The sequence below is a fragment of the Nicotiana tabacum genome, chromosome 10, assembly GCF_000715075.1.
Source record: "Nicotiana tabacum cultivar K326 chromosome 10, ASM71507v2, whole genome shotgun sequence".
Lineage (NCBI taxonomy): Eukaryota > Viridiplantae > Streptophyta > Magnoliopsida > Solanales > Solanaceae > Nicotiana > Nicotiana tabacum.
The window spans coordinates 94858716-94930804 of NC_134089.1; the positions used below are offsets into that span (position 1 = coordinate 94858716).

General features: G+C 37.6%; 3 protein-coding genes across 4 annotated transcripts; all 3 read right to left on the reverse strand.

Annotated features, from left to right (window-relative positions):
- Positions 1-6642: 6642 nt before the first annotated feature.
- On the reverse strand, positions 6643-14436 carry LOC107779446 (dihydrolipoyllysine-residue succinyltransferase component of 2-oxoglutarate dehydrogenase complex 1, mitochondrial). Of its 2 annotated transcripts, XM_075223139.1 has the most exons (15): positions 14250-14431; positions 14027-14099; positions 13849-13923; positions 12861-12921; positions 12748-12775; positions 11280-11350; positions 9159-9233; positions 9007-9062; positions 8861-8905; positions 8474-8749; positions 8273-8367; positions 7817-7907; positions 7625-7735; positions 7294-7488; positions 6643-7206 (listed from the first exon to the last, which is right to left on the reverse strand). In XM_075223139.1, the coding sequence occupies exons 2-15, from the start codon at positions 14075-14077 to the stop codon at positions 7015-7017; spliced, it is 1422 nt and encodes a 473-aa protein (XP_075079240.1). In that variant the 5' UTR covers positions 14078-14099; positions 14250-14431; the 3' UTR covers positions 6643-7014. The 2 variants fall into 2 exon arrangements, with proteins under 2 accessions (XP_075079240.1, XP_075079241.1); XM_075223140.1 differs by lacking the exon at positions 12748-12775 and having other exon boundaries at positions 11280-11364; positions 12857-12921; positions 14250-14436.
- Positions 14437-34620: 20184 nt separating this feature from the next.
- On the reverse strand, positions 34621-35507 carry LOC107779448 (uncharacterized). Its single transcript, XM_016599885.2, has 2 exons — positions 35267-35507; positions 34621-35019 (listed from the first exon to the last, which is right to left on the reverse strand). The coding sequence occupies exons 1-2, from the start codon at positions 35445-35447 to the stop codon at positions 34757-34759; spliced, it is 444 nt and encodes a 147-aa protein (XP_016455371.2). The 5' UTR covers positions 35448-35507; the 3' UTR covers positions 34621-34756.
- Positions 35508-37748: 2241 nt separating this feature from the next.
- LOC107779450 (uncharacterized) lies at positions 37749-38843 on the reverse strand. The gene is made up of 2 exons (XM_016599887.2): positions 38760-38843; positions 37749-38202 (listed from the first exon to the last, which is right to left on the reverse strand). Exons 1-2 carry the CDS (start codon positions 38764-38766, stop codon positions 37838-37840), a joined length of 372 nt encoding a protein of 123 aa, XP_016455373.1. The 5' UTR covers positions 38767-38843; the 3' UTR covers positions 37749-37837.
- Positions 38844-72089: the final 33246 nt, after the last annotated feature.

A 72089-nucleotide genomic window follows, 5' to 3' on the forward strand; every position in this document is an offset into this window, starting at 1 on the left:
CAAAGCCCGACAGTGCTCATCTGAATGGATCAATAATGACAATAGTGAAATCTGAGCCAGTGTCTTCCTCAACTGCTCCACAATGGAATAGTCCTGCACTTTTATCTTTCTCAATAATTCCTCTACTTCTTCCTCGGTCACAGCTTTCTTCACTAGCACCGAGTTATCTTTGGAGATCTTAGGTTTTCTCAACTCTTCGGGGGCAAAGCATCTCCCCGATCGAGTCAAACCATGGGTCTCACAAACTTGTTCTTTAACCTCTTTCCCCTTGTAAGTCACTGTCACTCGTTCATAATTCCATGGGACCGCCTTGCTTTTGACTATCGGTAATTGAGTTACCGGCTTGATAATGATAGGGTCTGTGCGGGCACCCTCCACAATTACAACAGGCTTGTTCGCCACTCCTGGCACAACCACTTTTGCTCTTTCTTGTTTTACTACCATATCACTTGGGGTCCCCTTCTTGATTATTGCAGATGGTTCACTGTTTGCCCCGCTCAACCTGATCAGTGATTTCTCACTTGTTGGCTTTTCAACCGGCCTGACTTCACTAGACCGAATCATTATGACAGTCTGTGAAGGTTTCTTGGGCTCCCCTCCCCTATGCACTATCTCGATCATATTTGTCTCAGGATGGGCCGACAACGGATTCTGGTTGATATTGGGCGCCTCTGGAGCTTGGACCTTAATCCGATTAGTATCAATGAGCTCTTGAATAGTTGTTTTCAATTGCCAGAACTTCTCTGTGTCATGCCCCAGAGCACCAGAATAATATTCGCAACTCACAGAGTGATCAAGGTTCCTTGGGGGAGGATTTGGCAGTTTTGGCTCGATCAGACTCAACATACCCAATTGTCGCAACCTGTGGAACAAACTGGTATAGGATTCTCCCAATGGAGTGAAAGTTTTCTTCTTTTGCAACCTCTCGTTCTTAAATGCTTGGTTGGGCTGAAAACCTGATCCAAGAGGGTTTCGGTAGGCTCTTGGGGATAGATAGGCATTTTGTGGAGCTGAGTATGTATTTTATGGGACTGGTGCACGCCATTGTGCGTGGGCCGAAGGTTGGCTGTATGTTTGGGAATGGTGGACAGAAAAATGAGGGTCTGGTGATGGGTAGTAGTATTGTGGTGGGCTATATGGGGTATGAGGGTAGGTTTGGTGGTGGGGTCGAAGCTGGTTATAGTAATGTGATGTACCTCTTGGTCCGAACCAAGCTCCTGAATCAAGCGTTGCTATATCCTCTTTCTTCTTCTTTCCAATTACTCCCCCAGTTCCACTTTGAATAGCCTGGGTGGTTGCCTTAATAGCCAAATAACTCATGATTTTGTTTGTCTTGAGCCCTTCTTCTACCATGCCGCCCATCTTTACCACTTCATTGAAGGACTTACCTATAGCTGATACCAGATGACCATAATATGTAGGTTCTAAAGCCTATAGAAAATAATCCACCATTTCACTTTCTTTCATTGGAGGGTCGACCCTTGCTGCCTGTTCTCTCCACCTAAAACCATACTCCATGAAACTCTCATTGTGCTTTTTCTCATGTTTCGCCAAAGACAGACGATCCGGAATAATCTCGAGATTATACTGGAAGTGGCAAGCAAATGCCTGGGCTAGATCATCCCATATGTACCATCTTCCGTGATCCTACCGAGTATACCATTCCAGCACCGAATCACTCAGACTCTGACTGAAATACGCCATTAGCAGCTCATCTTTCCCGCCAGCTCCCCTCATTTTGCTACAGAAACCTCTCAAATGCGCCACTGGATCACCGTGCCCATCATACAAATCAAACTTGGGCATCTTAAACCCTGCCGGCAATTGCACATCTGGAAATAGACATAGATCTTTGTAAGCCACACTTATTTGACCTCCCAACCCCCACATGTCTCTGAATGACTGTTCCAGGCTTTTAACTTTCCTTAACATCTCCTCATATTCGAGATTTTTAGATGGTTTTTTGGTTTCTGCAAGGAGGTCAAAATGAGGAGTGTAGGAATAGGGTTCTAGAACCTTGAAAGTGGGCTCCGGGGGGTAATACTGGTTGTTGTGATTCTGAAACAGAGGCTTACTAGCGGATCGGTGTAATGCAGCAGGTGGGGGTGCCACAAAAACAGGAGTGACTGGTGGAGGAGGGTACGAGATTTGTTTGGGTGGTAGAGCTTGTGATGTATGGGAAGTGGTGCCGTGGCATTGTTGGTAGAGGGGAAAGGCCGGAGATGAGTTCATAGTGGGAGGTTCCTGGGGCTGAGCCAATGGCGGGATAAAACAGGGTTGGTGGGGTAAACTGGCGGTGGGTTCCCTTTTGCCCATGTTTGGTACATTTCAGCCATCTGTTGTTTCAGCTTATACAACTCATCTTTCAAATTAACCTTCGATTCTTCCACCTCTTTTGATGGATCGACAATACTTGCCTCAAGTTCTTGGTTGGCCATGTTCAGCTTATTTTTGGACCGGGTGTTGTAGGAGTGAGTTACCAGAATGCCAATCAAACTAACCACCTGCCTGTTACTTGACGACAACCGCAAACTTGTTAACGATCAGGGTTTAACAGATAGGCAACCACACATTTGGGGAATGAATGCACCTAAGTAGTTAACCGTTTCTATTATGCATTTGATCGGTTGCTTGCGTCATCCCGGCTTTTCCTTATTTTCATTTGCAACTTCTCTTTTCTCTCCCTTTTTTTTCTTTTTTATTCTTGCCTTTCCTTGCTTGATCTCTCTTTGTTTTTATTCTCTCATGACTCTTTCTTGCTTTGCCATTGTTTCCTTCTCACTGTTTCTTATAAAATTAGCAGACTCGAAAAGGGAAATTAATAGACTCTGACTCAAAACAAGACCAACAGACTCTGACAAAAAGGTGAAAACAACAAACTCGAAAACCAACTAACAGACTCCAATAAAAGAAAATACAGACTCGCAAACAGACTAACAGACCCTAATGAAAATCATGAATACATTAATGCCTCAAATGCTCCTGGGGCCCGCGGGACATCATTCGGTCTCGCCACGGGCCTATAGGCAAGATCCTTTTGAAGCCTCTCCAAGACACTCATTATCTGGCAGACAAATTTCATTACTGCCGCGAAGAAAGTGGTGCGAGTCATATCCTCACATGCTTGGCATTTCACAACAATGCAGTCGGCAATGGCTCTGACCCGCTCTCGGATTCTACCCTTTTCCTGAAGCAAACGCCCGACCTGTTGATTCTGGACTTCTAACACCTGAGTGTCATGGAGATGTTGATTTTGCAACCGTTGCATTTCTTCCTCCATCTGAGCCATCAAATCATAACAGTGTTCCCTATCAGCTTTAAAGTCCTTGGCCTACTTGACTGCCTCATTCTCGAGGGTAGTCATTTTTCTCTTCAGGCTGGTGATTGTCCCTTCATACTTTCTTTTCATTTGTCGCACAAACTATGCCCGCTCTTCCGTATTTTCCGCCAATTGAGCCCGAACTTTCGCCAGACTGGACTCAGACTTTTCTAGGTCATCCTGACACTCAAGGGCTTTCTTTTTCAGACTGCTTATGAGCCTTTCATCCGCTCGACTTCTTTCCGGGTTTCTAGCAGCTATTTTCAACTTCCGGATTTGAGCTTTGAGGGCTTCATTTTCCTAGGTTTAACTTCTTCTTTTCGCCTTCATCTGCGGCGGCTTGCAACCCATTCTCAAACTGAATGTCCATGACTTGCTTTTCCAGCCTGCTTATGGTGGCTCGGTACTCATTTTCTTTGGTCAACCAGTCCCATTGCACCTATGCTCCGTTGGTAAATTGTTGGACATGGGGTTTCTTTGCGGGCCTTTCGGGCTCATGATGAACTCAGGATCTTTTACCATACCAAGCAGTGTAACTAGGCTCCACCTCGCCTCTGGATAGATCTCGTACTTGAGTTCTAGGCTCTAAGAATCTGCACTGATGCCAAATCCAATGCACTTTTTCTTCCGGAAAAGCGGCTTTTGGTTCCAACTCAATAACCTGCTGACTCAAATCCTCATCATGTGGGATGGTCTGGTATCGGCCTAACTGACGTAGAACTCAGTGCGGAGCATAAGGCTGGATACTCCAGAGACCCATCAACAGCAAAAAACATACCTCAGCCGACATATAAATTACTTCACTGGCAGAGAGCCACCCGAATGTCCATTCGACCTTATTTGCAGTCAAAGATCTCAAACGAGCATGTCATGCTTCCGTACCATCCGGGAACTCATAACCCTCTACTCGCTTTTCATGTTTTTCAATGCACTTGAGGCCAGTCATACCACAATTCAAGTATCCGGGACGGTGGCAAAGGTGTTCCTCCATCCATAATTGTACCAGCATATTGCACCCTTCAAAGAACTTTTCCCCTTCTCGACAAAGGGTCAGAGCTCAGTAAATTTCTGCCAAAATCATCGGCACTATGGTCCCATTTGCCTTTTTCATCATAAAGTCGGCTATCCCCACGAGTCCTAAATCTATGTTCCCTTCTTTTCTGGGGCAAATCAAAGTACCCAGGAACGCCATTATAAAAGCTAATCCTCTCCGAGCTTCCCACTTGTCTTGGTTTCCCGCATGAGTAAGACCGGTATCTGGCGTCTCGAAGCCACGGGGATTCCCGTAACGTCGGTACAAAAAGTAGAAGGTACAGAATCCTTTGGCCAAATTTCTGTCTCGGATGTCTCGACTGATGCTTAAAAGTCCAAAAATTTGTGAGGGGTTATTGTTCTCGGTACTACCGGGTATTGATTTCTAAGATTCTCATCGAAACCGGCGTAGCCTGCTATCTCTTCCAGTGTAGGAGTTACCTCGAACATCGGTGCTTCAATCTCCAGTATATTATACTGGAACTTTTCGTATGTTGGAGTTCCAACATAATATGCTGGAAGTTCATACACAGGTGCACCGATCTCCAGTATATTATGCTAGAACTTTCCGTGTTGCAGCAAAATAGTGGTTATTTTTCAATGACTTTACAAACGCTGGCTATTTTTGAATGACCAGTCCGAAAACTGGCTAGCCCGTGCTATTTTTACCAGGTTAATGAGTACAAAACTTTAAAAGAATTACAAAATTTTAAATTGAAAATCATGTTTGAGTATTCATTAAAAACTTAAAGAAAGAAGCACAAGTTTTTGAAAATAATAATCTTTCCGTTTTCCTATATATGTGTTATTTTCCTATTTTTAATATATATATATATATATATATATATATATATATATATATATATATATATATATTCATGTAAATTATATAAGTATTATCTATCATTTAATGATTATTCTACATTTCATTTGGTTTTATCTATGTAATTAGGGTAACTTGCGTAAAAATGCATATATTTGGTTAATGTTCAATTTTATATCTTTATTCTAATTGAAGGCAACAATGCAAATTATATGGGGAGTCCTTTGTTATTATACAAGTTAAAAAGAATATGTAAAAATCTAATTCAATCAAATCGGGATGAGAGGAACATGCATTTAGAAAGATTTTAACGTCCAAAATATTAGGGAAGGGAATTATATAAAATAAAATTTTGATTTTGCATTCCTTAATATTAGGAGTTTTTACGTAGTTCAAATAAAAAAAGATTTAATGATCAAATTCAAAGTCCTAATAGAATTTAAAGTTCTAAATATTAAGACTTTCTATCTACTTCAAATAAGAAAGACTTCAGAAATAAATTTTAGTTGATCTCAAATTCTTAATAATTAGGCAAATAATCAAATAATTTTTTTGTCCAATATAAACTCTATTTTAAAGGGAAATAAAGGCGAATTAGTTTTATTTCAATGTAAAATCTTTTCAAATAAGGACGGTTTTTATATGATTTTTGTTACTAATTTATGTGAAAGTTAGATGCAATGTTGTAACTATCAACAGGAAAATCTGCAAAATTATCCAAGCGGCAAAATGACCAAAAAATTAATTTAACATTTAAATTTAAAAAGATAAGTAATTAATCTTATTCCTAGAAAATACCTAACCCCGAAACCCGCATCTTTAAACAAAAAATTATTTCCCTTAACTCCATCACAACGTCTTCTTAATTAAAAATCTATTACTCTCAAAATTTCGATCTGATCCAAACTATGCCAGGATGGCCAGCACATTTTAGTATTCTCACAAGCGGTGATAATCAATACGAACAATATACAAATGAAATTGTGCACCATAGCTAGGTTTCTTGGATGGCCAAAATGTTCTCCAAGGGATATCTATTAAAAAAAAAGGCAACTTTTCAACCTATTAATTATATTAATATTGATATGTTTTAACATTGTTGCACCAATATTTATCAGTTGAAGGGTTTATATATATTATATTATCTACTATTTCATGAAAAAAATAAAAAAGATACAAATATTTTTAAATATTTAAATGCAAACTTTATCCTGATTTTTTTTTCAATTTCTTCCTAGTACTTAAATAATTAAATTGTAATTCAAGAAAAAATAGTAAAATTTGAGTAGACTTGAATGTATGAATATCCAGTGCATTTACATGTTCATAAAATAATAATATCACTTACATGCTTCTTTGTGCGTATGTAATATTTTCTTGTGAAAACTTATATGTAATATTTTCTTGTGAAAACTTATATTTAATATTTTCCACGCAACGCACAGATATGAATACTAGTTGCTTAGAATACTATAAGTGCCTTCTGGCATGAAAATATGCAACTCAAGGATGAATTTTCAAACGTGTATTAATTCCAATGCAGAAGAAAATACTGAAGCCAAAGAGCTGTAGGGCAGAAATGCAAAAAGACCCAATTCGAATACAATTACAGTTGGTATAATAATATATATAAACAAAAAATAAGCATAGTTGGTGAACCTCAGGGGAACGCAAGATCTTTACGGCTCTGCAAATCTCAAGTATAGCTTGCTGCAACTAAGTAAATAATCAGGACTAGAGCAACATCCAAGGCCTACAAAACTTTGCCATCGCCATTTATTCTGGTTCTTAGCTTGAGTGTACTCTCATGTAAAATAAAAAGCCAGAGGATGTTGCCTATTCAAACATCAAGGAGCAAACGACGGGGATCTTCCACCACATCCTTAATTCTTCTCAGAAAGAACACTGCCTCTCTTCCGTCAATCAGTCTATGATCATATGTCAGAGCAATGTACATCATTGGTCTTGGAACAATGTTGCCTCCAACAACCATTGGGCGACTGACTATTGAATGCATTCCCAAGATAGCAGACTACAAAATCAACCAGCAAATTTTCGATTGTGAGATAGGTTGACAGGGCAATTGCAACCACTTCCTATGTTGCACAAAGACACATACCTGAGGAGGATTTATGATAGGGGTACTGAGAAGACTTCCATAGACTCCACCATTTGATATTGTGAACGAACCTCCAGCCATCTCATCAATGGATAGACTTCCATCATTTGCCTTCTTAGCAAGCCCGTTTATTGTCTTCTCTATCTCAGCAAAATTCATCTGCTCAGCATTGCGGAGAACTGGTACGACAAGACCCTGAGCATGGAGAAAAACAGTGGCCAGAACACTCAAAAGTAGAACCAAAAAGAGAGAAGTTTGAAGGACAAAATGAGACTGATTAGGAAGTTTCCATGTAATCTAAAACTTTGAGGCAACGAAAGGTTTAGCTTGCCTTTGGGGTACCAACAGCAATACTGATGTCTATATAATCCCTATATATGATGTCATCGCCATCAATAACTGCATTAACTATTGGCTGACTCTGGAGTGCGCTAACTGCTGCCTGAAATATGTATAAGCATTTTACGCCAGAGTTTCACAAGAAGTATACAAATTAATAGAAAACAGCCTTTCCTATTCGTACTTTCACAAATCCAGACATGAATCCTAACTTCACTCCATGCTTTTCAACAAAGGCGTCTTTGTAATCAGTGCGGAGCTGCATTAAATTTGTCCTGAAAAGAGAACCAATGAAGAAAGTAAGCTCATCACAGATGCAAAACAAACATTTCAATACCTATGATAAATGCCCACTACACCTCTCCTATATCAGAAGAGCAAAAAATAGAAACGGAAGTTATAAACTTACAAATTTCAGTTGCCGTTTTAAAAACTTCTTTTTTATTGGTAGAAGTGCTGTATATAAAATTCAAGAAAATATTAACATCAAGATCTAAATCTTCCAAACCAAACTTGATCAATTTTCTGCTGACTTGGCACGTCTGTTAATATTCAGGTTTAATATTGGTTAAATAAAGATGCAGAAATATTAGCACAGAAAAGATGATCTGTTTAATACCAAATCACTGTTCAAACTTACATATCAACTTCATTGAACGTCGTCAGCATTGCAAATGTGTTCTGAGAATCTTTCAAACGTGTGGCAACTCTTTTTCTGAGCCTAGTCATGGGAACCTGTCATCAAAACAGAATTCTAAAGTTACACGTAGTAATTGCGAATGATGCATAAACAAGTATTGCCATGAAAATGAGATTACAACAGCATCAATTGTTGACTCACTCGTCTTTCCCGTTCTCTGGGGGGGAGTTGGAGTTCTGTAGGAGAGCGTTTAGGGGGTGGAGGTGAACTCTCCTTCGGCTTTTCCTTAACAGGAGTAGTCTCAACTTGAGGTTTTGCCTTCTCCTCTTTCTTATCTTCAGCTGGGGGGGATGGCTGAGGAGCTGCTTTTTCAGATGGCTTCTCAGATGCAGGAACATGTTCCACACCCTCACCAGATTTTGAAATGATAGCAACTTTATAGCCTGGTTCGACAGTGTCCCCTTCCTTGGCTACAAACTACAAATATTCAAAAACAGATTCAGAAGCCATTGACCCAAACATACAAGCAAAATAAACTTTTGGGGGGGGGGGGGGGGAGGCAGAGTTCCAATGCTAAGGATGTTCTACCTTTTGGATTACACCAGCTTCAGGACTGGTGACATCGATGGTTACCTGCCAAGTAAAAATCATTCATATATAAGCCATTAATCTCCACAGAGACCTAAGAAAAAGGTGAGACTAAAATCAACTAGATGGCATTTCAAGCTATGTACCTTATCTGTTTCAATCTGAGCAATTGGCTCATCAACTTCTACTCTATCACCAGGATCTGCTCAAAGAAAAGGAAAGAGGAAAGACAGTTCAGAGAATTAACGAATACCACCGGACTGAAGATAGATCACGGACAATATCAACAAACACATACTCTTCAGGAACTTGGCCAGTGTCCCATCACTTATGGATTCACCCATAAAAGGAACAACAGCATCAACCTGGTCACCTTCAATACAATTATAGAGAAGCAATATGAGAAGGGATAAGGTTTGACATACAAGAGGAGAAAGCAAATGAAAAAACAATTTAAAAGATGGAAGCATCCAGCAGATTTCAGAATGCACCTTAGATATTCCCCCATCGTTCAAACTATAAACCAAGTACAAATTTCCTACCAGTTCATAATTCTACTCCACCAGATTCTAAGTTATAAGAAAGGGTCAATAAACTTAATGAAGAAGCATCCAGCAGATTTCATAATGCACCTTAGATATTCCCCCATCGTTCAAACTATAAACCAAGTACAAATTTCCTACCAGTTCTTATTTCTATTCCACCAGATTCTAAGTTATAAGAAAGGGTCAATAAACTTAATGAATTAACTTCTCATGACATATTCTTTTTTTTTTATGGGTAAATAATATATTATATATATATTTGCACTAAGCTAGTGCAACAGGCGTAATTACAGGTTGTGCAAATCAGCAATTGCGTCTAAAATATCATCTACATCTGGTACAAAAACTAGTTTGCACCAAAAAGCAATCAACAAAATGCAATTGAAGTTTAAGGCACTGTATATTTCTTCTTTTGCCTTCAAAAATTCTACTGTTTCTTTCAAGCCAGACAGACCACCGGATAACTTGAGGAACAGTGTTCCAGGTCTTTTGAGCTTGCTTGCATAGACCCTCCCTGGTCCAGTACTTCAGCATTTCTGTAATGGAGTTAGGCATGGTCCAAGGCATACCAAATATTGAAAAAAACATGTTCCATAACTGGCTTCTAACCCTGAAATGCAAGAAAAGGTGGGTAACTTCTTCATATTGTTCTTCACATAAAGGACATCTGCTGCACAGCTTGAAACCTCACTTCTGGAGATTGTTTTTTGTGAGGCATGCCTCCTTAGCCACAATCCAAGAGAAGCAAGAGACCTTTAAAGGTGCCATGTTGTACCATATTTTTTTCCAAGGCCATAACTCATTGTTGCTAAAACCCAACATACTATAACAGTTTTTAACTGAAAATGCCCTTGGACTGACCCTTCCAACTGATAGAGTCCATTTTGGCGTGGTCCAAAACAGTGTTGCTTAGCATTTGTAGCAAGAGACCTATCCTCTCCATTTCCCAAATCACTAATATTCCTTCTAAGACTCAAATTCCAGCCTTGCGATGTACAGAAATCTGCAATTGCCCCATTGTGACACAACGATAGATTATAAAAATCTGAAAATTGGTCTTTTAGTGGTGTATGAACCAGCCATGTATCTTCCCAAAACCTGATTTTCCTTTCATTGCAAAAAATAAACCCATGTTTGACAGCTGTTTAATATCTATATAAGACCTCAATAAAACCCATCTTCCCAAAACCTGATTCTCATGACATATTCTTTCACAGCTTATGCATTCTAATTATTCAATAGGCTTCTATTGTCGTCTGCCCCTGGTTGCGAAGCAGACCTTGGGGGGATTACATAGTTTCCAGATGATGGGGTCAGTTCTTCTTAATGATATTGATGTCGATCATAATGACGATATGTTGCTTTGATAAAAGAAATTATATTCTTGTTGCTGGAGATGATATAGAACTTGACATGGAGTTGGAACTGCTTACAAGCTATGTACCTTTGGATAGATAATGCAAATACTTCTTTAACTCCCAAATAAGTCTATAACTAACAGCCAAACATTCGGCACAATACTAGGAAATAATAAAATACCTGTACCGCTGTTTAATATCTATATAAGACCTCAATCCCAAAAGAAAAGAAAAGGAAAGGTATCCAACTGATAAGTTTGATATCTTCACTAGAAGTTGTGGAGATGATATTCATTCAGGAGAGAAGGTACAACTGACTTCAAGGTATCCAACTGATAACTGAAAATGCTTAAAAACACTAAAGAACAGAGGAGATGGAACCATGATCAATTGTAGGAACAATACCAAGAGACGATATAACATTTTTGGACGATATCATATACATTGTAAGCATATGCATGACTAATTTCATTTGTATCGAGATTCCAGCAAAGCTTAATTACAATAGAAATATACCACTATTTGCACAGAATGGCCTGCTCCAATTCGGTAGCGTTGGACTTGACCAAAGATTGATAACAGCTCCCCTGCAAGCAATGTACTAATTCATATAAACCAACTGGACACAGACACACACACACATGTATATATCCACACGCGCACGCGCGCGCGCACACACACACATAATGGCAAAACTAGGAATTTTCCAAGGGTATTCAAATTTGAAAGAATTAAAAAAAAATTACGGCAAAGGGTGTTCAATATGTTATATACCTCTAAAACGTAATATTTTACATATATACACAGTGCAATTTTCCGACGAAGGGTGGTCAGTTACCATGTGGCTTCGCCACTGTGTGTGTATATATATAGTGAGAGAGTTAACAATCACCAAGTCTTGTATTTTTGCTAATTAACATGAAAGAAAGAAACTTCAAGCATCACAACAAGGTACCCTTACGAAAAATTATGACATCCGAACATTCCCGAAACCCATACAATTTGAATTTGGTAAATGCATATGGTCTTTGGTTGAACTGAAAATGAAGCATCCAGGCTTGATTTAGTACAAACCAACTAAAATTGGTAACATATTTAATTATCTGCGAATACTATTCCTTTTTCTATCTTGAAAGGAGATCTGGATATAATTTAATTCATGTTAAGACTTCAAGTGCTTATAAGCAAGCCATCTAATTTGCATTAGCCTAGTTGTTTGGTAGGAGTATATTTAGTTGGTTATAGGAAAAAATATGATATTCAGTATACTTCATATTTATTGAGTAATGGAATGAAATGAGTTGGAGCGGAATGGATATAGAAGAATGGATATAGAAGATTCATACAGCCAACCCCAGCTTGTTTGAGATTTGAAAGACAGATAGAAACAGGTGAATACTAATCCCAATATGTATGACACTATTGATTATATCATTTTAGTACATCCCAAATGCTTGAGACAATTTCAAAACCACATGATGTTAAATATGATCTTGTCGACAACAAAGAAATTAGTCACACAAACTTCAACAATTATAATATTGTCTTCTGACTATAAATGTGTATGATAGTGCAAGTCTTTAGTTAGCGATAAAGAATAGTGTAAGTCATTTAATTTGTTATTCTTTTTGGAAAATCAAGCTATGTGATATGCACACACTGTCGTTCTAATATAGGCACATTCAGTAACAGAGGTCTACCCATCTCCATCTCCCTTGTGGATAACACAGTAATTATTTAGAGCGCCTGAGTTTTAAGTTGCTCAAACGAGCAAATGAAAACACAAAAGCAGCTCCAAAATACTGAGCTAGGTCCTAAGAAATGCAAATAACAAATTTAAACGCAGCGGCATGGTGAATTTTACCAAGTTTGACCTATGCAGAGAAATGTAGAATGGCTAATTCAGAAGGACATTGCGCATTTGTTCATGCTCTAAGCCTTCAAATAATAAATGCAAGGTGTATTAGCAGTAATAGACACTAACCTTTCTGGCCTCAAATTCGATGAGCACCCTGTATTAGGAAGTAGGAGTTAATTATAACAGCAGCATGATGCCAGTATGAATGTATTAAGTTATCATAGATTAACTACACGTACCAGGTAGCATAAGCTGACTGAAATTCCGCGCATGACCACATTGTCTAGTAAGAGGTGATGTCTGTTCTCGTATTCAAAATAAGTTACAACAACATTCTAAGCGGGATTAGAAATAGAATAGCAGGAAGACCAATAGCATAAAGCTTCGCATTCAACATAATGAGGGGGAGGACAAAAATAAATGTCTGATGAATGGTTAAGTCTCAGTAGGGTTTCCATAGACAGTACATCATGGAATCTGAAAAGCATACTAAGTCAAAGCATAATGTTTTAGAAGCAATCATAGCGAGAAGGGCTAGTACTAACAGATTGTATAAGGAGAGGGTAAGGATAAACCACAGGCAATCTCAATAATAGATATGACTAGAGTACTGACATCGTAAAATTTGAATTAGATTCCTGAAATTTACACAATTTTTGAAACCAGTGCATCAAAAATCCAAAATAGATTTACTACAGCACTAAAGAAAACAATGTGAAAAACAACTTGATAACTTGTACCTAAATAAAAATGATACTTTTATTAACCCATAGTATGAACTGCCAATTGATTATGATATGAGTTGAGCTTAAAGAAAGAAGTGAGGATTCATATCTGCGACCCAACTTTGTTTGGGACTGAGGCATAGTTGTTGTTGTTTCTTTCATTAACCAATAGTATTAACTACCGATTGATGAAGATCAAGTATTGTAAAATTGTGGCTAAACTATGTGCTTGTCTTAAAAATAACAACATTTTAACAACTTACCAAGAAGTTGACTTGACCTTTAGGAAAATAGCTCTTCTTTTTCTTATTCTTTTTTCTTGGGGGGGGGGGGGGGTGCAAAAGATATTTCAAAATCAACCTAACGAAAATTTCACCTCCCTAAAACTACAGTTCGACTTTGTATCTTAATAAGAACTGGAAATCAATATTTACCGGAAGACAGGAAAAATCCGCTGAAAAATACAAGTAAAAAAGAATAAATCATAAATAGGCATTACTACCTCTACTGCTGCCGCAGATGGAATTCTAGATGTAGTTACTGCAGGTCGAACCGTATGCAGAGATTTCCTTACACACTGTCCCAGCAAAAGAAAATTTTTCGTCACATCAAATAACTTCACCAACTTATTGTACAGAAAGCATTATATATCAAAACAAAAGCCAAATCAGGACTCTTACCGAAGTAGAAGAGGCGCTAGAAACGACTTTGCGCCTTAAAACGCCCAACATCGCAGCTTTTGATCTCTTAGAACTGTTTAATCAATAGCACAAAATATATATTTTTTAAAAGTCGATTGACACAAAGGCTCCAAAAGCACACGTTGAATGACCATACGCGTACGGAATATGGCACTAAAGCAGATCTTGCGTAATATGAAAAGGAGGAAAGTGAAAATTTGACCTGATGATGTAAATGAGAGAAGATCAAAATTCAAAGAGAAAGGTAGGGTTCGAGAAGAAGGCGCCGATTGAGAATTCGCCCACGATGAACTTGTTCTGAAGCTGCTTACTGCTTACCTTTCTTTATCGGGAACTTTTTCCTTTTTACTTCGAGAAAGAGCGACTCGATGGACCTGTCAGCTTGTCCCGCAAAAGAGTCAAATTGTTTAAGTGTCAAATGGGTGGGTCCGATTGGATATGGTCCGGGTAAAAAATATGTAATGAAAAAATGGATAAATTATTCGACCTTATCCATATTTAATAAGGATAGAAGACGGAATAATATGAGTATTATCTATGTTTTCTTGAATATGACAACTTTGGGAGAATTCCTAATCTTTCAAACTTGAGGAACCCCAATTTGAGGCTTTACAAATATAAAAGTTAAACTTATTAGTCATCCATTTTATAAATGTATAATATGGTTCTTATCCATATTTGATCCATTTTTAAAAAGTTCATTATCCAACCCATTTTTTAGTGGATGATATAAGAGGTTAAGTGTTTTCTTTTAACCATTTTGCGACCCCCTAGTTATGGTGGCAAAACGGAACAGTTATCGCTCATATTATTCCCTGGTTGGATAATAAATTTTTAAAAATTGATCAAATATGGATGAGAATTATATTATTCACTTAGAAAATGAATAACTAATGAGTTTAATTTTACATTTATAAAAACTCAAATTGGGGGTTCCTCAAGCCTTGGAAATTAGAAATTCTCCCAAAAATGATAATAATATTCAAAAAGCCATGGATAATATGGTTACCCATATAATCCGATGGTTCACCCGTTTTATCCGCATTAAATATGGGTCAGGTCGGATAATTTATCCGTTTTTTACATTACTCGTTTTCGACCCGCTCATATCCAACCCGACCTGTCCGTCTGTCTCTCCTACTTACGACCTTAGAATAGCAATATTGCCCCTTCCAATTTATTGACGTTATTTTCTTATTTGTCAATTTTGAAGGAAAAAAATGATAAATTTTTTACTTTTATTATAAATTTCAAATTTTATAGACACGTAAATATTAAGATATATTTAAAATTATAGGTTTTAGAAATTTGCCTTATACTTCATGACAAGATACATTATACAAAACACAAATTGAAATGTAGAAAATATAAAATAATAACAATATTTCAATTCTAAGCGAGTTGGATCGGGCCATAGCGATTGGAAAATAAATAAATAAATAAATAATAATAATAATAATAGCAATATTATTATTTATTGCTATTATTGTGATTACAACTTTGCTTGACCACTACTATCTCTCCTTCCAATTATTATTCAATTCATAGGAACACATTAATGATGTGTTCGCAAAGAGATAGATACCTTCAAAATTTTAAATGGAAAAGAAGAATTGAAAGCAGGTCGGTTGAGTACTGCTATCGTAAACAAATTTTAAGAAAATCCTATAGCTTGTTTAGTCAAGCTTTCGATATCTGCCTATTTTGAGAAAAAAAATCGGTCATATAAGTGCTTTTCAAAATGTATTTTAAAAAGTAATAGTTTTATTTGGTTAGCCTTTTTTTAGAATCCAACCACAGACTCATCTTGCGTGATGACGAGGGATTTGTTATTCAATTTGGAAAAAGTACGTTTACCAATATTAGAGTATCAATTTATATCTGGCCAAGGTTACAAAATGCTTGGTGAAAAGCTGGTTTTGCAAATTTTGAAAATAACTTCTGCTACTATTTAAAAATACATTATTTTCTTAAAACCTTATCCAAATACCTCACTAGGCTTTAATTAATTAATTTCACACCGGTCCTAACTTGCAAAAGATTTACATTATCAAAAAGTTCGCAATTTCTCAAAATTTATAGATTCATACTTGTTGTTTTTGCAGCCTAAATAAATATAATGTTTGAATGAATCACGAAATGAAAACCATACTCTTCAAGCAAGATTTGAAAGAAAAGAAGAAAGACGAAGAAAAGCATACTCATCGAAACAAAAATATCAAAGGGAAATTATTAAGCAAGATTCTAAGATCAACATAATATATGTCCAGGAGACTAGATGAGTGGTGACGAAGGCATGGGATGTAGACGAACTTAAATTATAGTACTCAAGAGGCAACAAAGGCAAGAACATGGTAAGTATTTTAGTTGACAGAGACCTCAGGGAGCTAGAGGTCAAGGTTAAAAGGGTAAATGTAGGAGGATGAGTATTAAACTTGTAGTTGGAGGGCTTACTATAAACATGATTAGTGCATATGCTCCTCGAATAGGCTTGGACCAAGAGGTCAAGAGGCAATTCTGGGAGGATTTGGATGAGGTGATGCGTGTATCTAGCACACCGGGAAGCTTTTTGTTGATTTCAATGGCCGTATTGGGGCTACTACTATAGGTTATGATAATGTGCATAGCAGGTTCGATATTGGGGATAGGAACGAGGGAGGTACCCTACTATTAGATTCCGCTAAAGCTTTTGATTTAGTAATAGCTAACTCAAGTTTTCTGAAGAGGGATGAGCACATGGTCACCTTCCAGAGTACCACGGCCAGGACTCAGATTGATTACCTTCTCTGCAGAAAGTGTGATAGAGGTTTATGCACTGATTTCAAGGTCATCCCGAATGAGTACCTCACGACCTATCATAGGTTCCTGGTAATGGTACAGGAGATCAAGATGAATAGAAGGAAGAGGGCAATGTACAGACAAACTAAGATCAAGTGGGGTAACTTGACTAAGGACAAAACTCAGGAGTTCGGGGAGAAGTTGCTGACTATGAGGACCGGGAGGAGTAGGGGGACGCGACAATGATGTGGACCACGACAGCAAATTGCATTATGGAAGCTTCTAGAGAGGTCTTAGAGATCACAAAGGGTTATTTGGGGGACACAAAGGGGACTGGTGATAGAATATAGAGGTCTAAGTAAAGTAAAAGTAAAAAATGGCTTATTTAAAACTAGTGGAGAGTTGATGTGAAAAATAATACATAGCACGATTGGTTTAAGAAGGCAAAGAAAGAGGCAAAGTTAGCGGCTATGACAGCTAAGACTGCTATATTTGGACGTTTGTACAAGGAACTTGAGGGAAAACAATGACAAGATATTGTACCGATTGGCCAAGGTGAGAGAGAGGAAGACCCATGACTTGGACCAAGTGAAGTGCATTAAAGACGAGGACGACAAAGTATTGATGGAAGAGACACATATTGGACAAAGATGACAGACATACTTCCATAAACTGTTGAACGAAGACGAGGACAGAAGCATTGTGCTAGGTGAGTTGGAGCACTCCAAGAGTTAGCGTGATTTTTGGTATTGTAAGCGTATTAATGTAGAAGAGGTTGAGGGGCGATACATAAGATGAGCAGGGATAGAACAACCAGACCAGCCAAAATTTCGGTAATTTGGAAAAACGCGGGTCGAGTAGGCTTGAAGTGACTTATTGAGTTATTAATGGCATTTTTAAGACGAAAAATATGCCCTAAAAATGAAGGTTGAGTACGACGATTCTATTGTACAAAAGGAAGGGTGATATCCAAAATTGCAATAACTATAAGGTATAAAGCTTATGAGTCGCACTATGAAGGTTTGAGAGAGGGTGGTGGAAGTCAGAGTAAGGAGGAGTGTGTCTATCTTTGAGAACCAGTACGAATTCATGTCCGGAAGCTTGACTACATAATATATTCATTTGGTGAAGAGATTAGTGGAGCATTTTAGGAAAAGGAAGAAGGACTTGCATATATCGTTCATTGACCTTGAAAAAACATACGATAAAGTCCTGCGAGAGGTTATGTGGAGGTTAGCAGTGTTCCAGTAGCGTATACTAGTGTGATTAAAGATATGTATGATGGTACTAATACTCGGATGAGGACTGTGAGAGGTAATTCGGAACACTTTCCTTTTTGTGATGGAGTTGCACCAGGAATCAACTCTTTGTTAGGTTTTAGTTTTAATGATGAAAAATAATATAGTTGTTTTTGGTATAGGGACTCAAGGAAAGCATCCAAGATCAAAGAAACCAAAAGGAAGGAATCAATCAACAAACCAAATATCCAGCAAGGAAATCAATCAGAGATTGATTGAAGCGGAAAAGAAGCATCGAAGATCTTGCAAAATGATCAATCAGCCTGTTATTTCTGGAAGGACCAAAAATCAAGAAGTAAACCCAGCGCTATCAAGACCTGTAGAAGGAAAGCTATTAAAGTCCTCTCAGCAAGGAAGAGCAACGACATATAATCTTATTCTTGGAAAGAATCAATTTCTTCCAAGGATCAAATCTCTTGGGTTGTCAAATCTCTTTAGCAACGGCCTCCTACATAGTATTTATACACTTCCCTAAGCCTTAGACAAACATACTTTGATCGAACCAAATACCCTCTCTTTATTCTACTACAAACAAATATTTTAACCCTACTAGATCTATTGTGTAACAAGTTAGAGAAGAAAGAGAGAAAAATACTGGTGAGTGTTGTATCAAAAAGAAATGAGTGACATAGAAATTGAGCCATTGGTGTAAACCACACCATTCACGTTGTACTCGAGAAACTCATTCACTGAAAGAGAACTCCCTTGCAACCCAAGGGGACTGGACTAGGATTCACATTGAATTCGGACCAGTATAAAAATTTCTGTGTCTTTAATTCCTGCACTTTATTTCTGCACCTTAAATTCTGCTCTTACTATTATCTCGATATTACATCTAGTCGACTAATTAGAAAACTAGTCAACTTGTAGCAATTAAAATATAAAAATAAACAATTCACCCCCTCCCCCCTTGTACTTTCAATTGGTATTAGAGCTAGGCTCACATTTTTCTTTTGCTTAACAGCTTGTGAGAAAAAATCATGGCAAATTAAGTTATTATCGGAGCGATCTTCCAAGAAGGAACATCGCAAGTGAGGCCACCATATTTCAATGGACAATATTTCTCTCACCGGAAAGTGCATATGAAAATATACGCAAAGGCCTATGTGTCAATTTCTGGAGACTTATCAAAAATGGGAACTACCCTCTGCCAGCCGCCGCTCAACAACTTGCTAATCCTGAAGATATAGATTCATATACAGCTAAGCAAATGGTAGTTGTGCAAGTTAACAATAAATCAAGGAATCTGCTTTATAATGCTATAAGTGGAGAGGAGTATAAGAAAATCTCTAGTTGTGATACAACCAAAGAGATGTGGGATAAACTTGAAGTTACGTATGAAGGAACCAATAAAGAAAAAGAAAATCATATCAACATGTTGGTTCATGACTATGAACTCTTCCAGATAAAAGAAGGAGAATCTATTGAAGAGATATTTGCCAGATATAGCAAAATCATTAGCGATCTAAAGGCTTTTGGCAAACCATACTCAAGTGGTGATCAAGTTAGGAAGATTCTTAGAAGTCTACCCACTACTTGACAGACAAAAGTGGTTACATTTGAATCACAGGATCTGAGCAAACTATCATACGATGAACTTCGAGGAGAACTCATAGCTTTTGAGAAAACTCATCTCAAGAAAACAAACCAGGAAGAAAAGAAGAAAACAGTTGCATTCAAGGTCGCAATTGAAAAGGCAGAAAATGATATTGATGATGACCTTGAAGCTTTTCAAGAAGAAATTGTCATGGTGTCTAGGAATATGAATGGTTTAATGAGGAGATACAGGAATTCTAGAAGCGGAAGGATGCCACCCAGGCGAACCAGATAATATAATGAACAAGACAAAAATGATGGCAAACCTACGAGTGTGGACGATTTGGGCATGTTCAAGCCGAATGCCCTGATCTAAAAAGGAAATTTTCAGAGGCTTCAACAAGAACAAATCATTTGGAAGCTGGAGTAATGAAGATAGTTCAGAACACAAAAAGATAGCAAACCTTTGTTTCATGACAATTCTAGAAAATGAAATGAACAAACTTTCAGGGTGCTGGACAGATGAGGACACTTCAAATGATGAATGCAATGATGACAATGAGAACTGTTTCATGGCACGAGGTGAAACAAGCGAGGTAAGATCTTATAACTGTGAAAGGTGTAATGAATTGCAGGATATTCTTGACCTTACTTTGAAAGAGTCTCAGAAAATGATAAATGAATTAAAGAGACTCAACAAAGAAGTAAAAGACTGGAAACTCAAGCATGAAGTATGTAAAATTGAAAAAGAAGTACTTCAAGAAGAGTTTGAGGAATTGCAAATGCAACTTAATGGCATTCACAAATCCACCAGTCATAGTTCTGTCAGGTCAAACCAAGCGATTTACAAGTCAACTAGAGAAGGACCATCCAGAATAGAGTCCATTAATACTAACACTAATGAAAGATCCAAAAATGGATCAGGAGTTATGAGTCACTACTATAACAAAAATGGACATAAATATTCCTTTAATCGATTTCGTAAATCAAATGTTTCAGGATGGATTTGGAAACCCAAAAATAATCCTGAGTTGAGTAATACTAACCAACCGGGACGCAAGCAAACTTGGGTACCTAAAAGAAAGTAATTACCATATTTTGCAGGAACACTACAGGAAGAGTCGCAAAGGAAAATGGTACTTAGATAGTGCGTGTTCCAGTCACATGATAGGCGACAAAAACCTATTTAAGGAAGTTACAAAAATAGACGAAGGAGGTGTCAAGTTCGGTGATGACTCAAAAGGAAAAATAGTCGGCACCGGAACAGTTCCTTTCAATAATAATTGTGATATCACTGAGGTTTATCTTGTTGACGGACTTAACTACAATCTTCTGAGTATAAGTCAGCTATGCGACTCAGGTTATGAAGTAAAGTTCAAGAAAACAGGTTGTGCTATTGAAGATGAAACATGTAAAATAATCCTCCCAGATAAAAGGTATGGAAATGTTTATATTCTTGATGGCTTTGAAAATATAGATGGTCATATCTGTTTAACATCCATATCTGATGATCCATGGTTATGGCATAAGAAACTTGGTCATGCAAGCATGCATTTGATAGTGTTAGATATAGATATGTAGTTGTCCCACATTGGAATAGGTGTAGTATGCCCTTTGTATAGAGTAACTATAAATTAGCACATCTTGTATTGCATTATACACACAATATCAATATATCATATTTTCTCTCATTCCTTCTCACATGGTATCAGAGCAATCATGAGAGATTTATCGTTGTGCATAAATTCCAGCAACTTCGAGAAGGAAAATCAGTTGACCGGAAGCCTTTTTCCAGCAGGTCTGCCGCAAGTAAAAAAAAGTCACTTTTCGTTAGTGTTGTGCCAAAACCAACACTACCACGGAGTAGATCGGGCTCCGGCGACCAACCCATAAAAAAATCTCCGTCAGAATACCCTCCGTCGTGTGGGCCACCTTCCGCCCATTTTTTGGCGATGACTCTTCAGGACAAATTGTTCCCCTTGCATTTCCGAGCCTATCCATCCAGGTTACACTAAATTCCGACAACTTTTATATTTTTTTGGCGTGAATAGTGATTTCAAAAGTGGATTTCTGGCCATTTTTCGAAAACATTTCTTCAGAACAGTTGGGTCGTTGGTAATTTTGATCCTACCCCTACTATTTTTATTTCATTCCGACCACTTTGAATTTTTCCGGCAACTACAGTACTATTCCGACTGCTACAGTAATATTCCGACAGCTATAGTATTTCCTTATTCTATTTCACTATTCCTTACTCTGTTTCAGTGGATTACATTTGATTATTTCTCTAATTTGGTCGATGTCGTTGGGAATTGATGCTTTTGGGTCTAAAAACACGAGTTCTGGAAGCTCTAGTGTTATGATTACTTCGGAACCTTTAATAGGAGGTTCAAACTACTTAGCTTGGGCTTCATCTGTCGAGTTGTGGTGTAAAGGTCAAGGTGTTCAAGATCATCTAATTAAACAGTCTAGCGAAGGAGATGAAAAGGTGATAGCCCTTTGGGCAAAGATTGATGCTTAATTATGTAGCATCTTGTGGCGTTCTATTGATTCCAAGTTGATGCCTTTGTTTCGTCCATTCCAGACATGCTATTTGGTTTGGGCAAAGGCTCGTACCTTATACACTATGACATATCTCGCTTCTATGATGTGATATCACGGATGACAAACTTAAAGAAGCAAGAATTAGATATGTCTACTTACTTGGGTCAAGTACAAGCAGTCATGGAGGAATTTGAGACATTAATGCCAGTTTCTGCTAGTGTGGCAAAACAAAAAGAGCAACGACAAAAGATATTTCTAGTTCTTACACTTGCTGGACTTCCTAATGATCTTGATTCAGTACGAGACCAGATTTTGGCTAGTCCGACTGTTCCCACAGTTAATGAATTATTCTCTCGATTACTCCGCGTTGTTGCAGCACCAAGTCACCCAGTGATCTCATCACAAATACTTGATTCCTCTATTCTCTCATCGTAGACAGTGGATGTTCGGGCGTCTCAAACTATGGAGAACAGAGGAGGACGAAGTCATTTTGGGAGATCTAGACCCAAGTGTTCTTATTGTCACAAACTTGGACATACTCGTGAAATGTGTTATTCCTTACATGGTCGTCCACCCAAAAATGCTTACGTTGCTCAGACCGAGACTACAGGTAACCAAGGTTTTTTCTATATCTAAAGAAGAATATAATGAGCTTCTTCAGTATCGAGCAAGTAAGCAGACATCTCCACAAGTAGCCTCAGTTGCCCAGACTAATACTCCTGTTGCTGGTAATTCTTTTGCTTGTGTTTCCCAGTCTAGTACTCTTGGACTATGGGTCATAAACTCAGGCGCTTCTGATCACATCTATGGTAATAAATTACTTTTGTCGAATATTGTATATTCACAATCTCTTCCCACTGTTACTTTAGCCAATGAATGTCAAACTAAGGCACAAGGAGTTGGACAAGCTAACCGATTGTTTTCTATCACCCTAGATTCCGTTCTTTATGTCCCTGGTTGTCCTTTTAGTCTTGCATCTGTTAGTCATTTGACTCGTGCCCTCTATTGTGGTATATATTTTATTATGCAGGACCGCAGTACGGGACAGACAATTCGTACAGGACTTGAATCAAAAGGCCTTTACTACCTTAATTCACTCAGTCCTTCCACAACATGTCTAGTTACCAATCTTCTGGACCTAATCCACTATCGTTAGGACATCCAAGTTTATCCAAACTTCAGAAGATGGTGCCTAGTTTATCCAGTTTTTCTACATTAGATTGTGAGTCGTGTCAGCTTGGGAAACATACCCGAGCTTCTTTTTCGTGCAGTGATGAGAGTCATGCAGAGTCTGTTTTCTCCTTGGTTCATTCTGATATATGGGGTCCTAGTAGAGTCAGTTCAACCTTGGGATTTCGTTATTTTGTTAGTTTCATTGATGATTACTCAAGATGTACTCGGTTTTTCTTAATGAAAAATTGTTCCGAGTTATTCTCTATATTCTAGAGTTTTTGTGCTGAAATAAAAAATCAATTTTGTGTCTCTATTCACATATTTCACAGTGATAATGCCTTAGAATATGTATCTTCTCAATTTTAGCAGTTTATGACTTCTCATGGAATTATTCATCAGACATCTTGTCCTTATACCCTTCAGCAAAATGGGGTTGCAGAGAGAAAGAATAGGCACCTTATTGAGACTACTCACACACTTCTGATGGAATCTCGTGTTCCGTTGCATTTTTGGGGCGATGCAGTTCTCACAACTTGTTATTTGATTAATAGAATGCCTTCATCTCCCATCAAGGATTAGATTCCGCATTTAGTATTTTTTTCCCCAGTCAGCCTTATACCCTCTTCCACCTCGTGTTTGGGAGCACATGTTTTGTTCATAACTTAGCCCCTGGGAAAGATAAGTTAGCTCCTCGTGCTCTCAAGTATGTCTTCCTTGGCTATTCTCGTGTTCAGAAGGGATATCGTTGTTATTCACCTGATCTTCGTAGGTACCTTATGTCAGCTGACATCACATTTTTTGAGTCTAAACCTTTCTTTGCTTCTGCTGACCACCATGATATATCTAAGGTCTTACCTATACCAACCTTTGAGGAGTTTCCTATAGCTTCTCCTCCACCTTCGAACACAAAGGTTTCACCCATACTAACCATTGAGGAGTCTAGTGTTGTTCCTCCTAGTTCCCCCATCACAGGAACACCACTCTTGACTTACCATCGTCGTCTGCGCCCTACATCAGACCCAACTGGTTCTCGTCCTGCACCTGACCCTGCTCCTACTGCGGACCCTGCTCCTAGTACACTGTTTGCACTTCGAAAAGATATACGGACCACACTTAACCCTAATCCTCATTATGTTGGTTTGAGTTATCATCGTCTGTCATCTTCCCATTATGCTTTTATATCTTCTTTGTCCTCGGTTTCCATCCCTAAGTCTACAGGTGAAGCGTTGTCTCATCCAGGATAACGACAGGCTATGAGTGACAAGATGTCTGCTTTACATACAAGTGGTACTTGAGAGCTTGTTCCTCTTCCTTCAGGTAAATCTATTATTGGTTGTCGTTGGGTGTATGCAGTCAAGGTTGGTCCGGATGATAAGGTTGATCGTCTTAAGGCTCGTCTTGTTGCCAAGGGATATACTCAGATATTTGGGATCGATTATAGTGATACCTTCTCTCCTATGGCTAAAATGGCATCAGTCCGCCTTTTTCTATCCATGGTTACGGTTCGTCATTGGCCCCTTTATCAACTGGACATTAAGAATGCCTTTCTTCACGATGATCTTGAGGATGAGGTTTATATGGAGCAACCACCTGGTTTTGTTGCTCAAGGGGAGTCTCGTGGCCTTGTATGTCGCTTGCGTCGGTCACTTTATGGTCTTAAGCAGTCTCCTCGAGCCTGGTTTGGTAAGTTCAGCATGGTTATTCAGGAGTTTGGCATGACTCGTAGTGAAGCTAATCACTTTGTGTTTTATTGGCACTCTGCTTCAAGTCTATGTATTTATCTGGTAGTCTATGTTGATGATATTGTTATTACTGGATCAGGATGGTATTACTAATCTGAAGAAGCATCTCTTCCAGCATTTTCAAATTAAGGATCTAGGCAGATTGAAGTACTTTCTAGGTATTGAGGTTGCTCAATCTAGCTCAGGTATTGTTATTTCTCAAAGGAAATATGCTTTAGAAATTCTTGAGGAGACAGGGATGATAGGTTGCAGATCTGTTAACACTCCGATGGATTTGAATTCTAAACTTCTGCTAGGACAGGGGGAGACGCTTAGCGATCCTGAAGGCTATAAGCGGCTGGTTGGTAAATTAAATTATCTCACAGTGACTAGATCCGATATTTCTTATCATGTGAGTGTTGTAAGTTAGTTTATGAATTCTCCCTATGATAGTCATTGGGATGCAGTCGTCCGCATTATCTAGTATATAAAATCGGCTCCAGACAAAGGATTACGATTTGAGGATCGAGGTCATGAGCAGATCGTTAGGTACTCAGATGCTGATTAGGCAGGATCACCTTCTGATAGATGTTTTACGTCTGGATATTGTGTTTTAGTAGGAGGAAATTTGGTGTCCTGGAAAAGCAAGTAACAGAATGTAGTTGCTCGGTCTAGTGCAGAAGCAGAATATCGAGCAATGGCTATGGCAACATATGAACTAGTCTGGACCTAACAATTGCTCAAGGAGTTGAAATTTGGTGAAATTAGTCAGATGGAACTTGTGTGCAATAATCAAGTTGCCCTTCATATTGCATCAAATCCGGTGTTTCATGAGAGAACTAAACACATTGAGATTGATTGTCACTTCATAAGAGAGAAGATGCTTTCAGGAGATATTACTACGAAGTTTGTGAGGTCGAATGATCAACTTGCAGATATTTTCACTAAGTCCCTCACCGGTCCTTGCATTGGTTATATATGTAACAAGCTCGGTACATATGATTTGTATGCTTCGGCTTGAGGAGGAGTGTTAGATTTAGATATGTAGTTGTCCCACATTGGAATAGGTATAGTATGCCCTTTGTATAGAGTAGCTATAAATTAGCACATCTTGTATTGCATTAGACACACAATATCAATATATCATATTTTCTCCCGTGCCTTCTCGCAGATAGAAAAACTTTCCAAGCATGATTTAGTTATTGGTTTGCCTAAACTAAATTTCTCTAGAAATCATATATGTGATGCTTGTCAAATTGGAAAACAAACTAGAAACTCTTTAAAAAACAAAGATATTGTATCTACTTCTAGGCCTTTGCAGTTGCTTCATATAGACTTATTTGGACCTACTAGAACTGCTAGCATATGAGGGAAACAATGTACTTTTGTTATTGTTGATGATTACTCATGTTTTACTTGGGTGATTTTCTTATCTCATAAAGATGAAGCTTTGAAATTTTTTGAGATTTTCTGTAAGAAGGTTGAAAGAGAAAATGGTTATCTGATTACAACAATCCAAAGTAATCATGGAGGAGAATTTGAAAGCAGAGCATTTGAAGATTTCTGTAATGATGAAGGATACAGCCACAACTTCTCTGCCCCAAGATCACCCCAACAGAATGGAGTCATTGAGCGGAAAAATAGGACCTTGCAAGATATGGCAAGAACAATGATACTAGAATATTTATTGCCAAATCACTTCTGGGCAGAAAGAGTAAGAATTGCATGTCATATTCTCAATCGATGTCTCATACGACCAATTTTGAAGAAAACACCTTATGAATTGTGGAAAGATAAAAGACCCAATATTAGTTACTTTCATCCGTTTGGAAGCAAGTGTTTCATTCACAATAATGGTAAGGACAATCTTGGAAAATTTGATCCAAGAAGTGACAAAGGTATTTTTCTGGGTTATTCATTAAATAGTAAATCTTTTAGAGTCTATAATAAATGCATATTATATGTGGAAGAATCAGTACATGTTATATTTGATGAGAATAACACTTCAGCCGAGAAAGGAATTATTACAGGTGATGAAAATCAAACTCAAGAAATTTAGGAGACAAGTAAATCGCAAGAGTTGACTAATAAATCTGATGGTGTGATAGAGTCAACTAATGAGATCAACAACAGTCAACCAGAATCTCCGAAGGAGTCAACTACTCATACAGTTCGTCCAAATGAATGGAGAAGTGAACTTGAATATCCTAAAAAATTCATCATAGGAGATCCAAACGAAGGAATGAAAACCAGGGGAGCTCTTAAGAAGAAAGCAAACATAGCACTGATCTCTTAGATTGAGCCAAAGAAAATAGAGGAAGCTCTGAAAGACTCAAGCTGGTTGCAAGCAATGCAAGAAGAGCTAGACCAATTCGAAAAAAATTAAGTACGAAAACTGATGCCCAAGCCTGAAAATGCTCCTGTAATTGGAACAAAATGGGTCTTCAAAAATAAGCTGAATGAGAATGGAAAAGTGCTGAGAAATAAGGCCAGATTATTTGCTCAAGGATACTCACAACAAGAAGGAGTCAACTATAACGAAACCTTTGCTCCAGTAGCTCGACTGGAATCTATAAGAATTCTTCTTGCATATGCATCCTTTAAAAGATTCAGGCTATTCCATATAGATGTTAAGAGTGTCTTTTTGAATGGTTTCATTGAAGAGGAAATATACATAAAACAACCTCCTGGATTTGTAGATTCAAAGTTTCCCTACCATGTGTATAAACTGACCAAAGCGCTGTATGGACTGAAACAAGCTCCACAGGCATAGTACAAAAGACTTAGCTCATTTCTTATTGATCACGGATTTACAAGAGGTAAAGTAGACACTACCCTGTTTATTAAAAGATCATCAGAAGGTAATCTCATTATTCAAATTTACGTTGATGATATTGTTTTTGGTAGTGCTAATCCTCTTTTGTGCAAGGAATTTTTAAATCTTATGCAATGTGAGTTCGAAATGAGTATGATGGGAGAGCTAATGTTCTTTCTTGAACTTCAAATTCAACAATCTGAAGAAGGAACGTTCATATGTCAGACAAAATATAAAAAGGAGTTGATTCAAAATTTCGGTATGAGCAATGCTAAAGCTATTGGCATACTAATGAGTCCCTCCACAAGTCTCGACAAAGATGAATAGGGAATTCTTGTTGATGAAATTAAGTATCATGGAATGATTGGATCACTTATTTATCTAACTGCTAGTCGACCGAATATTATGTTTACTGTTTATAAATATGCCAAGTTTCAGTCAACTCCTAAGGAATCGCATCTGACTACAGTAAAAAGAATTATTCGATATCTCACTAGAACTATCTATTACAGATTATGATCTCCACGATCTAACAATTTTAAATTAGAAGGGTTTTGAGATGCTGATCTTGCAGGTGATAAGAAAGACAGAAAAAGCACCAGTGGAACATGCCAATTACTTGAAAAGGCACTAATATCTTGGAATAGTAAAAAACAAGGATCAGTCGCACTATCCACAATTGAGGTTGAGTATATCGCCATTGGACAATGTTTTGCACAATTACTATGGATGTCTCATTAATTGGGTGACTATGAATTATTCTTTAAACCCATTCCAATTTTCGGTGATAAATCTAGTGCTATATGTCTCTCTAAAAATCCCGTGTATCATTCTAGGGCAAAACATATAGACATCAAGCATCATTTTATTAGAGACCATGTTTTTAAGGGAAATATAGAACTATTTTGTTGGAACTATGAATCAATTAGCGGATATCTTTACTAAGGCATTACTAGAGGACATATTTTGCTTTTTAAGAGAATTACTTGGTATTGTTTGCATTAATCATTAATATTAGGACCCATGTGTTACTATTACTTTTTGTATGCCTATGTTCAAACTTTATTTTTTTTTTCTGATGATTAGTTGCGCCTCCGAATTCCCTCTCTTTTCCTCTCTTTTCACATCAGTTGCAGAGTTCAAAGAAGGAAAACCAATCATCACGTCTATTCAACTGACACCCCTTCCTTTTTTGTACTCAACCGTCAGAAACCCCACCTTTAATACTTGAAAACCCTTTTCAGTCTCCATCGTCCCCATCGCCTAGAAACCCTCTCCGAAACTTTCTCTCACCAAAAGCTCTTCCATGGCCAAACACTCAAAAAATCCTTCTACTTCCACCAGGAAGAGTACTCGCTCCAGAGCAAAACCCCTATCTCAAACTCCAGAACAAGTAGACCTAGGGTCCGACCATTCAGAAGGTATTTCCTCCTCTCAGGCGAACCTCTCAAATCATTCTCATACTTTAGGAGAAAAAGCCCTGGGAAAAAGACCTATGGAAGAACCCCCTGAATCCTTTACTCCAAAGAAGTCGAAAATAGATCTCTTTAGTACTTTAGAGTCTGACCTAAATTTCTGGGATTCTTCAAATAGGGAGTTTTTCATTGCTGTGAAAGACAAGCCAATTGCTCATGAGAGGGTAGTCGACCTTGATGACGTGGAAGCCCTAAATTGTAAGGTAAAAGATATGTTTGTTCATTAGGGCTGGTCTAAATTCTTTTCTATTCCCCCTCCTAAAGTCTATGAACCCCTAGTGAAAAATGTTTTAAGCAAATTTTCGCTCCAGTAAGCCTGATAAGTTGGAATCCTTAGTGTTAGAAAATCGCATTGTTCTTAATTGTGCCATGTTTGATTCAATTTTCCAGTGTAAGTGTTCTAGTTTTTCCATGCTTTTCAAAAATTCCTGGCCTGATGATTTTGAAATCACTTTTGATCAAGAAAGACGGTGTATTGCTGAGTGTCCATCTGAATCTCTCCCAAACCAGTTAGGTCCAAGTGATGTTAGCTTTGAAACTCGTGTTCTAGCCCACATTGTTGTAACTACTCTGCTTCCTCGTACTGGCTCTTTCTCCATCTTCTCTCAAAGAGATACCTTTCTTGTCTATTGCCTTGTGACAAAACTCAATATCAAATTGTCCTCCTGGGTCATTATTTTTATGATTGAGAGTGCTGATGATCCCATCAGTCTGCCTTATGGCATGTCCATCACTCACATTCTAGAAGCTCATAATATTTTCATCTCTGAATATCCCTTCATCTCTGTTTCAAAATCTTACAATTCTAGAGCGTTTGCAAGTATGGGGTATATGTGTGTGAAGGGATCATGGGTTAAGAAACAAGTGAGGTCAAACATGCTCAACCTGATCTAATATCCAAACCCTATGTTTCCCATAATAGTCCTAGTGTTTCTAATCTTGCTGAGAAACTAGTTGCCATTGACAATCAGTTGTCCGCCATCAAAGATCTTCTTACTGCTACTCAGTCCACTGTTGGAGATATTTATGCAATCTCAAAAGAGACAGGGTATGATGTTTCAAAGATAAGAGTTGCAGTTCTTAGAGTTAGGGAAAACGCAGTCAAGACATTCAAGGAGGTACACGATAGGCTTGATGGAGTGACTATCTCATCCAATGCCAGCTTTGATCAACTAAAAGAGGCTATTTGCAACACTCTTACCTATTTCTTGTGTCGTTAATGTGGATGTTTAAGACAATATTTTTTGCGGTGCTGTTTTGGACTAGTTAACCCGTCGTTGAGTAATTTTTTTTGTTTGCTTTTGTTTGTGTTGCTTAGACAATATGTTTTGTTTTACCATAACTATGCAAGCATATCGTGCTATAAATCGTGTTTTAGTATATAGTGTGTGGTTATATTATCCCCTCTTTGCTGATGCCAAAAAGGGAGAGAAAGGATATGTATATTCGTGCAGGTACATCCATTGCAGGGGAAGTTGATACTACAGGAGAAGGTGACTAAAAGAAGTCCCAATGACACCTATTGAGGGGGAGTCAAGGATCCTGCAGAAGCAGTCAACTAAAGGAAGTACTTATTGAAGGGGAGTCAACTGCACTCATTGAGGGGAGCAAAATACAGGGAAGTCAACTGATGTTTACATATATTATTTTGTCATCACCAAAAAGGGGGAGATTGTTAGGTTTTAGTTTTAATGATAAAAAATAATATAGTTGCTTTTGGTATAGGGACTCAAGGAAAGCATCCAAGATCAAAGAAACCAAAAGGAAGGAATTAATCAACCAACTAAAGATCCGACAAGGAAATCAATCAGAGATTGATTGAAGCAGAAAGAAGCATCGAAGATCTTGCAAGATGATCAATCAAGCTGCTATTTTTGGAAGGACCAAAAATAAGGAGTAAACCCGGTGCTATCAAGACCTGTAGAAGGAAAGCTATTAAAGTCCTCTCAACAAGGAAGAGCAACGACATATAACCTTATTCTTGGGTTGTCAAATCTCTTCAACAACGACCTCCTACATAGTATTTATACACTTCCCTAAGCATTAGACAAACATACTTTTATCGAAACAAATACCCTCTCTTTGTTCTAATGCAAGCAAACATTGTAGCTCTATTAGATCTGCTGTGTAACAAGTTACAGAAAAAAGAGAGAAAAATACTGGTGAGCATTGTATAAAAAAGAAACGACTGACATAGAAACTGAGCCATTGGTGTAAACCACACCATTCACATTGTGCTCGAGAAACTCATTCACTGAAAGAGAACTCCCTTGCAACTAAGAGGGCTGGACTAGGATTCACATTGAATCCGAACCAGTATAAAATTTTCGGTGTCTTTAATTCCTACACTTTATTTCTGCACCTTAAATTCTGCTCTTACTATTATCTCGATATTACATCTAGTCGACTAATTAGAAAACTAGTCAACTTGTAGTGATTAAAATATACAAATATTCACACCCCTATTGTACTTTCACTCTTAGCCCGTTTTTATTTGCCTTAGCGATTGATGTGTTGATGTGGCATATGCAAAAGGAGGTGCCATGGTGTTATTTGCCAATGACATAATATTGATTGACGAAATGCGAAGCGGGGTTAATACAAGTATGGAGGTTTGGAGACAGACCTTAGAGTCTAAAGGTTTCAAGTTGAGTAGGACAAATACATAATACTTGAAGTGCAAATTCAGTGACAGGACTCATAAAGCGGACATAGGGACGAATGTGGGTTAGTCCAGAACTCCCAATATTTAGAAGATGAAAGTAGTAAAAATGAGGATGTTAAGATGGATGAGTGAGTGTACCAGGAGAGATAAGATTAGGAATGAAGTTATTCAGAACAAAATAGGAGTGACCTCCATGGAGGACAAGAGGCGAGGGTTGAGGTTGAGATGGTTGAGACACATTAAGAGGAAAATATTGATGTGACTGTTAGGAGGTGTGAGAAGTTGGACATGGTGGGTATGAGAAGAGATCGAGGTAGGCCAAAGAAGTACTGGGGAGAGGTGATTAGGTATCACATGGTGCTGCTTCAGCTTACTGAGTACATGACCCTTGATAGAATGGTGATGAGGTCGAGAATTGGGGTAGAAAGTTAGTAGGCAGTTGAAAGTTTCCTCTTTTCTTACTAGTAGTATTAATAGCACTCATGTACCTTCATATTCTTATATCTATACCATACCGGTTCCCCTTAGTTATCTTATTTCCCTATTATTACTGTTTGGTTCTTCTTCTTCTTCTTCTTCTTCTTCTTCTTCTTCTTCTTCTTCTTCTTCTTCTTCTTCTTCTTCTTCTTCTTCTCAGTCGAGGATCTATTAGAAACATCCTCTCTACCTTCACTAGGTAGGGGTAAGGTTTGCGCACACACTACCCTTCTCATACTCCACTTGTGAGAATATACTGGATTTGTTATTGTTGTTGGTTCTAAACACAACTTTTCCCAAAATAATAATCACATATATCGCAAACAATACGAATAAATGGTATTATAAAACAAAATATATAGAAGCATTTTTTTTTTGTAATTTTATGTTTGATTACTTGAGAAATGTATAACACTTGACATAAATTGGTAGCTTCTAAAATTTAATAAGATCGAAATTTAAAACAAAGCGAAGCTTTCAAAAATTTATTATTGCTTCTGATTAGCTAATCTTAAATTTAATTTTTTCTCCATGACTAAATTCAATATCTTACTTTACTAATTTTGAATCAGCCAATATAGAAGATGTAATAGAGGCATGTAGCCAAATGGTCACTGCTTCGAGCAAATACAATTGGATGATCCGGCTATACTTTATACCTACATGGAACAAAACCAAGTTGATGATCGACTTGCAAAATCTGGTAGCCAAATGGAGAGCAACACAGGAATCATTGTATATACACAACCACCATGTTTTTTTACAACAACACTGGAAGATGATCGCATAGGCAAACTTTTTGTCAGAAGAGTTGCTCTACCAACTCTTCCACCTTTAGGTCGTTTGCAACATCTTGTACACCTTTTATGTAATATTACTAATATAGGCCCTACTAGAAGTAGTTTTTCCCCAGATGCACCTTTTTGTTACGACTCATCGTGAGGTCGCCTCCTTAGGACAATGAATAGGTTGACTACACCTACTTGTACTACTACTACTACTTTGTTTTAATAAAATGTTATCCTTTGCACCAAAAGAAAAAATAGTTTGAAGTGGGTGTTTTATTTTATACACTAGCATATTGCTGACTGCTACATTATTTAGTTGTATTTACTGTTCAACATAAGGATAGTTTTTTATTCTCATTACCAAAATTAATTGAGTATTGTTGTCTATCGTTTCTATTCTTTGGCATCTCGAGATAACTCCATGCTAGAATTTCAATTAATAAAATCGAGATATAAAGTAATTAAGTAATTGAATATGTATTAAATAAAAAATATATATTGTATTAGCAAAGGTGGCTCAATAAAAATCATAGTCTACAACCAAATTTTAATAAGGGGCTTAAATTTTATTTTATTTTGTCTATAGTATAGTTATCTTGTAAAATATAGTATTAATATTACATTGGTTCCTTTTTTTCCTTCCTTTCTTTCTTTCTTTCTTTATTTATTTCTTTCTTTCTTTCTTTTTGTCTATAGTGTAGTTATCTTATAAAATATAATATTAATATTCACATTGGTAAGAAATTCAAGTTAATAAGATGTTAGCCACGTATTTACAATTCGTTACCTTGGATCTTATTATAAAAAACCATTATTTATCAATATGAAAATTTGAGTATCTTAATTTAAAGTTCTAAAATATATATTTCTATTATTAAAAAAAATAGATAGTCTTTCTCAATTCATCATGAAATTAGTGTAAACAGAGGTTCAGTGTTCCAATATCATTGTCATCCTCAAAAATCAAAAAGTATTTATTTATTGAAACTCAATAAAATTAAATAATTGAAAGTATTGTTTTTTAGCTTGCACTTAAAGTAAAAAGATTCAGTAATTTGAGGATGTTATACACGCTATCAGTATAATTTAACATGTAATATATAATAGGTTAGTTATTGTTTTTATCAGGTTATCGATTATGATATTTACTCTATATATATATATATTACCTTAAAAATGGTATAATTGGATAAAAAACTCTGCAGTGCACAAAACTTATATTCGAACTTTAAATGCATTCTTTTAGCTTGAACTTTATATGGTCACAAACAACTTCGAACCAAACTTTTTTTCCCTTCAATTTATTAACCAACACGACATTACATTCTACGTACCCATAGATCTCCTAAACGTTAGCAGCATAACATGAAATCAAAACGCAAGTACAATAGCTTTAACGCCACTGCTAATTAACTGGTTTACTAATTTTCCATCAAGAATCATGGCCATCCGCCGCCAAATCCTCCACCAGTTGATCCACCACCAAGGCCGGTGCCTACTCCTCCGCTAAGGCCGCCGCCACTGCCGCCGGCCCCACCCATGCCGCCAGCACCAACACCTGCTCTAATACCAGCACCAATCCCAACCCCAACACCACCTTCAACTCCGGCACCAATGGGCCCCACCCCAATACCTAACCTCCCTCCTATTCCAGCTCCAGCTCCCCCACTAATGGATCCTCCTATACCAAGCCCAGTGCCACCTGTTATATAAACAGAATATTAGTAAGTAAAAACAAAAGCTCAATTCGAAGCGTGAAAATAACTTTTCTTTAGATATATATTTCCATGTAATGTTCGAGAAAAATACAGACAAGTTCCTTCAAGATGCAACAAAATATATTGCCACAAACCACTTTTTCTATTTAGAAACTGAAGTGCATTTATATATAAAGCCTTTAAACTTTTTATTTTTATTTTTGAAAAGCCTTCGAATTGCTTAAACACCACCTGTAGTTCCATTATCTGCAGCAAATCCTCCAATATTACCAGTGTCATCTATCCCGCCTTGATAATCAGACGTAGTCACATTTGCCGCAACAAGAGAAACATTTTCGTTTGACAATTTCCTGGCACCAACAAAAGCTCCTAGTAAGAGGACAGATACAAGTGGTAGAAATTTAATGAACATTTTCACGAGCAAGAGGTTTAAAATTCAAAAGGGATAATATTAATTATACGAGAGTTTTGTGACAAGTGAAGGATTGTAAAAGGGATTTTATAGGAAGTTTGGGCCCGAAGAAAATCCAAACACCAACCGTTTTCTGTATAATTATTACCATTCATTGTAAATAAGTGCATGAATTTTATGTGGACATCTGGAAACCATGCACGTAGAAATACAGTGTTATGATTACAACTTAAAGAACTCTGCAACTGTATTACATGAAAAAGAGAATAGGCTCCTCATAAACATGATGAACACTACTTAATTCGGACAGGATAAGGATTTTGACACATCAGCCAATAGTACAGACAAAAGGTTTTGGATGATTTTCGTATGCTAATAACCTACAGCTAGAATCCCAAATTTCTTTATGATCAAATCCATTGACGGTACAGAATATATTTACATAATTTTGTCATTTAAAAGATAATAAATTGTATATTACAATAATTACATTAATTGTTAACTTCAAATAAATTGTATGTATACACTAATAGTATAAAAAATCATTATATTTCAGATAATGTATTATATATACACATTGAAAATTATAAATATATTCTGCTACTATTAGTGTAATATAATTTATAACCTCTTAAACCAAGTGCGTCCACTGTCTAATCCAAGTTCCGACGAAATACTGGCAATGAATTTCTTGAATTCTATAAGTAGCTGAAAATCATATAACAATTCAGAAGTCACTAAACCAAACAGACATTCAGTCTCTTAAACGAATGAATTGGGATATGAAAACTAGGATACAGGAGTAACATTTACGCCATTCATGTTTCTCGTTGTCAATGCGTTGAGTTCAATTTTTACTGGGCTGGGGCCTCGGGTCATGAAAACTAGGAAATGCAAGATTTAGTTGAGATTAAACGTATTCTTTGTCGAAAAGGAATTTTATGTATACGAAAATTAAAACTTATTTACCCAGTTTATTTAAGTTTTTATTTACGGAAAGTAACTGAAATTCCTTTTACAAAATATATACAATTCGGTCAAAGTCTACAATTTATCTATAATGTTAAATATAATTTTTTTTTTGCACAAAATTCGGTCAAAAACTACAATTTACATATAATTTTTATACAATTATGTTAACTGTATATTTTGTGTATGGCGTTTCTACACCCGATATATTAAATATATATACAATTTTTGTATGTCTTCTTTGAGTTTCAATATGAAACTCTAACCTAAACCACCTTGAATATTCACGAAAATCTCTCAAAATTGATATATATTTTTGTTCATTTGCAACAATATACCAATCCAAACAAATAACAATTTCACAAAAATAGATTTTTGAATTCAAAGTTTCAAAACCGTCAACGTTTAAATATATGTACTTTTTTCACTGTTTCAAAATACCTAACCCAACAGATTCGCCTAATAACTGCCACCTTATTGTTCAAGAATTTTTTAAGCTTCGCACAAAGATATGAAATTGGCATTTCTTTAACTGGAGAAGCAAAAATGAAAACTTTTCTCGGAATTTAGTTTCTTCTTGGACCCCAATGTTTAAGTTAGACTCCCTCCTTTATCATCCAAACAACGACTACTATTGGATTAACTTGAAAAATCTACTGAATCAATTGTACAAAGATTCGATTTGGAGAAGATATCTGAGGAATGTAAGCAAGAATTAATTGGGGAACACTTAATTAATATTAAAAATGTATACAATTGGTAATTTATCTATAAATTTGTAATTAAGTTAAAACCTCAATAATGAGGGTAAATAAGTTTGAAAATTAGTATAGATAAGTAAAAATTCTAAAGGAAAATATGAGATAGTGAGGTTTAAAATAAATTACTCTCCCTTAATTTGTACTCCTATTTCTTTTTGTTTCCTCTTTCTTAAACAATATTACTATTTGGATTTTTAAACAAAAGTAACTATAAAAATTGTGATTACACTTTATGCAATTTTAACATAAGTGGAGTAATTTATTTCAAAAGATAAAAAATTGATGTTTAAATTTACATTAAAAATTTGATAGATTCTTCCTTCTTTCTTTTATATTTTCGTGTGCATTAAATCTCTCATTTTGATTTTTTTTTTTCATTGAGCAAATTGTTCAACGCCAAGAAATGTGAATTACAGGAAGGAAACAACGATCAATTAAAACAAAAAAGTTCATGAATTGTCAACATAACCATGCCTTTATACTTCAATCTTCACTTTCTACATTAATCAGATGGGACAGTGTCTAGCTTCAAATGGTGAATATTCTCACATAATAAGCATAAAACATAAAATTAAAGCCTCGGCCAACTTCAAATTGTTATTTTTTTTTTGTTTTGTTTTCTGACTTCCAATTATTCTTCAATATGGCAAATTTATTGGATCAGATACCACCTCCACCGAAACCTTCTCCTATTCCAAACCCATAACCGCCGCCACCACCACCACCGCCGCCTCCTCCGCCACCGCCGCTACCATCTAAACCTGAACCCTGACCGCTACCGAAGCCAAATCCAAATCCTGAACCAAATCCGCTACTAAAACCTCCACCTCCTCCACCGCCACCACCGCTTCCTCCTCCACCAGATCCTCCTATAATTTGAGCACCTAGTCCGAAGCCATCTGCTGCAGGGATCTTGTAGTCAAAGATTGTAGCTACTGCATCTCCCAGGAGCTTCCTTGCTGAGGTGTCACGTACAAATACTCCCACAACAATGAGAATAATGAATGCCTTTGAATGTAGTGTCACTGCACGCAAATAACATCCATCATAAGTTTTTGTTTTCGAAGCTTTTAAAAATAATGAGATTAGTAACATGTAAAATAATATAAATTATGTGCTACAATATGAAAATTGCTCCGTCATATTCATTATTACTTTTTCTAGCTATATATATAAATTATACATAATTATACACATATAATATATAAACTATGCATATATTATACCTCTACCAGTTATTTTTAATTTAAGCAGTTGGGTGAACGACTATTTGGGTTAATTATTCTTTTCTATAGGTGTACAAATACACATGACACTTTTGTGTTCTAAGATAATATGCCAAATAGGACACCGTCATCGCAAATTTAACTATTCACCAGTAGTATACAGTACCAATCTGAAACACAAGAGTAAAAACAAACTATTTTAAAAAATCAATTTTAGAGAAATATGAGGAACTCATGTTATATGGTTTAGAAAACAAAAAATAAAGAGAAATACAATAAATCAAATACTACAATTTCAATATAGACATAAGCGTCATTAATTAATATATGAAAAAAAGGGTTTAGGAATTCCTTACTTTTCATTCTTCGTGTCTGTAATTCTTCTGTGGAAGAGATAGTTGGTTATGCAAGATAGAATTATACACATCGCCAGTAGTTTAAATACTAGCTAGAGATAGCTTAAGATATGTCATAAGTTAAATTCTCGCTAATTAATGCGAGAACAAAAAACTGAAAATCTTAAACAAAGGTTATGACTCGCTTTTGTAACAGTAATATTTAATTAATGGGTGAAAATTATGCACCCATGAGCCCTGCTTAATATTTAAACTTCCTAAAATTTGAATAACGTACATTCTTTTTCCTCTTGACTAATTAAATATCTAACAGTTGACCAAACCTACAACTCTATAATGACTAAATTTGCCTTTTAATATTTCTTTACGCATTTTACGTTAATACTTGATGTAAACTCTGAGACGAACATAATTGCTAGAATTCTAGAATAATCTATATTGTATTTTTATAATATAAAAATACACATCAAGAATAATGGCTTGAACAATAATTTCTTAATTCGGTTTTAAAAATATTTATCTACTACATGCAAATGATGACCTGAATTTCAAAATTACTTTTCGGTTCACTTAGCATATTAGTATAACATAGAGTATTCGTTATAATTGTTCTGAATTTTCCTATCCTTTTAACTTAATCTAGAACAACTAGAATAATAAAGCTAACTACATAAAATCTAACTTTTAACGTTTTAACACATGTAGACACTGAAGATGTCGAGGAAATTGGCAATTTATTTTAAGTACACTTCCAAATTACAATTGATATTGTCAATTTTAAGTTTCTGACTTCACCAAGCTTGACGTACAGTCAGACCTCTGTATAACAACATTCCTATATAATAATTATTTACTATAAAAGTCAAGTTCTTTCGAAATCGATTTTAACGTTATGTTATAATATATGTTTTTTATAACAATACTTCACTATAGTAACCAAAAAATATCAGAACAAACAAGGAGCCAAGTTTTTTCGAAACCGATATATGTTCTCTATAATAACATTTTACTATAGCAGCCAAAAAATATCAAAACAAACGAGGCTGTTATAGAGAGATTTGACTGTACATACTCTTAATCGTAATTAAGCTAAAAACATAATAAAGTGACCAGGTAAGCTAATCATGTATATAATTTCATGTAAATATAACCAATTAGCCATTTCCAGAGCCGACGCACACGCTTGGCAAGTAAGCTAGGCATATGCCTTAGGCCCCCAATTTTCAAGGGGCCCTAGTTTTAAAAGGAATAGGTTATATGTTAATTTTTTCTTAGAAAAATTTAAGCTTATATTAGAGGTTTGCCGTTATGAAGTTATTTGACTGTTGATGGATGAAAAAGTCCTCTTAGGTAAAGTAAACACATCTTTATAATTTTCTTATACTTGATGTAACTTTTATTTTGCATTTTTTACATTCTAACCACTAAAACCTATAAGTATTATTTTAATAAATTGAGATTGCTAAATGATGATAATTTAAAGGGAAAACAAATATTGTATTAATCTTTGATGATCCTTAAAGCATAATAGTCACTCTAATATTGATGACTTAGACTTATATTGAGTTAGTGTTAAGGAAAATAATACAAATTGAATATAGTACTCTAATCGATATACTTAATTACATAAAAAGACTTGACTTTTTTCCAAATACCTAACAATTGTTGCAACGGAAAAAAGCTTTTCAAAATAAAAATACATACGATCAACGTCTCAAGACTGATTAAATCAGTTAGCTATACTATCAATTAAAAATAATTACTAAAAAGATCGATTATAAAAAATTTAAGCCTCTAATTGTAGTTACGCTTTAGGTCCCCACTTATGTCGAGCTGCCCCTGACCATTTCTATGTTCTTTATATAATAAATTAGATTTTATGATAAGGATTCGCCAGTTGAAAGCATATGTATATTTATTCGTAAAACGGTACAATTAAATTTATACGTGTTTTATAGATAAGTGAATCAATTTGATCCTACATGATAAATGAATTAGACAAAAATGTAAGGCTTAACGTTAAAATCGAGATAAGAAGATAGAGATATTGAGCCTGGGAACAGGGCTTCCGGAGGCAGTAAAAATAATATAAACGAGCAAGAAAGCAAAATGTTATTGAGCTTTGAACAAAGTCTGTATATGCTTGTCAGAAAATTCGTCCCCTTATAATGATGGTAGAGCTCATTATTTATATTTGCATCTAGGGAACAAGGTCCTAGGATCAAGCCCCTCTTAAATAACATTTATGAGAGCCATTGAAGAATGTGTAATAGTAGGCAGTGAAAGCCATATTCTTTGTAACGGACCATGCACTTAATGCTATAGAATATTTTTCATTAAATGCTACCGGGTAACAGACATTTATTTCGTCGTTAAGAATGTCATTTTCTCCAACAAACGAGATCGTTGCTTTCGGACCCGACTATCTTCTGTCTTTGGCTCCACATGTCGCTTTCTCATATGATCATACAATATGAACATATTTTACCCTTCACAGATAGTTCCCCTGCTTTCCGATGGTATAACTTTGTCACCGGAAAGTTAGTAAAGATACCTTTTTTGACGAGAAATTCTCTGACCCCATCTGAGAAGTTTTTGACGGCTGATTATATGCACGTCTCTCCGTATTTAATACCCTGAACACGCGTTATCCCACGATTTAGCATCACTTTTGTCGGTTATCGAGGTAATTATGGCCACAATTTTAGCCGCATATTCCTTTACTTATACACATCAAACTTCTTCATTTATACTTCATAATTCTCCAAACTTTCTCAAACTCTCTTTACTCAACTCATACTCTGTCTTCAATCTTTCTTTAACCTTTTTTTCCAGAGAAACCCTTCCTTCCTTTCTGATAAAAATGGCTTCTTCTTTCAGAAACCCTAGTTCTTCAAAAAATAAAGGTAAAGTTGATGATGCTCCTCCTCCTACAATGAGTACCATCATCCCAAGAAGTCTTGTCATAACTAAAGACTTCAAAGTGAAGTATCCTTCCGCCAACCCTTGTATGTGGGCCGTTGGCGTGTACCCTTATTCTATCTGTCCTTCCAGTATTCTTGTTGTGAAGGAAAATTGGCATTACCAAGATTTAGACATTATCTCTCCTGATCTGGCGGAGCGAATAACCTTACCAAAGAAGGGTTTCATGTATTTTTATACGTATCCCTTCACTTTGGGGCCATTTTCTTTGAGCGTAGAGCTTGACTCCGTTATCGTAGAGTTATGCATCCGTTAACAGGTATGCCTGGCACAAGTAAGTCCTTCTGTGTAGAGGACTGTTGTTTGTCTTTGGTGTCTATGCTAGGAGGTAGGAGAGGAGCTAACCCTAGCTCGATTAATGAATATTTATTCCCCCAAGATTTTCCGCAGCGGAATGATAAATTTAGCAAACGTGGCTACCATGATCTACTAACCAACATGGATGATGACAACAACCATGGGTGGATCGAATGGTTCGTTGTAGTTTCCACCAAGGACATCACTCCGGCCACAGCTCCATCCTTTTCGGAATTGGGGAACCGTATTCATAAGTTCATCATTTATCTCTTCTTCTAGTTAAAGATCACCCCATGCTATTACCGATTGCTCTTCTTTCACTTATTTCAGCAACTCAATGGACACCACCTAGGGTTGAAGGCTTGGACCAGTGGGTCCAGAAAATTTTGGATGTCACTAAGCCCGAGACCCGCACTTGGAAAGATTTGGCCCTTAAATATGGATGGAAGGCCAAAAATTATGGTAAGTCGAACTCGTATTATTTTTACCTTTCATATTAGGAAGTTGATTAACCTCTCTCTTCTGTTGAATTCAGGTCTATCCCAGGGCTTAGTTGTCATCCTCGAGGAAGACGTTTTGGCTAATCCTCCTAACGCAACGAGGTTTTTGCAGGAGGCTTTTTCCCGAATAGGTGTCTCTGGGCCTGCTTCTGGTGCAAGTGCTTCTTCTTGGAGTTCCTGACAGGACAACAAGCAACCAAAAAGGAGATGTTCCTCCATGAACAGAGGAAAAAATAAAAAGGCAATGAATGCAGTGCCTGAGCCATCCGCGAATGTCATGGAGATGAGAGCCGCGCCCGAGCCGGTCCCAAAAACTATGGTGATCGATGATGATGGAGGAGCCAGTGATGAAGAGGCTTCTCTACATAGAAGACGACGACCTTTATCAGCTCAACAGAATGTTCAATTTGTTGAGCTAGTTACAACAACCGAGGACGATGCCTCGACACTCTAGGGGGAGTTCAATTTGGTGGAAGATGCTAACTCGCACTTCCGAGTCCCAATTGCCTCGCCCGGTACAGTGAAGTTGAGTACCGGGTCTCTTTCATCTTCGGTTGAAGAGCAACCAACAACCAGCACCGCATTTGCCGCAGCTTTTTCTCATCCTACAACGCCATATGCTTTATCTTCCTCTTCTCAAACTTTGCCTTCGCCACCAGCAACTGCCACATCATCTCCACCGGCGGCAGTTGCCCGAGAGGTGGATGTCCTTATTCCCCAGTCCCCAGTTCATGTGAATTTGAGGCAAAGTTATGATGTCCCCTCCGAAGATCCCCAAAGGAAGAGGAGTGTCACCCTCTCGGTCTACCGGATGCCATATGTATCTCGGCAGGTGGAGCTTGCTAACTATTTGAAGCCTTTGGCTTCAAAAAAAGATAGAGATAAGATACAAACCCTCTCGGGAGAGTGTTTGTTGAACAATGCCATACATAATGCAGCGGCAGTACATTCTTTGTTTTTTTGTCATTTCTTCTATCTTTGTTATGGCATGGCTTTGAATTTATATTTTTGTTTTGCATGCCAACTTCCTTGCTTCTGAGGGCCTTCAAAGGCCAATTTGTGATAAGGAGGAACTTACCTCCAAGCGAGATTGACTTTTAGCCGCCTCGAGACTAAACTACTACTCGCCTCTTAGAATTGGAAGCACAAGCTGCTAAGGCCGTTGAGCCGGAGGCTCGGTTGTAGCAATAGTGAGCAAGAAGTATGACTCTTAGCCAGGAGGTTGCCCCGTTAAGGGCAAAATTTGAAGAAACTAAGGCCAAATCAGTTGAGATCCATAATGCCATTCTTGTTGTATCCGATCGTGAGGCTGTAATAGCAGAAAGATTGAATAATTGTGAGGCAACCTTAAACTCCAAAACTAACAAGGTTAATACTATCGAGGCGAAGTATGCCCAGTTAGAGGAGAAACATAAGAGGACCATCGAGCATAATAGAGTTTTCAGATCCACTGTTCGCGAGCTTGATATCAGCTTCCGGTCCACCAGATCCGCGTAGGATAAACTTTTTGCCCAGGTCAACCAACTTAAAGAAGAACTACAGCAACAAGCGGCTTCCCGCGTTGTTGAAAAATATATGCTATGTATAGCATGAGGAGAAAAACCTTGGAAGAGGCCAAAACAGATGTCATTGACTTTGATGCCGAAATCGCTAAGGCCTGTGAGCTGGATATAACTTCCCGAAGGGGCCTTCCAATTCGGCCTGATACTACCGACTCTTCTGGTTCCAGTTCTGAGTTCTCGGGAATTGAAGAAGAACTGGAAGGTGATGATATAAAAGGCCAAAATGATGAAAGCCAAGATATAATACCGACGGCTGATCCACCCACTTCTCCCGGGGGTGCAGATGCTTCTCTTCCTCCGGGTTCCGGAGATGCAGTAGCCTAGTTTTTTCTTTCTTTTATTTTCATACTTTTGTATTTGTGCTACTTGGCTCGTTTGCGGTGAATATAAGTACTTTTTCGTTTAAGTATTGTTATCACGACCCCAATTTCCCTCCGTAAGATGTCGTGATGACACATAATCTCTAAGACTAGGTAAACCGATTACTACCAACGATTAAGCTAGTTCTTAACAATGATAATTTGAAACATAGTTTAATATAAGTGCCGAGACAAAAGCAAAATAAGCCTATACAGCAATAATCATAATAACTTCCCAAGACTGGTAGTACAGAGTCATGAAATCTAATCGAAATGCTGAATACATGGAATGATCTCAAGGATCGAAATACAATACTGTTCAAAGGGCAAACTGATAGTATAATGTAAAGAAGAGACTCCAAGGGACTGCGACGACCAAAAAGCTCTATTTTGAATCCTCGCGGTTAACAAGCTAACTCTACCGGATCCGATATCTCTAATACCTGGCTCTGCACAAAAATGTATAGAAGTGTAGTATGAGTACACCACGGTCAGTACCCAGTAAGTATCAAGACTAACTTCGGTGGATTAGTGACGAAGTACAGTCAAGACACTCACTAGACAAAATAACCTGTGCAGTATAGAAGTATAAAGCTAATAATGGAAAGTAGAAATCAGTAAATGGAAACAAGAATCGACAAGTGGTATAAACAGTAAAGCAATAAGAACATCGTAAAGTATCGTTCAAACCAAATAAGTAAAACAAAGGACAACCAATTAATCAGGCTGTTCCTCACAAGTTTCACAACAAAATCACTATGTGATACCTCATCTCATAGTCACAAGTCACGGGTCTCAACGCACCATCACATACTAATGACACCTCGTGCCCACATCTCGAATCACAACCGCACAGACAACTCACGTGCCAAACAATCACATTCCACCTGGCATAGTCACAGGCTCACAATCACAATCCTCCCGGCATAGTCACAGGCTCACAATCACAATCCGCTCGGCAAGGTCATAGGCTCACAATCACAATTACCCCGGCATGGTCACAGATTCACAATCACAATCCGCCTGGCAAGGTCACAAGCTTACAATCACAACCCCCCAGCATGATCACATGCTCAATAACAACATGAAAACTAATAATACAAGAACACATGGGCATGATCAATAAATGCTAAGTTTCATACTCTTGAGCTAGTACAAGTGGCATGCTATGGTGTATGCTTGTGCGGGTGTTCTACTGCAGCCCAAGTCAACAAATAACATCAAGACATCAAGTAGTTCAACGAAGCAATAAAACAAGTCATGCAAGGTGTAGGTCATACACAAGGAAAAACATACCATCACACGAAAATCACCAACATAATATCCCCAAGATATCACACATCATCCCTGGCATTGCCAACCTTATCTCTCTAATAGCCACCTGTATCACTCCATATAATAGCCACCCGTATCACTCCGTGTAATAGCCACTCTTATCACTCCACCAGGACAATATCATAATAGCCACCCGTATCACTCCGTACATTCAACAACTGTGAGATGCCACCCTTATGCCCCGTATAACAATAATGGTGAAGTGCCACCCTTATACTCCGCATAACAACAACCAAACCACACAACAATTCACACATGCTATCATCATAATATCACAACATATCACTCGTATCACAAGTGCCCATAAGCCACAACCTTTCCAAAAATTCAACGATATCAATAATTTCACAACAAATAGCCCACGACTCAGCATAACATATATTGAATCTCAATAACAACAAAATGAATGGAAAAGTAACTCAACAAGGAACACCACCTCCTTTAAACACAACTTCAATTAAAATAGATTAATTACCCTCGATAACTTTAATTCCAATTAGCTGTTTAAGGATAAACTCAATATGAAAGTGTCTCCATGAAATGGCAACTCCGGATTCTAGTGTACGAATTAAGATAACAATGAAAGAGATGACACGAGCTAGTACTACGTCTAAAGGCATGAGAATAAACCGGCAACAAGGGATATCATGTAATAATAATCTCAAAGAAGAGCAACTCAACAATAAAAGAAATCACGTAATAGTAAAGGTGGTAATAACTCCAAGTAAAGCATATAAGAGCAAACTCAACAAGTAAAGAATGTGACATGTAACGACAACTTCAAATAAAGCATGTGACAGTAGACATGACGAATAAAAGATATAACATGTGCTCACAATTCCAAATAAGTACATAAAAGATGCCTAAGGGTCTAAACCGATAAATTTCCACATATAAACCCGAGTACGTACTCGTCACCTCATGTATATGGCCTTCACATGACACAAATAGCACAAATGACTCAAATCCTGAGAGGTAGTTCTCCCATACAAAGTTAGGCAAGATACTTATCTCAAAGAAGCTAAACCGATACTCTAAAATGACCTTATCATGTGAAACAACCTCTGAACGGCTCAAATCTATCCAAAATAACTTCATATCATAAATAAAACCCATAGGAAAAAAATTCGGATAATAAAGCTTCGATCTTTAATGAAAACTAAAAAGTCAACCCAAAAAATCAATCTTGGGCCGCACCTCGGAAACTGACATAATTCACAAAATCCGAACACCCATTCCAATACGAGTCCAACCATACAAAAATAATCAAATTCCGATATCAAATTGTCCTTCAAATCCTCATTTTACATTTTTGAAAGACTTTACAAAAATTCCCATTTTTGTTTTTCATTCAATTGACTAATATAATGATAAAATTATAAAATCATGAAATATAATCAATTCCGAATAAAAAACGCTCAGCCCAATCCAGCACGTGAAGAACCCCTCAAAAATTGCTCAAATTCGGGGCCTCTAACTCAAAAAGTGATAAAAATGGCCAAATCCTCGATATGAAGAGGCTGCCTAGGAGTTCCACATTTGCGGACCAAGTAACGCACTTGTGAGCCCATATTTGCAAGAAAAATCACTGTACCCGTGGCCTTCACTTGAGAGCCTAGAACTCACACCTGCGATCCACTAATCGCATATGTGATTCCGCAGAAGTGTCAAAAACTCCGTAGAAGCAGACGACGACCTGGAACATCTATCTTGCAGTTGTGATCAATATCTCGCAGATGCGACAGTACAACTGTGATCCCTCACTCACAGAAGAGAAACAACTGGACATGCACCAACGTCATAGAAGAGACCAAAAATCACGCAGAAGCGGCCACACATCTGTGCTCCAAAATGCATAGGTGCGATGCACCAGAAACAGACTTGCCCAACGACATAGAATTAACCCGAGACTCATTTGAAACGCACCCGGGGCCCCATCTAAATATACCAACAAGATCCATAACATAACACAAACCTGTTCGAGGCCTCAAATCCTATCAAACAACATCAAAACTACGAATCGCACCATAAATCGAACTTAATGAACTTATAAACTTTTAACTTCCACAACTCGCGCCAAATTATATCAAATCAGCCCGGAATGACGTCAAACTTTGCATGAAAATCCAAAATGACATAACAGGGCTATTCCAACTCTCGTAACCAAAATCAAAACCCGATATCTACAAGGTCAACTCCCCGTCAAACCTCTCAGCCTTCCAAAACTTCAACGTTTCCAATTTTCGCCAAAATGCATCAAATCAACCTACGGACCTCCAAATCCAAATCCGTACATACACATAAGTCTAAAATCACCATGCAGATCTATTGGAATTATCAAACCACCATTCAGGAGTCGTGTACATAAAAGTCAATCTCCGGTCAACTCTTATCACTTAAGCTTCTAAAACAAGAATCATCCTTCTAAACCAATCCCGAATTCGAAAACCGAAATCAACTACACACGTAAGTCATAATACATAACACGAAGCTGCTCGAGTCCTAAAGCCACAAAATAGGGCACTAATTCTCAATACGACTGGTTGGGTCGTTACAATTATGCAAATGTTTCTCTTTACATACTTTTTGTTTAAGTATTCGCGCAACTCTGCGCACTTTTCATTTAAGTATTTGCGCAACTCTTTGCGTACTTTTTGTTTAAGTATTTGTGTAAGTTTTTACATACTTTCTGTTTAAGTATTTGTGCAAGTTTTACTCTTCACGTCGAATTGTGCAAGGCTTCGGGTGCATTTCCCCCGAGAGCAATTGGATTCCGAGCATAAATTCTTCTGAAATCAACTCTTTAACATGAGGGTTTTATAAGAGGGGGCATCTTATGATTATGGTGCTCTTAAAGAGGATGTCTCTTGTTTATTATGACACTAGCATTTGAAGTACTTATTTAACTTTTAAATGATAAAATTAATTCATCGTTTAGACAAGAAACAAGATAGAAATAAAAAGACTTTACTTTATTCCTTCCATTTTCAAAAGTACATAAGCATTTGCCGTGCTAAAAAGAAGTTTTCATTTCTTGTGGCTAACTTGTACAACTTGTTTCTATGGGCTGACCGCGCAGTCCCTAGTCCCTATGATACAATGTTTTCGAGTTTCATATTTCGATCGATGTGGCAGTCATTGTTGTCGTATCCTTATTTCATTCCCCTAGTGTTCGACTGCGAAGAATGCAAATTTGAACACTGGAAGTTTTACACCTTCGAGGATTCCACTAATGAATTGCTAGATAATCTTCCGTACGATAGCAAACTTCACTTCCCGTTAGGAATTTATGCTATCAAGATAAAGATTATCTAACAACCCTCCAATGGATTGCACTTGTGAATAGTCGGGTAATATCTATTTGACAACAAACTTTACTTCCCGGTAGGAACTTTGCTATCGAGCAAAAGACTATCTAACGGCTCCGTAGTGGTTCTTTGCTTGTGTGCCTTGTCGTTTAAAGGTCTTATTGCTGCTGCTGAAGCTCCCTTCCTCGTATGCTTTCCGTTATTGCCTCATTAAAAACCTTGCCAGAAAAATCCAATTGGGACAAACACTGGACGAAGGAAAAAAGAGTGGAGCACATACTCTCAGTACAGGTGAGGCTCATCAGCAATAATATCTCTTGAGGTGTGCCACATTCCAGTTGCTTGGAAATTTTTCTCCATCTTGATTTTCTAACTCGTATGACCCTTTCCTGGTGACAGCTGAAACTCGATAGGGGCCTTCCCATGTTGGACCTAGCTTTCCCGCATTGAGCTCCCGGGTGTTCTAAGTTACTTTCCTTAAAACCATGTTTCCTACTTTAAAATAACGGATATTGGATCTTCGATTGTAATATGCTTCTATTCTCTACTTTTGGGCTGCCATCCTTATATGTTCCAAGTCCATGCGTTCATCAAGCAGCTCCAAATTGATTAACATTGCTTCATTGCTTGCTTCTTCGTTTGCCTGGAAATATCTCAGGGTTGGATCTCCTACTTCTACCGGGATCATGGCTTCTGCCCCGTACACAAGAGAGAAAAGAGTCTCCCCCGTGCTCAATTTGGTCGTTGTTCGGTACACCCATAGTACACCTTGTAGCTCTTTGGGCCATTTACCTTTAGCTGCTTCCAATCTTTTTTTGAGATGTTGTATAATCACCTTATTTGTTGATTCTGCTTGACCATTTGCACTCAGATGATAGGGTGATGATGTGTTCCTTTTGATTTTCAAGTATTCAAGGAACTTTGTGACCTTTATGCCTATAAGTTGCGGCCCGTTGTTGCAGGCTTATCTCTTTTGGTATCCCAAATTTGTAAATTATATTCTCTCACAATAAATCTACCACTTGACGTTTGCCAATCTTCTGATAAGGACCTGCCTCAACCCATTTAGAAAAATATTCAGTTAAAATCAAAAGAAATCTTACCTTACTGGGGGCAAATGGCAGTGGTCCGACGATATCCATTCCCCACTTCATGAACGACCATGGTGACAAAACTGAGTGCAATGGTTCTACCGGTTGATGTACCAACGATGCATAGCATTGACATTTATCAAATTTTTAACATAAGCTTTGGCGTCTTGTTCCATCCGGGGCCAATAGTATCCTGTCCTAATCAATTTTAACACTAAGGAGTCCGCTCCCTAGTGATTTCTACAAATCCTTACGTGGACTTCTTGCAGAACATAATTAGCTTTGGAGGATCCCAAACATCGGGCCTACGGGCCTTGGAAAGATCTTCTGTACAATTGAACCCCCTTGAAGCTTTATCGAGTTGCTTTAGTGCGCAGTGCTAAAGATGCCTTAGGATCTTCAGGCAATTTTCCATGCTCGAGATAGTCAATAATCTCGTTTCTCCATTCCTAGACCAAATTGGTCGCATTTACCTTGTAATATATATCCACATCTAATACTGAATGCATAAGCTGTACTACCATGTCGGAGTCCGATCCCTTCATCTCCGTGGATGATCTGAGGCTGGCTAGTGCCTCTGCTTTCACATTCTCTTTGCTCGAGATATGCGTAATTGACCACTCCCAGAATCGAGCGAGCAAAGCCTGGACTTTTATTATGTATTGTTGCATTCCTATTTGGCTTTGAAGATCCCGTAGACCTGATTTACCACCAATTGGGAGTCGCATTTGATTTCTATGACCTCGGAGTCCAGTCCCCGGGCAAATTCGAGCCCTACAATCAAAGCTTCATACTTCACTTCATTGTTAGTCAGAGGAACATTTCTTATGGTCTACCTTAGGGTTTCTTCCTAGGGAATGGTTAACACTATGCCGAACCCGAACCCTTTCACATTAGAAGTTCTGACCATGAATAAGTTCCAAACTTCTGATGCCGATTCCGACACCATTACTGCTTCTTTGTTAGCTAAAGGTAAAAGTCCCGGACTAAAATCGACCACAAAGTCGGTCAAAACTTGTGACTTAATTGCAGTCAAGTGTTTATATTCTATGTCAAATTTGCTCATTTCGATAGCCCACTTGGCCAGCCTACCTGAGAGTTCAGGTTTATGAAGAATATTTCATAGGGGAAAAGTCGTCACCATAGCTATCGGGTGACATTAGAAAAAAGGCCTTAGCTTTCGAGCGACAACTACAAGGGCTAAGGCCAATTTTTCCAGATGTGGGTAGTGAGTTTCTGCTCCTGTCAAAATTTTACTTATATAATAAATAGGAGATTGCATATCTTCATCCTCACGGTCTAAAATATCACTTACCACTACCTCCGAGATCGCTAAGTAGATCAGTAGTTGTTCGCCTTCCTCCAGTTTTGATATTAACAGAGGACTTGACAAATACCTTTTCAGATCCTTCAAAGCTTCCGTTGTGCATTCAAAGTTATTCTTCTTTTTGAGAAGTGCGAAGAAATGATGGCATTTTTTGGAAGACCAGGAAATGAATTTTCTCAAAGCGGCCAGTTTCCCGGTTAGCCTTTAAACCTCTTTTACGCTTGATAGCAGGTTTGGAATGTCTTTGATGGCTTTAATTTTATCGGGGTTAACCTCGATCCCACTTTGAGATACGAGAAAACCTAGGAACTTGCCGGAGATGACCCCGGACACACACTTCTCGGGGTTAAGCTTCATGTTGTGTTTCCTTAATATATCAAAGGTCACTTGCAGGTGTTTCAGATGGTCACTTGTGTTGAAAGACTTAACCAACATATCATCTATGTAAACTTTCATAGTTTTCCCTATTTGTTTCTCAAACATTTTGTTTACAAGCCGTTGATAAGTGGCTTCGGCGTTCTTTAGCCCGAAAGGCATCACATTATAACAATATTTGCCAAAGTTCGTCATGAACAAAGTTTTTTTCCTGATCCTTCGGGTTCATCTTGATTTTGTTATGCCTGGAGTAAGCATCGAGGAAACTTATTAACTCATGCCCAGCCATCACATCAACTATTTGATCAATGTTTGGCAATGGGAATGAGTGTTTTGGGCACGCCTTATTTAAATCTTTATAGTCTACACACATACGAAACTTATTATTCTTCTTTGAAACTACTACTACGTTGGCTAGACAGTCAGGATACTTTACCTCTCAGATTGAACCAATATCAAGCGAACGAGTTACTTCTTCCTTGACGAATTTATTCCTGACCTCGGTAATTGAACGCTTTTTTTGTCTTACTAGAGAGATGTTGGGATCCAGTCTTAGATTGTGCACAACCACTTCTAGAGGGATACCTGTCATATCCACATGCGACCAAGCAAAGCAATCGACATTAAGTTTAAGAAATTCAATAAATCCAGACCTGAGCTCGGGGTGTAGTCGTTTCCCCAAGTGGAACTTCCTCTCCAAGAGTTTTTCGAACAATGCGGCTTGTTCAAGTTCTTCTGTCGTGGATTATGTTGCGTCTGTTTCTTCTTGTACCTAAAAATATCTTGGTACCTGATAGGATTCCGACGACTCCTCCCCCTAGTTGACTTTGCTAGGCTCGAGAGCAGGCGTCGTTTCATGTAATTTATACACAGCATGCTCCTTCCCTTTGCTACTAGAAACTAATATCGCATTCATCTCCCATGTTGTCGGTTGGTCGCCTCTTATTTTTTATATTTCCTCGGAAGTTAGGAATTTCAGCAACTGGTGATATGTTGATGGCAAATCCTTTATTTCGTGCAACCACAATCTCCCTAGGATAATGTTATAGCCCATATTGCTGTTCACCACCTCGAAAAGGGTTGTCTTCGTCACTCCCTCGGCATTCGTGGGTAGAAAGATCTCTCCTCAGGTTGTCACACTTGCTAGGTTGAACCCGACGAGGATTTTTGTGGATGGAATGATGCTTTCGGTGAGTTTGGCTTGCTTCAATACTCTCCATTGGATGATGGCCAAACTTCCTCGGTCCACCAAAACACGTTTAATTTTAAAATCTAAGACATTTAAAGAGATTATGCATGCATCATTGTGCGGTAGTAGCAGTCCATCTGCGTCTTCCTACATGAAAGTGATATTGTCCTCAGTGACTTCCCGGAGTGTCTTGTTGTGGGTCACTAACACCTTCGTCTTTTTTGTCGCCGAAAATGTCACACCATTAATTTAGTCCCCCCCAAAATCATGTTGATTGTTAAGTGTGTGAGCATGTGATTTTTGCCCTGCTAAAAATATTCCTACAAAGATAAAGAAATAGATTTTTCCAAATTGTTTTCAATTTTATAGAATTTTTGTAGGATTTTATTAATTGTTTGTTTTTTGTGCATGTTTAATTTTGTTAAAATCATGAAAAATGGCCCAAAAATATCAAAAATATCATGCATTGTATATTAGATTTTGTGTTCATATTTTAGGATTATTTGGTTAATTAATTTCTTTATTAAAATGAAAATCACAAAAATTTTGTTCATTTTTACATTTTTTAGCTTTTAGTATTAGCTTAGTAATTTCCTCTTTATTTAATTTAGGATTAATTAATTGGTAAATAGTACAAATAGATGACTAGTTTAATTTTATAACTTAGATTAATTTAGTATTAAATTTAGAATTTAATTAATTTAGTTAGAATTTTTAAAATTAAAGAAAAGAAAGAGAAAAGAAAGAAAAAACAAAAAGAAAAGGCTGAAAGTTATTTGGGCAACCCAAAAATCAAAATTGGTGGCCCAGTTCCCCTTTTATCCGCTTAAACCCAGGCCAGACCCTCTCTATACCCGGTCCGTCTCCCCTTTTGATCCAACGACTCGTAACTGACCACTCCCTAAATATAAAACTGTCCGAACATCCAACGGCTCGCAACTGACCACTCCCTAAATATAAAACTGTCCGAACCCACCCCCTAAACCTTAAAACCCCTCTCACTTCTGTCTCTATTCCCTATCACAAAGAAACTCTAGTCGCCCTAGGATTCCCTACCGTCTCTGCCGTGGTCCGCCGACCGGAAATCGCCTCACGACGGCGGACCACCTCCAAACCCTACCAAATTAACACTCCATAACTGTCTCCTCCTCCTCTTTCCATATATCACCATAGTTCCCTTCGAATAAATCCCTAACCTCTCAAATCTTAGATCTAAGATCCCCAAAACCCTAGTTTTTTCCCTTTCGATTTCCGTTCAATTTCTGGGTTGTTTGAACCCAAGACTTCTATTAGTCGACTGTTCTTGTTAAGAACATTCGATTAATGGTTGTCCACGTTCATTTTACCCCACTGAAGTTTGTCCAAGTTCATGACTGGTTCAATTCGAAGCAAGCTTTGGTAATTTCTTTTCCGTTTTTTTCTTTTCTTCTTTTGTTTATCTCTTTTCTTCTTTCAAAATCATCTTCAGTTTTTTTAACCGCATGTTTTAGGTAGTTGCAATGTTAGGTTTTCTTTTTCTCTTCTTTTTTGTTTGCATATGTTTATTTAGGGTAATTAAAGCATGCTAAAATTTCATCATTACCTGAAGTTTAATTTCAATTGCATAAGTTTAAGATAATTGGGTTTAATGTTTAGGTTTTGATAAATTTAATGTTCTTTTTTTTTCCTATTTGTGTAGTTGTTTATCTCCTATATTCATTTGTTTTATATTCCATGTTTAGTTTAAGATGATTATAGTAATTTTGAGAGTTAATTAACAATATACTTGGCCTGTCTCTGTTTAACTATTAGAAATTTTAGCCTTAGTTGATTAATTTGTTTAATATACGAACTAATTAGGTTAATTTCTAGGTTTCTTTGCATTAGCATTCTGTTTTTGTTTAGTTACTATTTTGGCTACAAATTCAAATTCAGTATTTTGTTTAGGGATACTTTGATGAACCTGTTAATTAGGTTTAAATGGTTTGAATCAAACCCTAGGTACCCTTAAGCCTAATTCAGAATTAAAAGGACAATTGAAACAATGTTAGGAAGTTCAATGCTGGAATCTTCTAGATTGTTCTAGGAGGTTCCACAAGGGTTTTGGAAATTAGAATTTAGGTTAGAAGTGGTTAGAATTGAAATAATCAGTAATTGAAGGGTTAAAATTGAGTTTTAAATTACGTAAAAATTAGAAGGTTTTAGCATTTGTACAGCTGTCCCCATTCTTAGCATGTAAATGCTGGAATTGGGCTGAAAAAGGACAGACAACTGTCCAAATATGCTGTACTATCTGACCCTTAGAGAATTTAGGGTAGAATATGCTCTTTTGATGTTGTTTTGGGCATTACCTATAAAAGATAAGTTACTCCCTCATTCTAGATAGAGATTAGAGACCCTAAAAAAGGCTTATGAAAAATCAAGCTCTAGGATTCCATAAGTTTTTTCTTGATTCTTCTGCTTTTTTCAGAAAGAGTTTTGAAAGAGTTTTTCCTTTGGATTTCTGGGTTTTAAGTTGAAATATGGATTGATGCTGAGGTTGTGTTTTGGTTGATACTACTGTACCTGATCTGCTTCTTCTTGTTGCTATTTCTCTTTAAGTTTCAACCAGTATTTCATTTGTTTCTTGCTGGTTTCTGCTGTTTAAGGTACTGATTTCACCTTTTCTCAAATGTACTGCCTATTTGGAATGTTATGATATCAAAAAGTTGCAACTATGTATATTAAATAAGTGTCATTTCATGTCAGTTACTGATTATATTGCTATAGATATGATTAAATCTTTTGTTATGTTAGTTTAAGGTTGAAATGATCTAGTTTGGTTAGTACATTAATACTTGTAGCTTTTCTCTTAAAAATGGGAAGTGTTGATTTCAGTGGTTTGTTTGAAGTTATTTATTTTAGTTAAAATTATACAGAGTCAAAAGTGATTCTGCATATATAGCTGCTGTAGTTTTCTCTTCCTCTTCTACTTGTGATGAATAACATAGTGTTTTACTTGAGGTTATGAGCTATAACTTGTGGATTTGGTCGCTAGTTGGCCAAATCAACAGGTTTTAAAGCCAAGGATTGGAATTTGACCATTGTTATCCTACTGAAATTGATGGTTCCATATGGTGGACTAAGCTTTGGTTGGATCGACTATATCCAAAAGGGGCAAGACTTTGTTTCGGTCGAGACCACGGTCGAACAATTGGAAAGAATGGCGGAACAATTTTTCAAGGTCAACCGGGTTTCGTTTAGCCGAAATGACTTGCCTCCAGAAGGGGCTGCCCACAATAAAGCTCTTCATTTGACCGTTAAATATGAATGATACTACGTGAAAAGAGTTATGTTGGATGGAGGATCTGGGGTTGACATCTGCCCTCTTTCGACCTTATAAAGAATGGAAATTAGGACTGAAAGGATTAGGCCTAACAATGTTTGTGTACGTGAATTTGACGATGTCAATAGGGATATGATAGGGGAGATTGATTTGATCCTAAACATTGGCCTTGTAGATTTTGAAGTAACATTTCAGGTTTTGGACATGGACACCTCCTACAATTTTCTCCTTGGAAGGCCTTGGATCCATGCGGCAGGGGCCGTATCCTCTACTCTCCACCAAATGGTTAAGTTTGAACATGAAGACCAGGAAATCATGGTCCACGAAGAAGATGATCAATCAATTTATAGGGACCCATCAGTTCCATGTCTGAAGGCTACGGAAGGTAGTGAGAACATAGTCTACCAAGCTTTTGAAATCGTGGTCGCAGACCAATGTGAGCAAGGAACCCCGTGTCCTCAACCTTTATTGTCAAATGTGTTAATCATGGTCGCCAGTGAAATGATCAAACATGGATACAAGCCCGGGAAAGGGCTCGGGGCATCTTTGCAAGGCATTACAGAGCCCATCACTTTGACTGCTAGTGAGAAATTCTTTGGCGTCGGTTTCCAAGATATAGAAGCTGACGTAAAATGGGCTAATAAACGTAAGAACAATGGATGGGTTTTGCCTCAGCCGGTCCCACATCTCGCCAGAACATTTGTTAAGCCAAGATACATAGAAGAAGAAGAAGAGGCCTTCACGGCCAAAGAAATTGAGGACATCTATGGGGCAATGAGGCAAATATTATACGAGTCTTACATGGTCCAACCAGGTGAAGGCTCTAGCACTTCTGCGGTGCAATATATGGGGCCAAATGCCAAACTTCAAAATTGGAAGGCTACTCCGTTCCCAATCAGGCGGGAATCCTAGTAGTTCAGTCTGGCTATATTTTCTGCATTCCGAGTTATTTCAGGGTGTAACTCGAATGTTTTTAGTTTATTGTCTTTTAAATTCCAATGTAAACCCTTCTATCTTCAAATTCAATGAAATGAAATCAATATTTCATCGTCTATGAAATCTCTCTTTTTATTCTTTCTAATTTTTGTTATTTTTTCTTATCTCTCTTTTCTGTTCTAATAATACAGACTTAAATAACATGATATGCTTGCGGACTTCATGCCCAGATTTTAACATGCTGTCTAACTGTGAAATAATGAATCACGAACCACAATATGATGAAGATGAGGGTTTTAGAGAAATAAACCAAGAACTGGAACAATTTGAGAATAAGCCTAAGCCAAACTTAAATGAAATCGAGCCAATTAATTTGGGTAGTCCGGAAGAGGTTCAGGAAACCATGATAAACATTCACGCTGATGAAAGAACCAGAGATGCATTGGTCCAACTTTTGTTCGAATTCAAAGATGTGTTTGCCTGGTCCTATGATGATATGCTAGGATTGAGTGTTGATTTAGTGGTGCACAAATTGCCAACTTACCCCGGTTATCCCCTATCCAACAAAAACAGAGAAAGTTTAAAATAGACCTCAGTGACAAGATTAAAGAAGAAGTCACCAAACAGTTGAAAACAGGTGTGATCCGAGTGGTCTGATACACCACATGGTTGGCTAATATTGTCCCAATGCCAAAGAAAGATGGGAAAACCCGAGTGTGTGTTGATTATCGGGATTTGAACAAAGCAAGCCCCAAGGACAACATTCCATTACCAACATCCACATCCTTATTGACAACTGTGCCAAACATGAGATACAGTCTTTCGTGGATTGTTACGCTGGGTATCATCAGGTCCTGATGGATGAAGAAGATGCAGAAAAGACGACTTTCACCACACCTTGGGGTACTTACTATTACAGGGTCATGCCGTTTGGTGTAAAGAATGCCGGGGCAACTTACATGATAGCTATGACTTCCATCTTTCACAACATGATGCACCAGGAAATTGAGGTGTATGTGGATGATGTGATTGTTAAATCCAGAATTCAGGATGACCATGTGCGAGATTTGAGAAAGTTCTTTGAGCGCCTGCGTAAGTATGACTTGAAGTTGAATCCAGCTAAGTGTGCATTTGGAGTACCATCCGGGAAACTTTTGGGGTTTATAGTCAGTCGTAGGGGCATCGAGCTATATCCAACAAAGATAAAGTCTATTCGGGATTTGCCCCCTCTGAGAACCAAGAAAGAGGTTATGAGTCTGCTGGGCAGGTTGAATTACATTAGCAGATTTATTGCCCAGTTGACTTCCACGTGTGAGCCCATATTTAAGCTATTGAAGAAAGATGCCGCGATTAGATGGACAAATGAATGTCAAGAAGCTTTCAACAAAATCAAAGAATATCTGTCGAATCCGCCTATGTTGGTCCCACCTGAACCTAGAAGGCCTTTGTTCCTGTACTTGATAGTTTTGGAGAATTATTTTGGATGTGTTCTCGGGAAACATGATGTGACCAGGAAGAAAGAACAAGCCCTATTTGAGCAAAAAGTTCACTAGTTGTGAAGCCAAGTACACTTTGTTGGAAAGAACTTCCTGTGCCGTAACATGGGTCGCTCAGAAGCTCAGGCATTACTTGTTGGCTTACACCACCTATATCATCACCAGATTGGATCCTTTAAAATACATATTCCAAAAGCCGATGCCCAGAGGAAGCTTAGCAAAATGGAAAATCCTGCTCATCGACTTTGACATAGTCTATGTCACCCACACGACAATGAAATCTCAAGCCTTGGCGGATCACCTAGCTGAAAATCCTGTTGATGATGAATATCAACCTTTGAGTACTTACTTTCCGGATGAGGAGGTAAATTCAGTTGAGGTAATTCCAAAAGACACAAATGCTTGGAAAATATTCTTCGACGGAGCTGTGAATGTAAAAGGTGTCGGGATTGGGGCAATTTTGATTTCGCCCACTAACTAGCACTATCTGGCCACAACCCGGCTTCAGTTTTTCTGTACGAACAACACTACCGTGTATGAAGCCTGCATTAGGGGCATGAATATGGTAGTCGATCAGGATGTGGAAGAATTGTTAATCATGGGTGATTCTGACATGATTATTCGACAAGCTCAAGGTGAATAGGAAACCCGAGATATCAAGCTTATCCCATACAGGAACCATATGGAAGATCTTAACAAGCGGTTCAAATCTGTCGAGTTCAGGTACATTCCTCGGTTTCACAATGCGTTAGCCGATGCTCTAGCTACTTTGGCCTTAATGCTGCCGTATCTGGGAAATGTCCACATTAACCCATTGGAAATCCAAGTCCGAGAGATACATGGTTATTGCGATGCAGTTGAAATAGAACCGGATATTCAGCCATGGTATCATGATATCAAAAGATTCTTGAAAACAAAGGAATATCCCGAGCAAGCCAATGGAGAACAAAAGAGAACCATTAGAAGGCTCGCTAGTATTTTTTTTTGAGAGGAGAAGTATTGTACAAAAGAACTCCAGATTCAAACCTTTTAAGATGCGTGGATGCCTAAGAGGCAGGAAAAATCATGAGTGAAGTGCATGGGGGAGTATGTGGATCCCATATGAACAGGTATGTCCTTGAAAAGAAAATCCTTCGGGCGGGTTATTACTGGATGACCATGGAAAAGGATTGCTTCAATTTTGTCCGAAAGTGTCATAAGAGTTGGGTACATGGCGACCTGATTCATGCACCGCCTTCAGAACTGCATCCTATATCGGCACTGTGGCCGTTCGTTGCTTGGGGTATAGATGTCATTGGGACAATCGAGCCAAAAGCTTCAAATGGGCATAGATTCATCTTAGTCGCCATTGACTGTTTCACAAAGTGGGTTGAGGCAGTCACTCTCAAAGCTGCCACCAAAAAAGCAGTGGTGGACTTCGTGCATTCTAACATTATCTGTCGTTTTGGTATTCCTAAGACTATCATTATGGACAATGCTACAAATTTGAACAGTCATTTGATGAGGGAGGTATGCGAATAATTTAAGATCACGCATCGGAATTCTACCCCTTATTGGCCCAAAGCTAATGGTGTTGTTGAGGCAGCAAACAAAAAAATCAAGAAGATCCTTAGGAAAATGATTCAAAGTTCTAGACAATGGCATGAAAAGTTGCCTTTTGCATTATTGGGATATCGCACAATTGTGCGCACATCGGTTGGGGAAACACCCTATCTATTGGTTTATGGCATAGAAGCCGTAATACCCGCAGAAGTTGAAATTCCATCCCTTCGAATCATCGTTGAAGCTGAGATTGAGGGCAATGAATGTGTCAAGACTCGTCTAGAATTGTTAACCCTGATTGATGAAAAGCGGATGGCTGCTGTTTGCCACGGGCAGTTATATCAACAAAGTATGGCCCGTGCCTACAACAAGAAAGTGTGGCCTAGGAACTTTGAAGTGGGGCAACTCGTTTTGAGACGTATTCTCCTGCATCATAAGGAAGCAAAAGGAAAGTTCGCTCCAAACTGGAAGGGTCCGTACATTATAAGAAAACTGTTGCCAAAAGGGGCATTGTACTTGGGAGACATTGAAAGAAATGACCCGAAACAACTGTCAATGCGGACGCGATCAAAAGGTATTACGTTTAACCCTTCTTCGATGCTAATATTCTCCGATTGGGATGACGAAGGCTTTCTTTCTCGCTACCCAAACACTATTAACCCTTTGCAAACCCTTTGAGCCGATTACCTTTCTTTGATTACCCTCTTTGGATCCCAAAAATGTTGTTTGAAAAAAAGAAAAAAAAAGAGAAAACAAAACAAAACAACAAAAAAAATCAAAAACAAAGTTTCCTAAACTACATTCGACTTGATTCCGAAAGGATACGTAGGCAACCTCTCTCTGAGGTTCAGTCACACCACAACAAAAATCCACATTTCTCCAAAAGTGAAACTGGGGAAGAAGTTATAATGGTTCGGCGATGGTTCATTTGAAAGGTTCCAAAGTTGTAATTCAATCCAAACTCTTTTTACCCCAAATCCTATTCAAGCCCTTCTGATCAATCGGTAAATATGTTCAAAATTGGAGGATGTGTTTACTTGGATCTGATACAATTAAATGAGAGAAATAAAATGAGAGAGTCTTATTAGTGAAAACCCACACGGGCACCATAGGGCAATGGTAAGCAGAGAAGTTGAAAATGAGAGAGTCTTGTTAGTGAAAAATCGCAAATAGCACTATAAGACGACGATGAGAAGAGAAATGAGAGAGGCCAGTTGGTGAAAACCCGCAAAAGGCGCCACTGATCGGAAAAGGAATCCCTTACAACCATCAAAACTGATAGAGTCTTGGCAAGGTTTCTCGATTTTGAGGTATAGGTTATGCTGGGAGTTGGATGGTTTGCACAGATCGGGTATCTAGTCCAAGAAGCATGTCATGTCTATTGAAGTCTGCGTACACTCCAGATAAGTCCTTCTTTCCTTTCCCCGAAAGGGACACTTCTTGTTTAAATTCTTTATCTTGTCCGTTGTTTACTTTTTTTGAATCCCTTTGGTCTAATTCTCCTCTAAAACTAATACAAAGAAAAGATAGCAAGATTGGTTTTACAGGGTTTTATTTGACATAAAAAAGCTAATATTCAAGAAAGCACCCAGCCTAAGTAGGTGCATCAAGTCGACCTCGACTGACTATGATGGCCAATGCTCTAGGGTCAAAAACTCTTGAAAAGAAAGGAAATCAAAGTCAAGTGCCCATAAAGGCAAAATAAGATGGGAAAGGCCAAGCCCCACATGGGCTAATCATCATGTGGAATTAGGAAAAGCCAAAACCCCCGAGGTTTAGAACTGAAACTGATTCCCAAAAAGATCAAGCAAGCAATGGAGATTTTATTGAAAGAGTTGGGCCAAAATTAAGTGATTGAAACAATCAAGGCCACAAAATCAACCACCGTTTCAAACTGACAAATTGTTCTTTGATTTGAAAACAGGAAAAACAGGTACAATCCAAAATAACTCCGCAAGGAGAAGGTGCGATAAAAGCAAAGTACGCAGAGACCAAAACGGTTTTGCAGCAAGAGTTAACCCAAAAAGGGAAGTCCCCTCCAAACTCTTTATTCATTCTCCTATATAAAATAAAATAAAAAAAATAAAAAAAATGAAATGAAAAGAAAGAAGAAGAAAATTCAAAATCATGGTAGCATAGGGTCTCCAATCTCTAGCTACGTCTTTTCCAACATAGGGTCCATTTCCCTAGTTGATTTCGGCATAACCCGATGACTTTTTCGGCATAACCCGATGACTCTTCCGGCATAACCCGATGACTCTTCCGGCATAATCCGATGATTGTTCCGGCATAATCCAATGATTTTTTCGGCATAAACCCGATGATTTTTCCGGCATAATCCGATGACTTTTTCGACATAACCCGATGACTTTTTCTGGCATAACACGATGACTTTTCCTGCATAACCCGATGATTTTTCCAACATAGGGTTCCACTCCTTAGTTGATGCCAGCATAACTTGGTAATTTTTTTCAACATAGGGTCCCACTACCTAGCTGATGCCAGCATAACCTGATAATCTTTTCCAACATAAAGTCCCACTCTCTAGCTGATGCCAGCATAACCTGGTAATCTTTTCCAACATAGGGTCCTATTCCTTAGTTGATGCCAACATAACCTGGTAATCTTTCCAACTTAGGGCCTCCAATCCCCAGTTGATTTCATTTTAGATATAGGGTCTCCGCTCTCTAATCTCTTTTTCTCAAGGATACACAATCCTAATTTTAATTGCTTTCAATAAAGAAGCAGTTTATATTTTCACAATAACTCGAGAAATTTTCCTAGTGAAAACTGGGGCAAAAACATTTCGTTCGTTTGTTTGTTTTGGTGCCTGAACAGGTTTTTACCGTGAGGCAAAAGGTTTGAGATGACCAAAAGAAGAAGTCTCAATCCAAATAAAAGAAAAAAAGAACAAGAAAAGAAGTAAACTCTAAGTGTAGACGCGGAGAAAAGATGTGGACTGATCAAGATATGATTGAAGTCACAAGCTTTGCATGTCCCTCCTTGATCCGAAAAGCTGAAGAAAAATGAACCAGCACTTGTAGCTAACGAGCATCAAGATTCAGATCAGAGTCTGCAGGAAGAACCAGCCAAGACTCAAGATCAAGCTTCAAAAGGTTTATAGATAGGAATCTTGTAACTCGTAGTTGATAGGCTTAGTTAGTTAGTTTTTCATTTTTCATTTTGGTGTAATAAGGAGCTCAACAACCAGAAACAACAGCAACAACAGTGAAATCAAAGTTTCTTGGTAATCCCAGCTACCAAAAACTTCCAGAACTACACTGACATGATTCCTTTATAGCCAAAGATATGTAGGCAATCTCCGAAGCAAGGTTTGGCCAGACTTTTTCCCAAAAATGCTTCCTAAGGAGTATCCAGAGGGGCAAAAATGGCTCATGTTATCTTTGCCCGAAAACTCTTCATGTTTCCGAGCAAAGAGGGGCAACCGTGAGCATGCAATTTTTGCCCTACTAAAAATATTCCTACATAGATAAAGAAATAGATTTTTTCCAAATTTTTTTCAATTTTATAGGATTTTTGTAGGATATTATTAATTGTTTGCATTTTTATGCACGTTTATTTTTGTTAAAATCATGAAAAATATCCCAAAATATCAAAAATAGCATGCATTGCATATTAGATTTTGTGTTCATATTTTAGGATTAATTAGTTAATTAATTGCTTTATTAAAATAAAAATCATAAAATGTTTGTTCATTTTTACAGCTTTTAGCTATTACTATTAGCTTAGTAATTTCCTCTTTATTTAATTTAGGGTTAATTGATTGGTAAATAGTACAAATAGATGACTAGTTTAATTTTATAACTTAGATTAATTTTGGATTAATTTAGAATTTAATTAATTTAGTAGGATTTTTAAAATTAAAGAAAAGAAAGAGAAAAGAAAGAAAAAACAAAAAGAGAAGGCTGAAAGTTATATGGGCCACCTAAAAATCAAAATTGGTGGCTAAGTTCCCCTTTTATTCGCTTAAACCCAGGCCCAGACCCTCTCTATACCCGGTCCGTCTTCCTATCGTCCAAAATGACACTGTTTCCAATCCCAGCCATTGGATCCAACGGCTCGCAACCGACCACTCCCTAAATATAAAACTATCCGAACCCACCCCCAAACCTTAAAACCCCTCTCACAAAGAAACCCTAGCTGCCTTAGGATTCCCTACCATCTCCGCCGTGGTCCACCGACCAGAAATTGCCTCACGGCGGCAGACCACCTCCAAACCCTACCAAATTAATACCCCATAACCGTCTTTTCCTCCTCTTTCCATATATCACCATAGTTCCATTCGAATAAGTCTCCAATCTCTCGAATCTAAGATCCCCAAAACTCTAATTTTTTTCCTTCCGATTTCCATTCAGTTTCTGGGTCGTTTGAACCCAAGACTTCCATTAGTCGACTGTTCTTGTTAAGAACAGTCGATTAATGATCGTCCAAGCTCATTTTACCTCACTAAAGTTTGTTCGAGTTCATGACTGGTTCAATTCGAAGCAAACTTTGGTAATTTCTTTTTCGTTTTTTTTCTTTTCTTCTTCTAAAATCATCTTTAGTTTCTTATTTAGCCACATATTTAGGTAGTTGCAATATTAGGTTTTCTTTTTCTCTTCTTGTTTGTTTGCATATGTTTATTTAGGGTAATTAAAGCATGCTAAATTTTCATCATTACTTGAAGTTTAATTTCAATTGCATAAGTTTAGGATATTAGGTTTAATCTTTAGGTTTTGCTAAATTTACTGTTCCTTTTTTTTCCTATTTGTGTAGTTGTTTATCTGCTATATTCATTTGTTTTATATTTCATGTTTAGTTTAAGATGATTAGAGTAGTTTTGAGAGTTAATTAACAATCCACTTGGCCTGTCTCTGTTTAACTATTACAAGTTTTAGCCTTAGTTGATTAATTTGTTTAATTTGCGAACTAATTAGGCTAATTTCTAGGTTTCTTTGCATTAACATTCTGTTTTTCTTTAGTTACTGTTTTGGCTACAAATTCAAATTTATTATTTTGTTTAGGGATAATTAGATGAACCTGTTAATTAGGTTTAAATGGTTTGAATCAAACCCTAGGTACCCTTAAGCCTAAATTCAGAATTAAAAGGGCAATTGAAATAATGTTAAGAAGTTCAATGCTGGAATCTTTTAGATTGTTCTAGGAGGTTCCACAAGGGTTTTTGAAATTAGAATTTAGGTTAGAATTGAATAATCAGTAATTCAAGGATTAAAATTGGGTTTTACATTAGGTAAAAATCAGAAGGTTCTAGCATTTGTACAGCTGTCCCCATTCTTAGCATGTAAATGCTGGAATTGGGCTGAAAAAGGACAGACAACTGTCCAAATATGCTGTACTATCTGACCCTTAGGGAATTTAGGGTAGAATATGCTCTTTTGATGCTGTTTTGGGCATACCCTATAAAAGAAAAGTTACTCCCTCATTCTAGATAGAGATTAGAGACCCTAAAAAAGACCTCTGAAAAATCCAGCTCTAGGATTCCATCAGTTTTTTCTTGACTCTTCTGCTTTTTTCAGAAAGAATTTTGAAAGAGTTTTTCCTTTAGATTTCTGGGTTTTAAGTTGAAATATGGATTGATGCTGAGGTTGTGTTTTGGTTGATACTGATGTACTGCTCTGCTTCTTCTTCTTGTTGTTTGTCTTTAAGTTTCAACCAGTATTTCATTTGTTTCCTGCTGGTTTCTGCTGTTTAAGGTACTGATTTCACCTTTTCTCAAATGTACTACCTATTTGGAATGTTATGATATCAAAAAGTTGCAACTATGTGTGTTAAATAAGTGTCATGTCATATCAGTTACTAATTATATTGCTATAGATCTGATTAGATCTTTTGTTATGTTAGTTTAAGGTTGAAATGATCTAGCTTGGTTAGTACATTAATACTTGTAACTTTTCTCTTTAAAATGGGAAGTGTTGATTTCAGTGGTTTGTTTGAAGTTATTTCTTTTAGTTAAAATTTTACAGTATCAAAACCGATTCTGCATATATAGCTGCTGTAGTTTTCTCTTCCTCTTCTACTTGTGATGAATAACATAGTGTTTTACTTGAGGTTATGGGCTATAACTTGTGGATTTGGTCACTAATTGGACAAATCAACAAGTTTTAAAGCGAAGGGCTGGAATTTGGCCATTGTTATCCTGCTGAAATTGATGGTTCCATATGGTGGACTATATCCAAAATGGGCAAGACTTTACTAGGCTGTTAATTTCCTAGAAATTGTAATAGAATTAGTCTATAATATTCCTTTCAAAAAATAGGATTCTGGTGTAATAGTTTGGTGTTTTCCCTTTAAAGTTAGAATGCTGTTGTAACAAATCAGTTGACACCCTCAAATATTAAATCTGCACATTTTCAGTTTAGGGTAGTCTATAATTATTGTCTTTTGGCATCAATAGTATATACTGTCTTGGATTAAAAATGTAGATATTATTGGTGGTTTTAGATTTAGTGAAGATAGTTAGTGGATTTACTAATATGGTTATCTACCTATGTGCTTTATCATGAAGTTTTAATTTTAATTGCTATTAATTTCAAAGTTGAAGTTTAGTTGAAATTTCATTTCCTAGGCATGATGTGTCACAATTCAAAGAGGTTTTTTCAATTAAAGTAGTTCAAGCTAGTACCACTATTTCAAACAGCTTGTTAATATAATAAATTAAGTTTATAGTATAATTATTCATTATGTTGATATTCAGAATTTGGTATGATATCTGCTGTTTGTGTACTTGAGGAAATGTGAAGGTCAAATAAGGCCTCAACACATTAAGGGCCTTCACCTCAAAGTTCGGCCTGTCATTTAGCCCAATCGAGACCACCTGGTCAAGAACAAAAGACTTGAGTTTGTCTCTGAGCCCTCACTTCACGCCTGGGCTCAGTTTCGAGCCCAATCCAGTGTAGTAGCACTTTTCAAAAGGGCACGGCCAGAATAATGCATTGGGCCTGCTCATTGGCCCATTTTTTCTTAGTAGCTAAACTTATACATTTCTCTCCCAATGCAATATCCATAACTCTCGACCTTTATAATAATCTCGAAATTAGTTTTAGGAGAATCATGAACCTCGTATCTTACTTTAGGTGCGATTAATAAACCATCGTGATTATGGATACAATTCCCGTGACATAGTTACAGTGCTTAATTTTCCAAATTCGGGTGTGCATTTCATGTGACCCGATCATAACAACTTTGAATAATAATAAAAATAAACATATCGCGAATCGCAGGTGCATTTCATGTAGCATGGTTTGCGATGTGCCCTGAGACGGCAAGTAAACGACAATCGTAACTTGTTCAAGAAATAATTCCATAAATCCTAAAAAGCGTTTAAAATAACTAAAAGCGGTTATAAAGTTAAAAATTCACAATAAGTTTAAAACATGTAATAAATTAGATAGTTAGGCCAATTATTGATAGTTAAGCGACCGTGCTCAAACCATGGAATCCGGGAATGCCTAACACCTTCTCCCGGGTTAACAGAATTCCTTACCTAGTTTTCTGGTTTCGCAAACTTTTAAATAAAGTCAAATTTCCTCAATTTGGGATTTAAAATAAACAGGTGACTTGGGACACCATAAAATTATCCCAAGTGACAACTCTAAATTTGAATAAAATAAATAATCCCATATCGAATAATGTCACTTAAAGTGGAAAAACTCTCTTATATACCCCTCGGGTGTAAAAAGGAGGTGTAACAAAGCGTGGGGGTTCTTCTCCTACTTTTGAAGGTTCTATATTGCCACGATTACAGCCATAGTTATTTTTAGCCGGTCGCTTAAAAATTCTCTAAGATGACCGTTTTTCAGTAATATCACCACCTCCTCTCGTAGATGCCAATAGTCCCCTGTCCGATGACCGTTGGTCCCATGATATTCACACTATAAATTAGGATCTCTTTGGCTGGGATCAAATCTTATTAGTTTCTAGAACCGTTCCTCTCTGATGTTCCTCATAGCCGACACCAGCGCCACTACACTGACATTAAAGTTATACTCAAAAACCTTGGTACAGGAGGAATCTCGAGAACCTCATGTCTCATTGTTCTACAATGAACTATTATTTCGACTCCGATCAGCTCTCCTATCGGTAGCGAATCTATCCACCGATCGAAAATCTCTGCCGCATCCTTCATCCCATTCATAAGGCAAAAACCGTCCCCTTGAAGACCGTCGTTCTGAATCAAAATCGTCTCTTGACTTCTCTTTAGTCTTCTCCCTATCTCGACCCTTGGTTGATGTCGGGAAACCAAGATTATCATCCTCAATTCTTATCTTGATTCATACCGATTGTGAGCATTTGGTCATATTGTTTCCTAGAACTCGAGCAAACTTTCCTTCAATTTTTAGGAAGCATCAAAACTCCTCAGATTCAGGCCTTTAGTGAATGATTCAGCTACCTATTCGTCCAGTACGACCGGTAGCAGCATTATTTCCTTCTGGAATTTGGTCATGAACTCGCACATCAATTCAGACTCTCCTTGTGCAATCCTGATTATGCCGACCTTTCGGTTATGTACCTTTATGGCACCGACATGAGCCTTAATGAAAGAATTTGCGAGCATCTCGAAGGAATCTATGGAATGCACGCGCAAGAGTGAATACCATGTTAGGGCCTCTTTCATGAAGGTCTCTCTGAATTTCTTCAATAAGACTGAATCGATCTCATGTATGGCCAAATCGTGCCCCTTCACCGCCATTGTATAGGTGGGTATATGCTCCTAAGGATCTGAAGTCCCATCATACTTTGACACATCCATCATTTTGAACCGTTTCAGGATCAACTCTGGTGCCGCGCTTTGTTTGAACGGCTGTTGGGTGTACTTCTTCGAGTCTGGTCCTTCAATACTGGTAGTGCACCTGGAATATGATCCATTCGGGTGTTTATTTCTCTCATGAACCGTATGAGTTCACTTTTAAAGGGATCGTTCTCATTGTTGTTGTAAAAACTGCTACTGTTCCCCTCGGCCCTATCGAAGCTGACTTCGCCCCTCGGGGTGTTGTTATCGACCTTTGGCATTGTTTGATTGGAGGGAGCACCAGAAGGAACTAGACCTCGTCTATTCGCGTTGTTGGAAGCACCCAATAATGCCTGCCTTAATTCCGTCATGACATGATCCTACCGTGAGAGATGGCCCATAACGACCCTTTGTTGCTCCCTCAAGATCCTTACTGTTTCAACGACGTGCTCGTCTTCAGCATCATCAGGAGTGTCACAACCCAAATTCCATTATAGGTCATGATGTCGCCTAATGCCGTTGTTAGGAAAGCCAACCCTAATCAACTAGCGAGTTCTCATTTATTTTACCAAATAATCCCAACAAGTTCTTGACTTAAATTTAAAACAAGTGATAATTAACAATCCATAATAATAGAGATACAACCCAAAATGATAGTCTACCAATGTATGTACTGGGAACTAGTGTCACAAGTACTAGGGCAACTAGTAGAATGTACAAAATAATATAACTACCCTACTGCTTGGGATAGGATAAACAGATATAACAAAAGAAAAGAAGAGACTCCGGCATGTTGCTGAAGGGCTCAGAAGGGGAAGCTCACCGTGAAGTCTCGATCAAGTATCAGGGGTGCGCGCCGGCTGGATAGCTAGATGCACCTACCTTAGAACCTATACAGTTAAGTATAGAAGCATAGTATGAGTACATAAACAACATGTACCCAGCAAGTATCCAGTCTAACCTCGAAGAAGTAGTGACGAGGGGTCGACTTGACACTTACTAAGGTCAATATCAATAATATTTAAGGATTTCGCTAAGCATGGATAGCATATATATAATGATAGTCTTAGAATCAAGGAGAAAACGATATATCAATTTCAGTCATGTCATATAATAATTTGCATTTCAAAGCATTTAAAACAGAGTAAATCATGGATAAATTCCACATAAATAATATGCGCACATTATGCCGAGGCCGTACGTCCCGGTCCAATATAATATTAAATTGTGCACTGCTAGAGGGTCGAATGGCGTGAACCATAGATGCATCTATTTCTACCGAGGTGATCGGCCCGATCCATAAATAGCAATTTTTATCAAGTAAGCACACATTGGTCATTTATAGTTAAATAAATTCATACAAGTTCTCAAGTAAGTGAACACATTTATTTATAATTATTTACAATTCCTAGCATGTCCTATGCGATCATAGTAGCAAGCAACAACGTAGGCATTTGTATGTATAGCATGATACAGGTCCTACACTACCCAGACAATTAGCATAATAGTAGCTACGCATGGACTCTTGTCACCATGTACGTACGTAGCCCCACCAGATAGTCACAAGCATTTATTTAATTCACCTAGAGGTTTATTTCCCTCTTACGAGGTTAGAAAGGAGACTCACCTTGCTTCAAAGCTTACTTCCAAACTCAAGAACGTGCTCAAAACCCTTAATTCAGAGCCGAACGATCCAAAACTAATCAAATGGGGTAAGAACTAGTCAATACAAGCTCAAGATTTCATAATCTAGCTATTAGAGTAATTTTTCAACCCTAAATGTAAAGTTCCTAAAATTCATCCCTTGGCCCACGTTCCCGGATTTCAGATATTTTTGAGGAAAGTTGTTACCCATAACCTAAGGATCAAGAGTATATGATTTTTACTCCATTCCATAACAAATTTCATGGTTAGATCTTGTTTTAATCAAAACCCTAGGTTTTACTCTAATCCCATGATTTTCACTAATTTTTATGTGTTAATCCACCCAAAACCCAAGTATTAAACTCACACTAAGTGGAAATAACTTATCTCACAATGCTAGATTGAAATCCGCTCTTTGGAAGCTCCCAAATCGCCCAAGTGTAGAAGTGAAATGAAATAAATGGCCTAAGTCCTATTTTAAAAAGCTATGCCCAGACCTCTGATGTCGCATTTGCGACATCAGGTTCCCAAATGCAAAGGTCACAATTGAGACAAAACCATCGCAAATGCGAACCAGGGCTCCCTCTGCAAGGGTCGCAAATGCAGACCCTGCTGGGTTCGCAAATGCGAAGAAAATGTCGCAAATGCGACGACTGCCCAACTCAGGCTTCTTCGCAATTGCAAAGCCTTCCTCGCAAATGCGAATAAATTCTCGTATTTGCAAGACCTGCAACACTTGCCTAGAAATACCAGAAAACTGGAGTGTTTTCATTCCCAACACACGTCCAAAACTCACCCGAGCCCTCGGGGCTCCAAACCGAATACTCACACAAGTCTAACAACATCATACAAACTCTCGTGCGATCAAATCACCGAAATGACATCTAAAACTACGGATTTAACTCCAAAACACATGAAATCCTTAAGAACATTTAAAATTCCTATTTTTACAACCGGACGTCCGAATCTCGTCAAATCAGTCCCGTTTCTTACAAAATTTCACAGACATAACTTAAATGTTATATTGGACCTGTACCGGGCTCTGAAACCAATATACAAGGCCTGCTACCAACATGATCAAACATTATTCAATTTCTTTAAATCCTCAGTTTAACAATTTTTAACAAAAATTCATTACTCGGGCTAGGGATCTCGAAATTCGATTTCGGGCATACGCCCAAGTCCCATATTTTTCTACGGACCCTCTAGGACCGTCAAAACACGAGTTCGGGTCCGTTTACTAAAAATGTTGACCAAAGTCAAACTTGGCCTTTTAAGCCAACCTTAAGGAACCAAGTGTTCCGATTTCAACCCAAACTTTTCCAAATCCCGAA

Bases quoted from the DNA above. Each gene is read 5' to 3' on its own strand.
- LOC107779446 (XM_075223139.1), bottom strand. From the start codon at position 14,077: ATGTTGGGCGTTTTAAGGCGCAAAGTCGTTTCTAGCGCCTCTTCTACT. The intron at 7,736-7,816 runs GTACGAATAGGA...TACATATTTCAG, and splicing joins TCATGTCTGGATTTGTGAAA to GCAGCAGTTAGCGCACTCCA. The intron at 7,489-7,624 runs GCAAGCTAAACC...CTCCATGCTCAG, and splicing joins TTGCTGTTGGTACCCCAAAG to GGTCTTGTCGTACCAGTTCT.
- LOC107779448 (XM_016599885.2), bottom strand. From the start codon at position 35,447: ATGTTCATTAAATTTCTACCACTTGTATCTGTCCTCTTACTAGGAGCT. The intron at 35,020-35,266 runs GTGGTGTTTAAG...TTTATATAACAG, and splicing joins TGCAGATAATGGAACTACAG to GTGGCACTGGGCTTGGTATA.